Below are 70,253 nucleotides of genomic sequence, written 5' to 3'. Positions count from 1 at the left end.
GGGAAGGGAGCTTGTGGTACACGGCTTTTATGAAAGCGCTGAACTTTATGTGGAGGAAAAATTCCCCAGACAAGCTATGTTATAAAGACAGTTCAGCATGTGCAGCGACTCCTGCAGTAGTAGGCACCTGGATTTGTCTGCTACCTTCACATCAAATGTGCCCCCCGCACACAGCCTTTTTCTTGCTTGTATTGCTTGTGTGATACTGTCACTTCCCTTGATCCTTGAAAGCCAGGAAGCTGCAGACCTTGGCTAAATACCCCACATCCACTCTGCTATTACATCTGCATTGTGCTTTTTCTTCAAATAGGTTAGAATGGCATAATAAGAGTGTGTGTGTGGGGGGGGGTATCTTAGTTGCAGCTTTGCAACAACTCTGTGGGAAGTTGGGCTGTGTCCTCCAAAGCCATTAACCATCCAAAGCATCATTTGGTTGGAAAGAGGAGATGCAGCCTCAATCTAAGAATTGCACTCTGGAGGGCTGTGGATGGGAAGTGTAGAGATAGGTTGAACACGAGCAAAAGGACTAAGAAGGGGGAGGAGAGGGTTAGTTACTGAGCAGCTCTGCATACAGAAAACCTGTGTCCTCCTAGATGTTGGACTCCAACTCCCATCATACCTGACCATTGGCCATGCTGGACTCCAAGATCTAGATGGTCACAGGTTTCCTACCCCATCCTGTTCCTTTGGTTACAGGCTGTAGCTGTCTAGAACCTACAGTGCTGCAAGGAATATTCTCGGGGAGAATTCTCATACGGAGAAGTCTGTGGCATTATTTGGAGCCTCTGTGTAAGGGACAGAGTCTTCTGGCATACCATTTTCTGGAAATCTGAGGCTGGCACCCTCCTGATAGCCTTCCTGTGACCTGAGTGAGAACATTTTCCAGCAAAAATGTAAAATCTGTTCATGAGATGAGAGAGATCCAGAACCTTTTAAAAATCTGCACTAAATATCTGTTGCTCCTTCCAACAGGCTGACCAATGCACAGGTCTCCAGGGTTTTCTGGTCTTCCACAGCTTTGGTGGTGGTACCGGCTCTGGTTTTACTTCCTTGCTGATGGAGCGTCTCTCCGTTGACTATGGCAAGAAGTCCAAGCTGGAGTTCTCCATCTACCCAGCTCCTCAAGTCTCCACCGCTGTAGTCGAGCCCTACAACTCCATCCTGACCACCCACACCACTCTGGAGCACTCCGACTGCGCCTTCATGGTAGACAATGAAGCCATCTATGACATTTGCCGCAGGAACCTTGACATCGAGCGCCCCACCTACACCAACCTCAACCGCCTTATCAGCCAGATTGTGTCCTCCATCACAGCCTCCCTGCGATTTGATGGCGCCCTGAATGTAGATCTGACAGAATTCCAGACCAACTTGGTGCCCTATCCCCGTATCCATTTCCCTCTGGCCACCTATGCTCCGGTCATCTCTGCTGAGAAAGCTTACCACGAACAGCTGACTGTAGCAGAGATCACCAATGCTTGCTTTGAGCCAGCCAACCAGATGGTGAAATGTGACCCTCGTCACGGTAAATACATGGCCTGCTGCCTGTTGTACCGTGGTGATGTTGTTCCCAAAGATGTCAATGCTGCTATTGCCACCATCAAGACCAAGCGTAGCATCCAGTTTGTGGACTGGTGCCCCACTGGTTTCAAGGTTGGTATCAACTACCAGCCCCCCACCGTGGTGCCCGGGGGTGACCTGGCCAAAGTGCAGCGTGCTGTCTGCATGCTGAGCAACACCACAGCCATTGCTGAGGCCTGGGCTCGCCTGGACCACAAGTTCGACCTGATGTATGCCAAGCGTGCCTTTGTCCACTGGTACGTTGGGGAGGGGATGGAGGAAGGCGAGTTCTCTGAGGCTCGGGAGGACATGGCTGCCCTAGAGAAGGATTATGAGGAGGTTGGGGCAGACAGTGCTGATGGGGAGGATGAGGGGGAAGAATACTAATTTTGTGTCAGGCTTGTTTTCTGCTTTTGCACTCCTGCCGCCTTCTGGATTCCTGTTGCTGTTCATTGTGTCAATGCTCATTAAAAGTCTTCAGCTGAAAGGCGTCTTGTTCCTTTCTTTATAGAACAAACTATGCCCTGTCCCACTGAGCTGTGTAAAGAGCCTGTAGGCCAGGGGTCTGCTATGGTCTGGTGTCAGCTGAGAACATACTTGTTGAATGACTAAATGGGACCGGCAAGGCTGTTAACTTGGCGAAGCTTAAATGGCTCTGCATCTGGCCAGCATGAGCATTCACAAACCCAGTCAAGCATGCAAGAGCAGTGACCTAGAAATCTGCAGCACTTTAGCAATTCTCTTGTAGTGACAGAAGGGCTATTGGCCCCTAATCAGACATGTGATTCCACTTCCAAGGGCTTCTTTATTTGGTTACATACTTATTATGAATATGTTTTTCATTTCAAGCCATGTTGTAAAGAATCTTCCTCATAAGTCATTGCAAAAACAAGATTCCCAGAAAGAAACATCCTTAAAAAAGGATCAAAAATATTTGTCACATCTTGCAAACATCTGAGTCTCCTTTCCCAGCAAGGTACTGCTGTAGAAAGTGAATCTAGGACTTGCTTATGCTGTTTTAATTTTGATCCACAGAAGAATTAAAAGTCTCTGGGAGCTTGCTGCATCAGGGATATCTCTTAACTAAACTTTCTGTGGCTTTATGGAATTGGAAGCATAATGCTTGCAATGAAAGTCATGATAGGAGCCATAAATGGACTGCATCAGTTCCTTGGCCTTCATTGACATTTACAAAATTCAGTTGGAAGGGAGGTGCCAGATTCTGGGGGGTTGTGTGAATGTGGCTATCTAGATGCCTTGAGTTTCCTGACATTGGATGATGAGGTTTGTGGCACTTTGTCTTCAGTCAATACTGTTTGCCATATTTTCAGTTGCCAACTTAATCATGTTGCTATCTGAGCATACAAAATACTACTGGCTTGCTCTGTATTGACAATATGTGAGGAAAGGAAGGATAACACTGGAAGTGCGGGGGTGGGGAGAGAAGCAATGTGTTAGTGTCAGGAGCAGGACAAACTTCCGTAGAATAGTGGAGGAGGGAAGGATGTAGCCTTGTCCTTCTTGGAGACTGCTGTAGAGTCCAAAAGGAGGAGGTGGTAAAAAATATATAATTACTACCTTGGGCCAGCACCTCAGCCTCTGCAGTAAATGGAACACAGACTTCTTGGGGCTATGCTTTTGCAATGAGGTGCTTCTTCAATGTCATATATTCTCCCTGCGATAGGGTGGTGAATCCATTTATCTCCTATGCTTGTATTATTCAGTAGGGGTTATAAAAGGAAGCTATTTTGAACCTGTCTCTATTGGTAAAATAAGCAAGGGTTACGGCACTTCTTTAAACACTGTAGGGCTAGTTCTGGTATTTAATGTGGGGCAGGGGGAGAGAATTTCAGTAGCTGGCATTGTTACGCCTACCAGTGCACTGTCCCTGTAAATCAGGGATGGGCAACTTGTGGCCCTCCAAATATTTTGGCCTACAACTATCAGCCCTAGCTAGCATAGCCAGCCAATGGGGTGAGGGATGCTGCGAGTTGTAGGCCAAAACATCTGGAAGGTCACACGTTGCCTACTGATGTAAATAAAATACCTGTGCTAGAAAGGCAAATAAAACACTTTCATGGCTAAATAGCAAAGCTAGCAAAATGGGGAGTTTGAACAAAAGATGAAGTGAGATTGGTGTTGATGGCTGTGTTGGAAAGTGAACCAGAAAAGTTGTACCTTGGAAGGTACAGGTCTTTATCGTGCACACTATACAGTGATCAAAAAGTTACTATAATGTGCTTTCAGAGTGACGAGACTCTTCTTTCAAACCTTTGGGTATGACACTTTTCTGTAGATTGCTATGACTAGCTTTTCTGTACTGCTATGAAGCCGTCCTAATACCAAAGATTTTGTAGGCTGTGAATGAGCCATTACTGAATGCTGCATGTCAAAACTTGTGCTTTCTTTTTTTTTTTTTGCCTGTAAGCTTCTAGCCCCAGTGCCTGTCTACGCCAACAAGTAGCAGCATAAATGGATGGGTGCATATTGTGAAGTCTGCAACTTGGAATTCAACCCCTGATGCATGAAAAGAAAGACTCCTGCCAAATGGTTTTCTGGGTGGCAGAATAATTAAAGGGAGAATGAATTTGAATGGATTGCACTAATGACTGCAGTTGCTTTCAGCTCTGCCGTCTGTGTAAGTATAAACCCAATTCTGGGCAGAGAGTCTGCTTAGCCATCCCTGGGAGAAGGGATGTGTCTTGTGTTTTTATAATGTCTGGCTGAGATTTATAATGGCCTATTCCAAGGACAGGCCATGAGGTGCCCATGGGCACCCTAATTCCAATTTTTAATTTACAAATAAGTTTATATTTTCTTACTGGCAGCTGGGATTGCTTCAAAGTTTAGTAGGAGCCTCTAGTAGCTGCCATCTTAGTTTCCCATGAGGGTCTCTGGGCAGGTTACTTGTCTGTTGTGACTAGCCATGCTTGCCCATGGCAGCCATTTTATGGCTGTGCCCAGAACGGCTTTTCAAATGTGCCCACAGGCCCAAAAGACTGCCTACCCCTGGCATACCCCGTTCCTTTGCTTGGTACCTCTTACACTGGTTGGGTCCGTGTGTATATGCATGAGTACCTTAAATTGAATTCAGGCTCCACAGAGGTGTTCCTAACGGTGCTGGGTTATTTACAGGGTTCTCTGCAACCCCTTGGCAGGGCTCTTAAACCAGGCCTGTACAGGTCTTCTGCCCCTACTTTAAGGAGATGTCTGGACTATAGATAAAGGGGTCAGTGCACAGTTAAACAGTCCGGGACCTGCGTTATAGTTTGACCAGGCATTAGCTGATGAATTCTTGCGCGCGCACGAAGGCTTGAGTCATCCTTAGTCTAATCTCAGTCGGGGTAGGGGAGCCCAGGGCCTACTGGGAATACTGACTGTCTTGTACCATGAGCGGCTGCAGTGTCATGGCGCACTATGCCCAGTAGGTGGCAGTCAAGGTCATCCCTGCTTTTCCTGCTGCGTTCGTCCACTTTATAAAATAAAGGGTTCTCCGTGCGGGTGTTTTCGGATAGCGGTAGGAAGAGTCTTCTCACAATTTCCCCAGCCTCTCTGTCCTGCTGTACCAAAAGCAGCCAGAATTGCTCGTGAACGTAGCCCTTGTCTTACCAGGGACAAGGCAGAGCTCTGAAACCATTCTTAGTATTGCCTGCGGAGACTGACTTACAACTGATTTGCATTTGTTCACAGCCGTCGCTGATCCCCGACGGTTCGGAGCGTGGGTTTAACTGCAGTGAGCCCGGCGTTTGAAGCGAAACGGGGAGAGCGAGGGCGTGGAGCTGTCTGGAAACTGTCCCTCGCACCTTTTGGCCAGGCACAGGACGGAGCGCGGCACAGGAACGGTCGCTGAAGGCGCCGCCGCCGCCCTTGCAGGGTTGCATATTATGCCTCCTTTGCAGCTGGCTGAAGGTCACACCCTCCAGTCCAGAGGAAGGGGCGCTCCTGCAGCAGCAGGCACACGGGGGGGGGGGGTCAGCCGTAGCTAGAATGAGCGCCCCCCGCCCCTCGCCAAACTAGTTCGGTTCGCAACTGCGCCCTCTAGCGCCATGCCTAGATACGAACCGGAGGTCAGAATTGCAGGGGGCTCTTCTCAAACAAGCCTCTCCGTCTTTGCAGCTTTTAGTATTTATCGCTTTAGGAGAATTCCCCGTAAAGAGGGGGCGTGGAGCCGCGAGGGCCTTCTATGATCGCCTGGAGGGAGGGAGAAACCGGGGCCTTCCGCGCTCTTTCAAGGCAGCGCGACTGGCTTGGCTCCTGTGGAAGCTGGTGGCTCCGATGTCAGTGGGGCTGTGAATCTGCCCTAGGTTTCAGTCAGGACTCTAAAGGAGCTATCCAAGGGGCTGAACCCCATCCTCAAAATAGGTTCAGCCCCTTGGATAGCTCCTCTAGCGGTCTGCTTGAAACCCAGAGTGGATTCACAGCCCTACCGCCATCGGAGCCACCAGCCTCCACGGCTTGGCTCCCACGGACCTCCCTGCCAACATGCAGGAAGACCTTCCCTTAACAGGCATCGATCTGGCGAGATGAATGCGGCATGGGTCGTTTGTGGCTCGGGCCGGCGCCAGTCGCTGCGTGGGTCAGGACCGGTGATTGATCATGTGGGACAAGCATAATCATTGGCTGCAGCAGCGGGTGGTGGTAGCGGCATTGTGGGGGGCGGGGATTTAAAACTCCCTAGGATGTGGCAATTGACCCACACCTGGAGGGAAACTTCCCGGCCTTGCGGGCTTCTGAATGAAACAGCATCATAGAATTTGTACTTGGGATATTGTTAATGACGTGTTTTATAATGTGGGAGTTGCGGGTTGGAATGTTAGGTGCCCTTAAGCAAGCCCCCCCCCCACACACACACACTAAACCTCAGCCATTTCCATCTGCAAAATAGGGATAATACTGACCTATCTTACAGGGTTGTTAAGGATCAAAACAGAATGTGAGGTGCTTTGAATCAGGCCAGGGTCAGAGGTAGATGTTGGGCATCTGCCAAGACCCACATCCAAGCAGAGGTCCTACTGTCATCCCAGAGCCCTGCTTTCCTCCTCACTGATTCTGCCAATTCAGCTGTCTTCTCTGAGCCTGCAAGACCTGACGAGACTGGAGGCAGAGCAGCACCCTCGACTTGCCTTGTACTCTTGAGTAGTTGTATAGACAGAACGGGTCGTGGTGGCTGCAAGTGGGCCGGTTCAGGAACGGGGGCATCCCAATATCTAAACCAGTACTACTTTCAGTACTTGAGAGCATTATATAAATGTTAAACTTTATACAGATATCCGGTCTGAGTCTGGCTGTGGTTAATGAATGAAAAAGCACTCTGGTCATGCTCTGAGGCATTCCCTTTTTCATTGCTTTCTGGGTTTTAGTGCTAAGCCCTGCAGTTCAAAACTAATTTTGTAGCTTAGCCTTTGACCTGAGAACAAAAGAGCTAAAAGTTCATACACACCACTTGTTCTATTGTATTAGAAGACTTAGGAGCAACCAGGACTGTAAAAGGATGACGGAAACAGCCTAAATTAGAGGAAGGCTGGTGGAAGGAGTCCATTCCCTGAAAGTCTGTCACAGGCACTTGCAAACGTGTTCTCTGTTTCATATATAAGCGCCTGCGAGTTATAGTCAATCCCAGCTGCTTGGTAAATGTGTTTATATGGTATATCACTAAAAACATGTAAGCACATGTATCTATACGCAAATATATGAATAGCCTGCTCTCCTCCTCGCTGATTCACCTGTCTTCTCTGAGCCTCCCCCCTCCTCAATTTCCCATCTTTATTGTGATTAAGTGATCTGATGGGGGGGCAGGCGGAGGAGGAACATTTGTTGTTGTTGTTCAGTCGTTAAGTCGTGTCCGACTCTTCGTGACCCCATGGACCATAGCACGCCAGGCCTTCCTGTCCTGCGCTCTCTCCCGGAGTGTGCTGAAGTCCATATTCATTGCATTGGTGATGCTATCTAGCCATCTCATCCTCTGGCGTCCCCTTCTCCTTTTGCCTTCAATCTTTCCCAGCATCAGGGTCTTTTCCAGGGAGTTTTCTCTTCGCATTAGGTGGCCAAAATATTTGCGCTTCAGTATCTGTCCTTCCAATGAGCAGTCAGGGTTGATTTCCTTTAGGATGGACTGATTTGACCTCCTTGCAGTGCAGGGGACTCGTAAGAGTCTTCTCCAGTACCACAGTTCGAAGGCATCAATTCTTCGGTGCTCAGCCTTCCATATAGTCCAGCTCTCACAGCCATACGTTGCTACTGAGAAAACCATAGCTTTGATTATATGAATCTTTGTTGGCAAGGTGATGTCTCTGCTTCTTACTATGGCACCAAACCTGCAGCCATTCCTGGATGTCCAGTGAGTGTACAGTATGGCTTCGTTCAAACATGCATGTTCATCACTTGATAACAAGTGATTCCATGCATGTGTGAATAAGGTGATCAACATATCAGATATAGAACGTTTGTATTTCCTCATCAGGTCAAGCTCATTGACTCTGTTGAAAAGCAATCAGTTCACACATTCATAGGCCAGTCACCAAGTTGCTAGCAGTGTAGTGCAGTCAAATGATGTACATGCAGGTGTGAACCAGCCCTACGCTACAAGCGTTTCCAAATGGGTTTGTTTCATCCACACAAGTTACATTTTTAGGTCTCCATGTAAAAACAAATAGACTAGCCCCCAGAACATTAAAATAGCACCACCTTCCCAAAATTGAGCCTGTTCTGAATCAGAGCATACAACTTCCTTTTTAAAGAATGGAGGATCAAAGGAAAGAACAAACTCCAGATACTCATTACAAAATGGCTTTTGTGTAAGGTTTCCCCTCTCTAAGTGAACAAATGGATATAGTTTTTAGAACTGTGGGTAGTTAAGCTATGGGGGGAGGTGCTGAGGGGTTAATGGCCAGGCAAGGAAGTTTCAGGGAATTGGGGGTGGGGTGCTCTGTGTCATAAGCCTCAACCTTCACCTAAATAGTACCTGTTCCCTTCCTGCTACTACACTACACAGAATTATTCTTATATGACTCAATGGTACCAAATAGTAGTTTTACATGCCAGCTAGTCTATTCAGATAGTAGATTTAGGGTGCAATCCTATACAGGTTTAGACAGAAAAAAGTCCTACATCTAGCATGCCCCAGCCGTGGCTGCCTGGGGCATGGTGGGAGTTGTAGGACTTTTTTCTGTCTAAACCTGCGTAGGATTGTGCCCTTAGTTTAGTGAGAACTTTTGCTTCAATTTTCCCACACATTTTAAATTGCAAAAAGAAAAGCCTTGCATTTACATTCTTGTTCTCTGCTGCCACCCTTCAAGCTGCCCAGCTTCTCCCAATGATGGATTTTAATCTCTTAGGATTGTACTATACCCACTTTCCTCTCCAGGTTCATTGATGAAAATACCTCCCCCTTCTTCCTGTTCCCATTAAATGTTGTTTTACCAGTGACTTTGTTTAAAGTGCTTCTGTGGCTTTCATTTTCAGTGGGATGGAGCCCACAAAGGAACATGAGGTAGGCACATACAGCCTCCACACTGGAAAAGGTGGTCTTTTCATATCTGCATCCAGTTATCCACTGGAAGACACACACTATTATGTGACCTTTGGGTTGCCCCAATAAACGTATTGCCCTAGTATGGATTTGGGGTTTCTTTTCTTATGGCCAACATGGCTGCCTTTACTACTTTTCCTCAAAGTTAATCCATTTCTCACAGAGTTCAGGGCAATACATTTAATTAAAATATATTTCATTGGCATGTCAGGATGAACAAATACGAGATAAGCATGTGGAAAGGACTGATACCCGAGGCCCTCGCCATGAGGGAAAAAAAGATATTGTCCTCCTGTCCATGACATGCCTGGGGTGTGGGTAGGGGCTGACCCTCTGGTTGATCTCTGTTGATGGGTATATCACACAAAGTTCCCAGCTCTGGTGCTGCTTTTTTGCTACATCACTTTTTCACAGGAAAACATGTATGCATTCTGGATACTTGAAGTATTTATTCAACATTTTTCCATATATGTGAGAACAGGAATGGAAAGAACTACTAGGAAGTTGAGACTGGTGACACCAGTCTCAAATGTGTTGGTCAATGAGGAGGATTTATGCCCTAAATACCAGCATGTATTCATTTGCGTATTTATTTTATTACAATTAACTTGAATGTTTGGTGTTGTGGGATGGGCTTGAGGCAAGCCCCAGGGCCAAGTGTGGTATATATATTGCAACTGTAGGTGGGCTGTGTGGGCCATGGGTTCTGGGGCCCTCTTATGTAGTTTTGTCACTGAGATTGGGCCAGACTAATATTTCAGGAGCCTTTTCCCACAAAATAACCATAGCGGGTGGGAGAGGGAATGCATGGAGCAAAGGATCTTGGGAGCCTTAGGTCAGTGGGTTGCCTGGCAACCAGTCCTGCCTCAGCTGAAAGGGCTGGTGAGAGGGCCTCATTCCTGCGCAAGCATTCTTCACATGTTGCTGAGCCACTGTGTCTCAAACCCAACTTCAGGCATGGAGATATGGATTAGGGATGGTAGGTCATTGCCACACAACCTATCTTTCCTCTCAGTCATTTGGGCTATTGGGAAAATGTGATTCTATGCGTATGTTAGCCTTCTACCTGAGCTAAGAAGCCAAAAGGAGAATGAGAATGTGGAGCTTTTGGTATCCTCCATTTCAAGAGTGTTCGTATCTTAAATAATACGTGCCTAGTTTTCAGTGAGATAGTAAACCTGTACAACTTCAGATTGTGTGTTCCTCCATGCAACAACATTAATAGCCAGTGTGGTGTAGTGGTTAGAGAGTTGGACTAGGACTCAAGAGACCCAGGTTCAAATCCCCACTTGGCCATGAAGCTCACTCTCAACCTAGCCTACCTCACAGGGTTGTTGTTGTTGTGAGGATGAGGAGGATCGTATATGCCACCTTGGGTTCCTTGGAGGAAAAGGCAGGATATAAATATAACAAAATAAATAAATTGCATCTAACAAACCAGGAGGTCAACAGAGAAGGCTTTTCTTGATCCCTTCTCCAATATGTTGAATTTTCTAGGAGGGTTTTCTTTTTGTATGGAGGAACAATCAGTCACATGGATCTCCACCTGCAGTCTAAAGTGATACAGCTCAGACAGAAGTTTACCACCTTGGTGAAAACTAGGCCAAAGACTGAAGCCCCCTTCACATATTATATGTGAATTAAAGGAGCTGCAAGGCTGGTTCAGTCCTGGAAGTTACATGGCTTCCCCTCTCAACCCCTGGGAAAATAACACTTCCAGAAATGTGGTGCCAGTAATTTTGGGAGGCTGGTATGCTGTGCCTAAGAGCATGCCCCACACTCAGAAAATAATATATATTACAAATCCTCCCTCATTGATTTTATTCATTATTGCTGGAATGTGCAAAGATTTCCCTTCCTGCTACCCAAACTGGCAGCATTGAAAATAAAAATTAGGATTTCACTTGCTTCAGCATCCGGCCTTTAGCAAAGGCCTTTCCTCAGGCTGGTCTGGCTGCAGATGATCCATTAAGGCTGAAAATCCAATACACTTGGCATTTCACTGATATTTCAATTGGTCTGCTGCTCTCTTAGCCCTGCCCAGCCCCCTTAGCTGTGCTTTGGGCACATTTCAAGTCCCTCAGCAAATATATTCAATTGCCTGGTTTTCCCGTAAGCGGCTGGCACAATTCTCAGACATGGGAGGGTGGGGCAGCGGCAGCAGATCAGAGGCATAGGGATGGTGGATAGAACTCTCAGAGAATGACTGATCTGAGAGATGTTTGCTACTGGCCGTCTGCCCTCCTTCTCTGAGCTTTTTTTCAGGAGTGATTTATTTGTTGTGATATCTGCATTGTCTGTCTCTGCATCCTCATGTTGATCTCATTAGTATGGCTCATCCAAAACCAGATTAGAGTGGTACCAAACCATCAGCGGTATTAGGAAAGGTAAGTTAGCTTTATTGTTGGCTGTAGGGAGTTTAGGACAGAGGTTTGCAATCCTCACTTTAGTCATTTTGTGTTTAGATACCACACCCAGGACATAGCAGTTAATTTGTATTACTGAAACACCCAGATAACACCAGGACTCTGCTGGATGGTTGCAGAAAGAAGACTCTGAGACTGAATGAGACACAGCCTGTATCCCATTTAATCCATAGTCTGAATCATCTCACACTCAAAGCCCTCTGGCTTTGGCTCACGCCCAGCATCAGCACACAGCACCCTTGGGCACGTGTCAAAGGCCTAAGAGCCCTTGGGGTGGGGGGATGCCATGGCTGAGGATGGCACCACTTTAATTCTTCATGTGTGTGTAAACGAGGGCCTAGAGTGGAGAGGAGCACTGGACTGGCTGGCTGGAGCTGCCTGCCATCACCTTAATGCCCCCATGATGCCCTTGGGCCCTGCCCCTAGAATAGCGTCACTCTGCAGTGCTGTATCAAGGCCCAGAGGCATCGTGCAGGAATTAAGATGGTGGGAGCTCTAGCCAGTCCAGCATTTTTCTTCTCAGTGCCAGGCAGCATGGAAAGAAGCACTTGGCAACTGGAGCTCCTTTCAGCCCCATCGCTGGTCTCTGCTTCTCATCCCCATTGCTCCCCATAAAGCTTCTTGGGAAGGCCAACAGAAGGTACCTTGCCCAGGGCATCCCCAAACCTGGTGGATTTTTATTTGTTTATTTGGCTTGTACCCCACCTTTCTACCAAAAATGGCATTCAAGGCGCCTTTGCCTTCCCCCCCCGCCCCCATCTCAGTGTCCTTATATCTTTGTCCTTGAACTCACCTGTTTGAAGATCTCCTACTCTCTTTAAATGCTTTTGCCCTTCTCTTTTGGTGCCTGGAAGTGCCACCCAGAACATGTACACCAGCGATGGGGAACCTGTGGTCCTCCAGATGTTGTTGGATTCCAACTCCCATCAGCCCCAGTCAGCATAAGCAATGGTTGGTGGTGATGAGCGTTGCAGTTCAACAGCATCTGGAGGGTCATAGGTTTCCCCCACTCCTGATCTATATGTTGCCATCCGTCATGCTCCCGCTGGAGAAATCCTCCACTGAGGAGCTAGAGCTCCCACAGACTGACAATGCCAAGGAGCCACCCATGTCAGGAGACCTGGGGCAGCCTGGGCCCCAGAGGGGAGATGACTGGGAGTCTGTCCCTGCAGCAGGAGGGGAGTTCCACCTCTGAGGCAGATGCTGGGTGACTACCTAGCCCCCAAGAGCATAATCACCTCAAGAGGCTATCCAGTAGGCCTCCTTTGAGAAGAAGTGCTGGATTACAAAGGAGGACTCCTCAAGAGGAAAGGACTGTTCAGGAGCAAGGCCCTCTTCCCAAGTAGGACTTTTTTTCCAGAGGGCCTGTAACGGACTGCAGCTGAGTCCTGGGTGGGGCTCAGGAAGCTCTGACTATATAAGCCTTCAGATTCAGCCTAGCTTTTGCTGGACCAACATTGTTCTACCAGCACCAGTGCTGTGTATCTTGTTTTCCTGGCCTTGCCTTGTGACTGAACCTCTGTGCTACTGATCCTTGGACTCCTACTTGACTCTGCTTCTTGGGCTGTGTATTGCCCCTGACTGGCCTTGGCTGCACCTCAAACTTCTCTTCTGGAAACCACTACTTGCCTGGTAAGACTGTGCATTGATATTGCCTGTATCTTGCCCCTTCCTGCCTAGTCTGATCCTACACTGGACTGAAACCTTTGCACTTGACCATTTGCCTGCTTACTTAAATTGCCTATTTTCAATTCAATTTTATTATGGTCATAGACCAGCAAGTTAAAAGATAGTTTCAAATACAACATTTATATAAGCTATCCAATTGAAGATCAAAAGAAGAAATATCACTAAAAAAACAAGTTAAAATAATCTCAATCAAATAAACGAAAGGACAAAATTTGCCTGCTTATTTGAATTGCCTATTGGATTTGCCCAGCACAAAGTCTGACGTGGTTATAGCAGGACATCACCTTTTGAATCTCTTTAAAACTTACCTTGTTCTTTTGGCCTAACCTTTTAGTCCTCAACCCCTACAGCAGCCTTCCCCACCCTAGTGCCCACCAGATATGTTGGATTCCAACTTCCAGCCTGGGGATAGTGGGTGCTGGACTCCAACACACCTGGAAGGGACCAGGTTGGGGGAAGACTCTCCTACAGCAATTAACTCAAAAGCTGGGTTCTGAAGAGGCAGAGGAACTAGAGATCAAATCACCAACATTCACTGGATCATGTAGAAAGCAAGAGAATTCCAGAAAAACATCTATTTCTGCTTCATTGACTACGCTAAAGCCTTTGATTGTGTGGATCACAACAAACTCTGGCAAATTCTTAAAGAGATGGGAGTACCAGACCACCTTACCTGTCTCCTGAGAAACCTGTACGAGGGTCAAGAAGCAACAGTAAGAACCAGACATGGAACAACCGATTGGTTCAAAATTGGGAAAGGAGTACAACAAGGCTGCATATTGTCACCCTGTTTATTTAACTTATACGCAGAGTACATCATGAGAAATGCCGGGTTGGATGAATCACAGGTCGGAATTAAGATTGCTGGGAGAATTATCAACAACCTCAGGTACGCAGACAATACCACCTTAATGGCAGAAAGTGAAGAGGATCTAAAGAGCCTCTTGTTGAGGGTGAAAGTGGAGAGTGCAAAAGCTGGTTTGAAACTCAACATTAAAAAACGAAGATCATGTCATCTGGCCCCATCACTTCCTGGCATATAGAAGGGGAAGAAATGGAAGCAGTGACAGGTTTTACTTTCTTGGGCTCCAAGATCACTGCAGACGGTGACTGTAGCCATGAAATTAAAAGACGCTTGCTCCTTGGGAGGAAAGCTATGGCAAACCTAGACAGCACAGTAAGAAGCGGAGACATCACCTTGCCGACAAAGGTCCGTCTAATCAAAGCTATGGTTTTCCCAGTAGTAACGTATGGCTGTGAGAGCTGGACTATAAGGAAGGCTGAGCGCCGAAGAATTGATGCTTTTGAACTGTGGTGCTGGAGAAGACTCTTACGAGTCCCTGGACTGCAAGGAGGTCAAATCAGTCAATCCTAAAGGAAATCAACCCTGACTGCTCATTGGAAGGACAGATACTGAAGCTGAAGCTCAAATATTTTGGCCAACTAATGCGAAGAGAAAACTCCCTGGAAAAGACCCTGATGCTGGGAAAGATTGAAGACAAATGGAGAAGGGGATGGCAGAGGATGAGATGGCTAGATAGCATCACCAATGCAATGAATATGAACTTGAGCACACTCTGGGAGAGAGCGGAGGACAGGAAGGCCTGGTGTGCTATGGTCCATGGGGTCATGAAGAGTCGGACACGACTTAACGACTGAACAACAACGACTGAACAACAACAACAAATGCATTTGTGTACATTCTTCCTGTTGCCTTTGTCTCTTTGTCCTCACCATCTTCTGTCATCTCCCTGCACTCATGTCAAAATGTAGACTGTACGCTCCTCTGGATAGGGTCTTGTCTTGGTTAGTTACTCTGTAAAGCACTATGGATAGCAATGATGCTATATATAAATAATAATCTGCCACTGTTTGCCTAATGAAAACAAAGAGGACTGGATCTTAAATCACTTTCAGGGACGAAAGAGGAAGGGAAGCAGAATTGGCCAGGCTCTGAAACTCTGTGTTACAGCCGTTCCTTTTTATTTATCAACTCTATAGCATTTTCTAAAACACCAAGAACTCTACAGTAATTGCCTTGCTGATTTTCAGATTATCATTGGTCATTGTCAAACAGTAGGTCACTGTCTGTTTTAGAGCTGAAGAACTGATTCGCGCAGAGAGAGAGAGAGAGAGAGAAAGAAAGAGAGAGAACCTTAAGAACATTTTAAGAAGATTGGTCTGACCCAGCAGCAAACACCCATCCGGTCCAGCATTCTGTTCCTACAATGGCCAACCAGCTGCCTGTGGGAAGCCCACAAGCAGGATAGGAGTGCAATAGCACCCTCCTGCTCCAATTTTCCAGCAGCTGGTATTGGAAGGCATACTGCCTCTGATACTGGAGGTAATATATTGCCATCATGACTAGTAGCTTTATCTTCCATGAATTAGTCAAATCCCCTGTTCCAAAGCTGATGCAGTGCCAACACAATTGCTGCTGCACCCAATTATCCTCAGCGGCTCCAATACTCAGTAGCCCTCATCAGCTTCTTTTTTTCATGTTCCCTAGACACCTCCCCACCCCCCATGCTTACAGGATCACAGAGCTACAAACAGAATGCAGGCATCCTGCACCCAATTCCCACAACATGGGATTACTGCATGGAAGTCTCAGTGGGCAAAACTGCCATCCAAGATAAAACTTAATTGAATACATTGTTATTTTGCTAAGCTTATATGCAGTATTATTTTACAGCTAGTTTACACAGCATTGAGGCCATTTCCAGTACTCCACCTGCTGGCTGTTACACCATGGCAAGCTGTTCATGTGGAGCCAAAGACTCATGCTGGCATAGAGAAAACCACCCCAGCAAGTGCTGTGTTTAGATAATTTTAGACTCTGGACTTAACGGTCTTACAGGTTGCTCTACAGATGGTCATGTATATTTCCTCACTGACTTCAAAATGCGTTAAGCTAAACTTGCTGTGTTCAGGGGCCTTCTTGCTCCTTCTGCCTGGAGGGGCTCTGAACCTCTGCCCCAAAGCCCTATGCTGCTGGCACCACTGAGCCCAACCACAGACATGAGCAAACCATTCTAAAAGAACCCCACGTGCCATGTGGTGAGAACAGCGGCCATGGTAGAAAGCAGTCCTCCCAGGGGGACAAGTTTATCATGAGGGTCTTCCATCTCAGCTGATTTCATCAACTGCTGCTGAGGAGGATTTCTTTTTGTCTCGGGCAGCAAGGGAATAAGATAAGAACGGTAATAATAGCAAGGGTAGGGTTTTATTTTTTGCTTGTCTTTTAATCTATGGCTGGCTGGCTCTCAGGCCTCGGCACTTCCTGCTAATGAAGGATCAGGTCTCTTAGGTTCTTTTTCCTTTTTCTTTTTTTGTGAAGCTCCATTAGTTGATAAGAGCCATAGGGGTTTGCAGGAAGGGCTTGCCAATCTGATTATCCAGTTTGTTCTATGCTTGCCTTGATAAGACACATTCCCACCATCAGTCCCGTGGCTGTTATCTATAATTTCTATAATGATCGTGTGTAAAATGCTTTACAAGTCTTTGTCTTCCTCTTCTTCACAAACCCCTTGTTTAATAGGTCAATTTTATTCCTAATATCAATCACTAATGGGGGCAGGAGGGAAGAGGGAGACCATTAACTTGGAAAATGAATATGATTAGGATCTACTAGGATCTCTCCAAGTGCAAGGAGCCCCAGTGACAAAGCATCTCTGCCCCAATGACAAAAGCATCAGCAAAGAAGCGAGTTAAGCAACTGTGCGAGGGAAAGGTAAGTGAAATTACTTAAGTATCTATTAAAGGATGTCAGGTAACAATTTAAAATTGATAAATAGCAGTTGAAGCCAAGGGCACAGCTAAATCCCAGAGGGTTAACCCCTTACAAACTTACAAGAAAGAGCTAAATATTGGGGGGGGGGGAATCCAGCAAGAACTTACAAGCCTTGCATTAACAGAGACCACGGAGTGGTTGAAAAGAACCTCAGCTGCATATTTTAAACTAACCCCATCCTTAGAAAGGGGGAATAAGAGTCTACTTAAAGCAGAAAAAAGTGCAGGCTAGCTTCAGATTGGCCTCAGTTTAGGATCAGGCTTTAGGTCTTAAAGAGCAGTTCACTAAATAAAGCAAGTTTAAGGGTTCAGCATATCATTCAAGTTTTAAAAAACTCACACACAAAGAATCCAGACCTTGCAAGCGACAGCCTTCCCAAATCACCTACCCTTTGTCTGCTGTCCCCTCCAATGACCAATTGAATAGAGGATCCTCCCCTCTATTCACTCTCACTCACTATTGTTAATAGTCCTCCTTCCTAAATAGGAATCACCATTCCCTGGGGGGCAAACTGACCTACATTCCAGGCCACTGAAAGCCAGTACTGATCAGGAGTTCACAAACAGCCTCCCTTGCTTTTTAAAAGAGGCCCTCCAATCAAATTCACTGCAGCAACAGTTGGGCCTATCTATATAAGGAGGCATGCCTGCAAAGGAGCCAGCTCTCTGAGTGCAAGGAGCCCCAGTGATGAGGTGTCTCAGCCCTAGTGACAAAGTATCAGCAAACAAGCGAGTTAAGCAACTGTGTGAGTTTAGCAACAGGGCAAGGAAGCCAGGGCAGTCGACTCTTTTCTTCCTATTCTGTACTCACAGTAAGTAACTGTAAATAAATAGCTATAAATAATTTCTCCACCTTCTCATAGTAAACAACTAAGTTTTCCAGGGAAAACACACCCAAATAAACAAAACAGTTATGAAGGTAGAAAGCCAGCAGGGGGGTGAGGGCTATCCAGTGTATTGCACTGAGTGCCACATGTATGATTATCTACCTGCTGGATGGAAGTCATGGGTGTGTGCCCAGTGTAATGAGCTCCTGACTCTCAGGGAACAAGTTCGTTCCCTTGAGGCCAAGGTTGCTGACCTGGAGAAGCTAAGAGAGGCAGAGAGGTTGATGATGAGACCTTCAGGAACCTATTAGCTGCGTCTCATTCCCAGGGTGACAGCTCCTCTGCTGTCACGGAGAATGCAGATCTTGGGGAAGGAGGGTGTTATTCTGAGGAAGAGGTAAATGCTCCCTTAGAAGGGACCCATTCCTTGGAAGATGAACAAATATCCTCTTGTGCTGAGGATGTGCTTCCAAAGGGGTGGGCTTCTGGTAGTAGGAGATTCAATCATTAGACAGCCGGGTTTGTGATGGGTGTGTAGACCACATGGTGAATTGCCTGCCTGGTGCAAAGGCTGCGGATATCACGCGCCATCTAGATAGCCTAGTAGATAGTGCTGGGGTGGAGTCAGTGGTCATGGTCCATGGTGGTACCAATGATGTGGGGAAATGTAGTTGTGAGGTCCTGGAAGCCAAATTTATGTTGTTAGGTAGGAGGTTGACATCCAGGACTACCAAGATGGCTTTGCTACTTGTTCCATGCACCGGGCCGGCTAGACAGGCGAAGCTGAGGAATCTCAATGTGTAGTTGAGAGGGTGGTGCAGGGAGGAGGGGTTCAGATTTGTTAGGCACTGGGGAACGTTTTGGGACAAGCCGGGCCTGTACAAGAGGGATGGACTCCACTTGAACCAAAATGGAACCAGACTGCTGGTGCTAAACATAAAAAGGTTGGCAGAGCAGCTTTTAAACTAAACCCTGGGGGAAAGCCGACAGGAGCTGGAAAGCATCCGGTTCAGCTTAAATAATCCCAAAGGGATGAAGATGAAAATGTTTTTGATTGCCCAAATGTAGAAAGGGAGGAAATAGACAAGGAGTACATGGTAGAACATAATAGCCAATCAAAGGGGCCAATGCCCTATAGGCATCTGGGGAGGGATACCATGTATAGGTGTTTTTATGCAAATGCTAGAAGCCTCTGAGCCAAAATGGGAGCATTGGAGTGCTTGATTTTAAAGGAAAACCTGGATATATTGGGCATTACAGAAACCTGGTGGAGTGGAGAAAACCAGTGGGATACAGTCATCTCTGCATATAAATTCTATAGGAAGGACAGGGAAGGGCGTACTGGGGGAGGTGTTGCCCTGTATGTCAAAGAGGGCAGAGTGTTGAGTGGACTAGAACACCTAAAAGGGGTAGGCTCTTCCACAGAAGCACTGTGGGTGACAATAAAAGTAAAGGTAAAGGTGTCCCCAACCAGTCGTGTCCGACTCTAGGGTGCGGTGCTCATCCCCGTTTCTAAGCCGAAGAGCCAGCGCTGTCCGAAGATGCTTCCGTGGTCATGTGGCCGGCATGACTGAACACCGAGGTGCACGTAACGCTGTTACCTTTCCCATCGAGGCGGTACCTATTTTTCTACTTGCAATTTCTTGCTTTCGAACTGCTAGGTTGACAGAAGCTGGGACTGATGATGGGAGCTCACTCTGTCACGCAGCACTCGGGTCTCGAACTGCTGTCCTGCTGACCTTCCAGTCTGCAGTTCAGCGTCTTAACCACTAAGCCACCGCGGCCCTGTGGGTGACAATACCAGGCTCCAAAACTAATTTAGTGCTAGGAACATATTGTCCCCCACACCAGAATGTTTGTAGTGACCTTGAGATGGAAAATGAAATCACGGAGGCTCCAGACAAGGAAGGGTTGTAATAATGGGCGACTTCAGTTATCCCCACATTGATGGGGATAAATGCATGTTCCAGCCACGACAAAAAGGTTACATTTCTCAATGCCCTAAATAATTGTGCCCTAGAACAGTTGGTCATGGAACCAACCAGAAGGGAAGCAACCTTGGATTTAATCCTCAGTGGTATTGCCCAGGACCTAGTATGAGATGTACATGTTGTTGAACCAATTGGTAACAGTGATCACAGTGCTATCAGATTTAATATATTTAAGTGGAAAATTGCCCAGGAAGTCCAACACAGTCACATTTTATTTTAAAAAAGGAAACTTCTCTAAAATGAGGGAACTGGTGAAAAGGAAGTTAAAAGGGGGAGTCAAGAGGACTGAATCCCTTCAAAATGCTTGGAGATTACGCAAAACCACAATAATAGGAGCCTAGCTAAAATGTGTACCATAGGTTAGGAAAGGTAGCACTAAGAGGTCACCAGCATAGTTAATGAGCAGTGTCAAGGGAACTGTTAGAGAAAAGAGAGTTTCCTTCAGAAAATGGAAGTCTTGCCCAAATGAGGAAAACAAAAAGGAGCACAAGCTTGCACAAAGGTGATGCAAGCGGACAATAAGAGAAGGCCAACAACAGAGAATTCTTTCAATATATCGGAAGCAGAAAACCAGCTAGGGAGGCAGTTGGACCACTGGATGACAATGGAGTTAAAGGAGTACTGAAGGAGGACAAGGAGATGGCAGAGAAGCTGAATTAATTATTTTCATCTTCACTGCAGAAGATATAGGAACTGAGAATAAAACTGCCAATATCATACTGCTCTTATACAAATCTATGGTGTGGCAACGCTTGGAATATTTTGTCCAGTTCCGATCACCACACCTAAAGAAAGGTATTGTAGAGCTCGAAAAAGTGCAGAAAAGGGCATCTAAAATGATCAGGGGGCTGGAGCATCTCCCCTATGAGAGAAGGCTACACCAGCTGGGATTATTTAGCTTGGAAAAAAGGAGGGTAAGGGGTGACATGATAGAGGTTTACAGAATTATGCGTGGTGTGGAGAATGTGGATAGGGAGACATTTTTCTCCCTCTCTCAAAAGAGTATTCTTCTACTGGAGTACCAATGTGTTGTTTGTTATTATGCTTTTCTGCCACAAATGTAGGTCTCACCTAGTAGACGTGTGCTGTTGCCTACAGATCCCTAACATATTAGTCACCCCATTCAATTTGTATTGCCACAGCTATGGAGAGAATCAAGGTTGTATCTAATATTAAGTTTAACTTAAGTCGCATTCATTTCAACGGGTCTACTCTTAAGTAGGACTAGCACTGGATACAGCCGAAATTCTCCATCTTCTTGTGCCTTTCCTCACAGCTCCCCCCTCCCCGCCCAGAATTATATAACTCTCTCAGCTCTTTTCCAGAGAGCTGAAATCTAAGGATCTCGCCCCCGAAAGTCCGGTGTCTAAGGGTTATATCCAATGCTTGTCCTACCTACAGTAAACCCACTGAAATGAATGGGTCTTAAATTAGACTAACGTAAGATTGCAGCCTGAGCGTTGTATCTAATACACACTTAAGCTCCGTTACTGTTGAATTTAGTGTGCCGTAAATCTGAAGAAAGAAGCACGGGGGGGGGGGGGGCTGCATGGCGCGCTATGCCCCCTCCCACAAGATGGAGGGTGGTCGCCTCGCTTAGGACGAGGCAGGTCTCTCGCGTCCCCTCCAAGCCCGAGTGGAGCACCTTCGCAGGGCGGCCGGGCTGGGTGGTTCCCTTTCCCAGCCGATGGGGCTGCATTGCGGGGCTCTGGGCCGCATCCAAGAGAGGAGGAGCCTGCTGCTGCTGCTGTCCCCCCGCCCGTTCGGGACTCGGCCGCCTATAAAGCGGCATCCGCGAAGCCAGCGCCGCCGCCTCCCCGCCAGGAAGTTCTCGCACCTGCCCCCGAGCCCGACCGGCCAGCGCGCGCGCGCGCTCGCTCGCTCTCCCCCTCCGCCGCAGCAGCCATGAGCCACCCCAGTAGCATCCGCGCCACCTCGTACCGCCGCACCTTCGGGCTGCCCCCCGTGCTGTCCCCGGTGTCGTACTCGTCGTCCCGCCTGGCCGCGTCCTCCGCCACGCGGCTGCTGAGCGCGTCCCCGCCGGGGGCCTCGCTGCGCTCCTACCGCGGCAGCGGCGCCTTGTTCCTGCGCTCCAGCACGCCGGCGGCGCCGTCGTCGCGCTACGCCTACAGCAGTGCGGAGAAGCTGGACTTCTCGGTGGCCGATGCGCTGAACCAGGAGTTCCTGGCCACGCGGAGCAACGAGAAGCAGGAGCTGCAGGAGCTCAACGACCGCTTCGCCAGCTTCATCGAGAAAGTGCGCTACCTGGAGACGCAGAACGCCGCCCTGCTGGCCGAGCTGGGCCAGGCCCGCGCCCAGGAGCCCACCCGCGCCGGCGACCTCTTCCTGGACGAGCTCCGCGAGCTGCGCCGGCAGGTGGACGGGCTGGGCAAGGACCGCGACCGGCTGCAGGTCGAGAGGGACAACCTGGCCGAGGACCTGGCCGCCCTCAAGCAGAGGTGAGCGAGGGGGCGGGGCCGCCCGGCGCTCCCCCGGCGCTCCCCCGGCGGAGCAGCAGGGAAGGCAGTTAGCGCGTTGCTCTGGGATTTGGGCCCGATTCTGAGAACGAAGCAGAACTTTTGGCTTCTCTAGCAGCCGGTTTTAAGTGGCAGGCTGGAGCGAGTGGGTTAATAGCGGCGGATGCCGCTTTCCTGGGTTCTCTAGCTCTAAATGTGGGTGGTGGGAGGGGCTCTAGAGAATGCTGTCTCTTTAAATCGGAGCTTAATTGGTGTATCTATTTTGAATGCCGAAGCGCAGTCCCTAGGGTAGGGGAAGAGGTTGCCTCTGAACATATGCAAAGTGCCTTTCCTTGCTAGTGACTCAGCAATCTCTGCTAGCTGGCTTACTTTGGGGATAGGGAGGAGGATCGAGTGACGTTCTGGCACTCTCTGTTTAGACAGACTCCTGTTTTAACGCCACCTCCTGAAGAGAGGAAGAGATTTCGCTGCTCGTAACAGCAGAGAGTGGGGATTCGAGGTCTCCTGGCAAGCAGTGGGTCATTACAGCAAGATGGAGCTGGAGTCGATTCCAGAAGAGAGGGTGGCTCACTGAGTACAGCAGAGAGCTACGGGCCGCTCATGTTCTGCCTCTCAACCTGAGGAAAGGCAGCCTAGTGACAGGTGGATTCAAGAATGTGCAGAAGTCAGTTGGGTCCTTCTGGGCCCCAATCTTTACTTCCTTAATTTCCAGCTCTCCCTAAAAAAAAACATGCAAAAATAAAACACTAAAAGTACATATAAATACATACGAATTCTGCACCGTGTAATATGATTAATGAGTCAACAGGAGCCAACTAAATCTATGTAATTCTCTTATTCACTCTGCATATACAGCAGTATATATTTAAAAAATGTCAAATTGCTACTTAACAATCAGAACAGTTTTTCTTTTGTATAAGCCTTTTGACTTAGCAGTGAGGGAGGAATCTGATCATCTGGGACTATGCTGGACTGGGAGTCCACATTTGTCCCCTGTCCTAAGAAAGGGTTTAATGGTTGCATCACAGGAACTCTGGGATCTAGCTGTATACCCAGTGCTGGATGATACTGTATATCCACCCCTGGATTGCTATATGCCCAACTCTGGGTTGTATATCCAATGCTGAGGAAGGGTCTGTGATTGAACAATAATGAAGGCTGCAATCTGACGCCCACTTTCCTGGGAGTAAATCCCACAGAATACACTGGAATGTCCTTCTGAGTATATATTCTCAGAATTGTGCTGCATAATTGTGTAGGTCCGGGGCTTGAGGCATTTATCTTGAACTCCGGGATTAGAGAGATGGTTTAAAGAGGGGCAGCCATGAGTCTGCGCTTCCGAACTGTATCCCTAAACTGGGAAGCCTTACTAGAATCCTGTTTTAACTTTATTGTTTTAGCTTTTAACTGGTATTAGCTTGCGTAATTGTTTAATATGTTTTTAGCTGTTGAAATTATTGTTTTATACTGTTTACATTGATTTTATCTGTATGCTGCCCTGAGATCTTAATGATATCGGACGGGATACAAATGTTTTAAATAAATGAATGATAAGTAGAATCTCCTGGTTTCTGTTTCAACTCTGGGTGGATATTGTGGGTGCTTCCAGATGAAGAGGGTTTTATGCTGCCATCGCCCTGCCTAATACACAGAATTTTACGGTTCAGTCAGTGACGTCTTCCACTCATAACACATAATCCTCCTGTGTTTTTCCACCACTTCTTCCATCTTTTGTCTTATTGCAGAAAATCTATTAAGAAAGAGAAGACAGAATAACTGCACAATGCCTCCTAGGAGCCCTCTGTTTGGAAACATCCTGTGGGGAGGTGGCTAGACAGTGAATGAGAAACTGTGTTCCATGCAGAACTTGAAGGAGGGATAGGTTTTACACATGCACACAGTAAAAAGATGGCTGGAGAGAAGTAGCGGATTTAGATGGGATCTCTGGAGGGTTACTGCGCACAGAAAAAGATCCATAATTCCTGATTGGTCCTTGAGATGAGCCGGTAGGGTGAAAAGGGTGTGGCTGGGATGGTGCTTCACTAATGGGATGGGTCCAGCAGACATCATCTGGTGGCGGCAGTGGGGGGATGGATATTGAAGAGCAGAAAGGCAAGCAACCTTGGCATCCAGAAAAAGAGGCAGGCAAGCTGACTATACGGGGTGGGGCAGTAAAGAATGGTGCCTGGAAAGAACCAGCAGGATGGTGGGGAGTGGCAGGAGGGATGAACCTTCTGACCCACATTAGACCCTCCTCCTTTGGTTTTGTGGCAGCCATAGGATGTCTGGCTGGAGCAGGCAGAGGAGAAGGGGGTGGCAATTTGTGGAGCGTAGTATGAATCCCTTTAGCCCAGCCTTCCCCAACCGGCTGCCCCCCCCTGCAGATGTCTTGGGCTACAACTCCCATAATCCCACAGCCAGCCTTATGGGAGTTGCATTCCAACACATCTGGCCGGCCATGGAAGGCTGCTTAACCAAAGAGCTCTGTATGTGAGGTGGCAACACAATGACACAGCGGAGTCCATGCAAGATGGCAAGCGGCCTTGGGAAGTGGGTGCCAGCCTGGGTGGGGGACCTGCAGCAGTCTCCTAATGTAAGGGCTGCAGCCACATGATTGAAGAGCGGAGACTGCATTCCCCAAGGCACTGTGGGGTGGGGTTTGGGCTTCCGCATCCTGGCATAGCTCCTGCTATGGCAGATTGGGGTGGGGGTGGCGGAAGAGAAGGAGACAGACAGCAGGAGGATCTGAAGCCTGGAAGAGAGATGGGGCGTGTCCCCTTCATGCACGCAAAGCAGTGGGGCTGCCTGTGCTCCAGCCTGGCCCCTGCTCTAATATTGCCTTGCATCTTCTGAGGCAGTGAAGGGAGATGCATTTCAGGATCGCAGTACCCACCCAAATGGCAGTACCCACCTGCATTTTGAAAAAAGCTACTATTTGCTCCAGTGGTGGATAAGAAGACTATTAACCCTCCAAAAACATGGAATAGGAGGAAATCTTTAGTGCTGCTGAAGCCTGCAAAGCGTTTCTGGAATTACCTTACTCTCACGTGGTCTGCATCTCCTCCTCCCAACCAAATCTCCCTGGCCCCATTCCCGATACTTACCTCTTCCCCCTGTATTGTCTTTCTGATGCAAGTAAACCCTGTGGGCAGGACTTTCATTCATGTACTCTTCTCTACAGCACCTAGCACAAAGTAAACAAGTGTTCAGTAGCTGGAGAAGTTCATCTGACATGCCCCTATTGCAGCGGTGTTGAACCTCTTGTACCCCAAGGGCTACATTCAATTCTGGAGAAGTGGGAGGGGGCAGGCTCTGCATTCCAGTGGTGGTGGGGGCCAAAAATACAAAACCCCCAGCATGTTTTAGCTTAAAGCTCTTATTGCCAGTAACTAAGCCTTAGGAGAAGCATTTCAATCTTTTAGAATAGAGGGGAAAAATGAACAAAAGCCAGGAAAGACAAAACCATTGGTGGCTGGGAAAATGGGTGGGGCCTGGGGAAGGGGGTTTATTATTTATTTATTTATTATTAAATTTATTAATCACCCATCTGGCTGGTCACCCAGCCACTCTGGGCGATGTACAACATACAATAAAACAGTTTAAAACAATAAAATTCTACCATAAAAACATTTTCTAAAATACCCTAACCCACCCCAAATGCCTGCCTGAACAACCACGTTTTTAATGCATGACGGAAGCTCATTAAAGAGGGGGCATGACGGAGTTCCCTAGGGAGGGAGTTCCACAGAGTGGGGGCCACCACAGAAAAGGCCCTCTCCCTTGTCCCCACTAGTCTAGCTGTCCTGGCTGATGGGACAGAGAGAAGGCCATCCGAGGCTGATCTTGTTAAGCGGCCTGTCTGGTGCTGCTGGAGGCGCTCCTTAAGATAGGCTGGGCCGGAACCATGTAGGGTTTTAAAGGTCAAAACCAACACCTTGAATTTGGCCCGGAAAACAACTGGTAACCAGTGCAACTCCTTCAGCACTGGAGTGATGTGATCTCGCCGGTGGCTGCTTTTAATCAGGCGAGCCGCCACGTTCCCCAGATGGGTTAGGCCATCTGGGGAAACCTGGAGGGCCAGAGGTGGATCCCTGTCCTGAATTTCTCCTGCCCTCCTGCCCTAAGCATTAGGGCGAAGAATTAGGAGTGGTGGACACCAGCAAGTAAGAGTACAAGCAGAAGCTTATATGGATATGTTACATTTTGGCCCCTGAAAGTAGAGTCCAAAGGGCAGGAAGGGATACACTAACTATTTCTGGCCTAGCAGAACAGGCACTGGGGTTTGTGGGGTAGGAGTGTGATCAGAGTGTAATCACTGCTTAGATTGCAATTGGGAAGTACAGCCAGCATAAAGCCCTATTTCTAGCTCTTTGCTGTTCTCTGCCCTCTACAGGCTGGATGAGGAAATGCACAAGCGTGAAGATGCTGAGAATAACCTGGTTCTGTTCCGCAAGGTGAGCAAACCTATAGATGAGGCAGAACAAGGGGAGTGGCACACTTGGTTCTCTTGTGCCCACTTGTACTTGTGTACTTACAGGCCCATGGCACACTCTGACGTTTGCAAACTGTCACAGTTATTTGCTGTTGCACCCATACATGGATGAGTGTACACTTGCCCATTTGATCTCATGTGCCACTTGGATGTCACAGCTCAAGCCTAGTTCTTGCGGCTGCCAAAAATGGTATCCATCAGCCTCCCATCATGTTGAACCAAGAAATCATGCTGCATCCCCTCGCCCCCATGCCAGCCTGGCTGATACAGGGGTCTCCAAACTTTTTGGGTTGGTGGGCACATTTAGAGTTTTGAGTGTGTTGCGGGTGCTCTCACAAAATGGCTGCCATGGGAGTGGAGCTTGCCTATTCATAAAATAGATGCCATGGTGGGCATGGCTGGACAAAAAGCACACATTTCTCAGAAGGCAAAGTGGTGAGACTAAAAGAAAGTTAACTTGTCCAAGAAGCGAAGTACAAGGCAGAGGTGGGGTCTGAGCTGGTGCTGGAGGGTAGCCCTTCACTTTGCAGCATGGCAGGAAACATAATTTTAAAGGTCTTATCAGATAAAAATCAGGAAGGGCAGGGGGCCTGGCAGGCACTAAGAGAGATGTCTGTGGGTACATTAGTGTTCATGGGCACCATGTTGGAGATCCCAAGGCTAGGAGCACCTTGTCCACCTTCCCTTGTTCTCTGCTGTCCCCAATGCAATTCTAGTTGAAAGGGATGGTCTCTTCACCGTGGCTCTGACCGTGGTTTGTTTCTCCTCCCCAACATGGCAGGATGTGGATGACGCCACCCTTTCGCGCTTGGAGCTGGAGCGCAAGATCGAATCCCTCATGGATGAAATTGAATTCCTCAAGAAACTGCATGAGGAGGTAGGAAAAATAATGGGGCTGGTGCCTGGGCTGCAGGCAGGTGAGGGGCTCCCCAACTCCTGGCTGTAGGAATCTCCCCTTGGCTGGCTTGCGCAGAAGTGTTTGCGAATCCACCAGAACCCTCTAAAATTGGCATGTCCCATTGGACAGGTGGGACATTTGTCCTGGTTGCTGCCAGTACTTCTCCTGACTGCATAAGTCAGGATGACATTCTGTTAGCATATGTTTTTCCCCAAGCCAGTGGCTAGCCACGATGATGGCCTGCTCCTGGGGATGATGGTGGGAGCCTTGGGAGGCAGGTATGGTCTGTGGAGGAGGCTGTAGAACCCGGCATGGCTGTATCAGGAGAGATTATGTGGATGGGTTTAGTAGGGGAAACTGGGTAGAAGACTTGGCATTTGTGAGGTCCTGAGAATCCTGCAGAAGCCATGTTGCTTGTGCTCCAACTAGTGGCAGGTAGCAGAAATGCAGCTGCATCCCCAGCAACTTGGATGTGTGGGTAGGATAACTCGTATCCAGGATTACGAATGTAGATTTGCAGATTCAGTTGAATTGCTCACAGCCTTTTTTGCTGTTCCGTTTGTCTGATGTTTCCTTCGGTGGGCGTTTGCCTTGTGATGCCTCTATTCTCTGCATGCTAGTCTTCCTGGCGGTTTTCCGGGTCTCATTATGTGTTCCTGCCTGGCCCTCTATGTGCTACTTGCATTGCCATGTGTCACATTATTGTGTCGTATGTGTGACAGGTCTGCATCTGCTTGCAGATGTGTGGTTTTGTATTTTGCGCCCCCTCTGTCACGTGTCTCCTGGTGTGGCCTGCCCATGTGCGTGAGGGGCGTGTCCCTGTATGTCTCTGACATGTCTCCATGTGTGCCTGATGCACGCAGGAGCTGCACGACATGCAGGTGAGCATCCACAGCCAGCAGCAGGTACAAGTGGAGGTGGAGCAGGCCAAGCCAGACCTGACAGCCGCTCTGCGAGAGATCCGCACCCAGTACGAGAGCATCGCTGTCAAGAACCTGCAGGAGTCCGAAGAGTGGTACAAATCCAAGGTGCCTAAATTGGGTGTGATATATATTGGGGGACAAGGGGGTGGGACATACACTGACACAGAGCCTATTAAGTGCTAATGGATAGTGTTGGATCTGGGTTCAAATCTCTGCTCAGCCATGAAATTCCCTGGCTAGCCTTTCAGGCAGGGTTGCTGTGAGGATAAATTTGTGTGAAATGCATGTACAGTGTCCTGAGCTCCTTGAAGGAGGTAAATTGACAGGTAGCTGTTGCAGGTCTGAAGGAGGGACCATAGCTCAGGGGTCAAACACACGCTTGGCGTGCAAAAGGTCCCCAGTTCAATCCCTGGCAGCTGAAAAGGATCAGATAGCACTTGATAGCAATGTTCTCTGCCTGAGCCCCTGCCAGCCAGAGCAGACACTACTGGGCTAGATGGACAATGAGTCTGTCCTAGTATCAGGCAGCTTCCTATGTCCCCCATGTTCCTTTATGCAGGGAGCCACAATTTTGGGCTGCCCTTGCTAGCCAAGCCAAAGATCTTGGTTGCCACATTTCCCCCCTGCCCTGCTTGTTGGATGCAAGTGCCAAATAGCAAAGGCATCCCCGGCAACCATCCCCATGAGAAAAGTAGGTGGGGACCATTCTGGCTTCAGTCAGTTGCTTGACCCTGGGTCTTTGAGCCCCAATGCTGAGCAGTGGCATATAGCCTTTTCCTCCCTGCTTCTCTTTCCTGCGGGATACTTTCTTCCCCCGCCCCTCCCTGCCCGCCAGGGCATGTGAGATGACAAGCCATTGTCTGTGACCCCTCTTTGAGATTTCCCCATCAGGAAGTAGTAGAGCTCCTTGAGAAAGGGTCCTGTGAATACCTGCCAGGTTTCGCCATCACATCATCAATGCACACACACAAAAATAGTTCATTCTTGATGAGCCTGGATAGTGCAAGGATTTGGGCTCCTTCCCCTGTCTTGACACCCCCACTTCCTTGCAGTTTGCTGATCTGTCGGACGCCGCCAACCGAAACCATGAGGCCCTTCGCCAGGCAAAGCAGGAAATGAATGAATCCCGACGCCAGATCCAGAGTCTCACCTGCGAGGTGGACGGACTCAAAGGAACCGTGAGTAGGGCACCCATCATCTTTCCCTCTTCCCTGGGGCAGCCACATGGCCTCCCATCCTCTCTGAGCGCTCTGCATCCCAAAGTGCTGCTGCGTTGGTCCTCAGGGATATGCTTTCTCTGCCTTAGAAGGAAGTTGGGATATTCATGCTGTGGTTAAAGGGGTGATTGTTTTATCGTGTATGTTGCTTAAAACCTTTTTGGTCAAATCAGTAATAACTTTCCATTTATTGGTTACCAGATGATGAGAATGATGCTAAAAAATAATAGGATCCATGAGTCCATCTTGTAATTCTAGCTGAAGGAACCAAAACATAACACAGATGGCTGTATACTTGGGGGCTGGGATCTGTTTCATGTTTTGGCAGCCAGGCATTAGCTCTGAGTCTGCAGGCACACTGCTCACTGGTTCACAAATTAGGAGCAGGATTTCAGGGTCGGTGGCTTTTGGGTAAAGTGCTTGGCCCGAGCCTAGGTTCTTACACATTTATGCCTGGTTCTCCTTGCCTTGCTAGAACGAAGCCTTGCTAAGGCAGATGCGAGATATGGAGGACCAATACGGGGCGGAGATGGGCTCATACCAAGAGACGGTGTCACGGCTGGAGCAGGAGATCCAGCACATGAAGGAAGAGATGGCCCGGCACCTGCGGGAGTACCAGGACCTGCTGAACGTCAAGATGGCCCTTGACATTGAGATAGCCACCTACCGCAAGCTGCTGGAGGGAGAGGAGAGTAGGTGGGTAACCGGTGGGAAGGAGCTTCCCCTCTAGGAGGGGTCTCCAGCCATTTTGAGCCCTCTGGTGGGACTGGCCAGTCACAAAACATTCACGTCACAGAAGGCAAACTGGTGAGGCTGAGAGACAAGTAACTTGCCATTGAAACCGAGTACAAGGCAGAGGTGGGTTCTGAGCCCCTAAATACAAAGCCACTCTTTTGCTCAAACAGAACACCCATTTCACAGAAGGCAAACTCTCTCTCTCTGGCTTGTTCACACAATCCCTAAAACAATCCATGGGTTGTGGGTGATTTGTTAACCACGCCAACAGCCCACCCTCGCTGGATTCAGACGTCACGATAAGCCATAGCAACTGCCCGCTGTGGTTTGAATATTCAAAATGGCTACCAGCACTCTCTCCCAGGATCTCCACCTAAACACACACATTTTCTGACTGGATCACCCACCCGCAAAATCTCTTTCTCAGGATCATCCCCTAACAGTTTCTCTCTCACACACTCAGACACACACAGGATTACCCCCCCACACACACACACACACACATTCTCTCTCTCTCTCTCTCTGTCATGCACACGCACGCACAGGGCTCAGAGCCATTCTGGGGAAATGAAGATGAGGGTGGCTACAAGCCAGGTTCTTTGCTTTGTAGCATGCCCCACTTCCTGGAAACTTTTTAAAAATTAACATTAAAAAATATCTGATTAGGGCAGGGAGTCTAGCAGGCACTGAGGAAGGTGTCGCAGGTGCCCTGGTGCGCATGGATGCTGTTTTGGGAAAGGCACCCCTCCAACTTTGCATGGTTCAGTCCATCTCCTTACCGTGGGGGGGGGGGCACTCTGCCTCTGCAGTATGGAAGGGGAAGATCAATTTTAAAGGGGAAGTTCAGGGACTATGTTGCAGGAGCTTACGGAACTGCTTACTACCCTGTGTTCCCTGCAGGATTGCAGTGCCTGTCCAATCCATGGCATCTTTCAGCATCAAAACAACAGGTAAGCCATAGAGCGCCATGTGTGGGATGAGTAAAAAATGCATCATGTGTGCTCATGCGTGTGAATATGGGTTTCTGGTAGAATAGACAGAAAGATCTTACGCTCACCTCTTTGCCCTCTATTAATCTGTATCTCACACAGAACTGATTTATGGCTGACTTTGTTGGGAGCACAGTGGTTGATTGCTAGACTCTGCTACAGAGAATCCCATCCCCTCTCCAGCACAAATTTGAGCTTAGACTTGGTTGCTGCTTTTCCTTGGGAACAAGTGTGAAGACACCTCCCCTACCTTTATCTCCTCCCCACTTCTGATTTCTCCCAGCTCAGCCTGGAATCTTTTATTGCAGGGTGGGGGGGCTGGGGGTGGAGAAGAAGCTGCTGTGCCCTCTCTCCTAGACTGTTCCCCCTGCCCCCATATAGTTTCAGAGCCGGAGCCAACTGTAGAAACCCATACCAGGAAGACGGTGCTGATTAAAACCATTGAGACCCGAGATGGGGAGGTGAGTTTGTTACCTTCTCCAAACTGGAGTGAGTGAGTGAGTGAGAGAGCGTGAGCGAGCGAGTGCAAGACAAAGTACCTTGGTGTGATCTTAAGTTGTGGGAATATCTACAGCAGGGGTGTTGAACCTCTTTCCATTTGGGCCAAATTCCATTTTGGAGAAGCTGTTGGGGTGGGGCTGCATTCCAGTGGTGGACATGGCCAAAATACCAACGTAGTTTAGCTTAAAGCACTTATTGCCAGCATTAAGCCTTAGGAGCAGCATTTCAACCTTTTACAGTGGGAGGAAAACTGCACAAAATCAGGGAAGCTACCAAATAATTGGTGGTTGGGGGAAAGGAGGTGGACCATGGGGAAGGGGGCGTGGCCACCTGACGCACCCCAGAGGGCCAGATTGGTACCCCAGGTGGGCTGGATTTGGCCCCCAAGCCAGAGGTTCGGTGCCCCTGATCTACAGAGAGGATTGTCTCTAGGCCTAGAGCAAAGTGGGAGGCTAAAGTGTTTGTGAACCGCCCAGAGAGCTTTGGCTATTGGGCACTACAGAAATTAAATTAATTAATTACAGCAAGCAGGCTTGCAGAATGACCATCAGGCAGAGCTTACAGCGATTAGGGAGGCTTGTTCCTCTTCTCTAACTCAGACCTTCTCCTGGAGCCTCCAAGGATTTGGGAATTTGTGCTGCCAAGACACCTATTAAAGTCCATGTTGCTGCTCCTGTTCTCTGCAGCACATGGTGGTTAGACTGTGTGGTTTAGTGTGTGGTGGGAGGCCAGAATGTAGGCACCCACCCCCAAACTTGCTGTATGGGGCTGGAACTAGATTGCCATTTTCCCCTCTCCAGTTTTATGATCAGGTCTGTGTATATTCTACTTTTAAAATCAGCAAATAAATCCAACATTGTACCCTGGGTTGTGGATCTGGCAAATGTTCATATATTAGCTTGTTTCTGCATACATTTTTCTGCTTATGTCAGCTGTGGGGAGGGGCAAGGAGCTATGTCAGGGACAGAAGCTACTGGAACTCCTACCCAGTCAGCGTCGGAGATCTCTCCAGGCTTTGCTTGCACAGGTCAAATCATTACTGGCAGGCTTAACGAATGGAGCAGCCTTCCCCAACCTGGTGCCCTCCAGAAGTTATGGACTTCAGCTCCCAGTTACCCCATCCGACATGGTCAATGGTCAGGAATGCTGGGAGTTGTGGCCCAAAACTTCTGCAGTAGGGGTGGGCGGTAAGTAGATCTCCAGCTGTGTTGCTCTTCAGCTCCCAGCATTCCTGACCATTGGCCATGCTGGCAGGGGGTTTCTGGGAATTTGGTCACCTACCTTCTGCCCAGCCCTGTTCTAGAGGCTAGATGTTGGGGAACGCTGGACTAGAAGCCTTTTCTAAATTAAAAAACATTATTTTTGCACCCAATACCAAATTAAGTGCGTGTGTGTGTGTACTGCCGACAACTCCATGGATGGATTTGCTTTGCTTGTTCCACTCTCAACCGTGTCCCTGCCAAAGAGCCCTGCCCCTTCCCTCCCCTTTGGCCTTGACCCTGTTGCTTGCCTTTTTCTTCCCCACAGGTGGTGACTGAATCAAGGAAAGAGCAGAGGGCTGAGATAGAGAAGTGATGTCGGCCACGCTGGGCGCCTTCCCCATGCCCTGGAGATTGGCACAAAAGCTAACCAATGTGCAGAAGTCCCAGCAGCAGATCCCTATTTCTTCACTAAGCCACACTGGCCTTACTTACTTAGGAGGGGGAGGGGATACCTCTTGCCTCCATCAGCCTTCCCACACTGCTCCAGGCTTCCCAAGCCAGCCCCACCCTTTCATGTGCACCTCTAGCCTTCCTGGGGGCAGCCTGGCTGTGATCCCAGCAATAACCACACATGGGCTGGGGGAGTGGGGGCACCATCCTCCTCCCCTCTTCCACTGCCTCCTACCTCTTTTTACCACACAGTCTCTCCTTTTGCCCAGTAAGGCCCCATTCCGCCCCGTATTGTCTTGAAGGAGAGACGGGTTGCCTTCCTACAAAGCACCATGCATTGATCCGTGTCAGCCTAGGTTTGCCAGATACATTTAGATTCAAACTCGGAGGAGGAGGATCAGGTCCATCAATCAAGAGCTATCACAGCTACCCTGATGTCTGGCAGGTCTAGCTAGGCACAGCAACCTAGAAACACCAAAGAGGACCAAAACCATGGTCATCAGCATCTAATTCTGTGTGCCGACCACTTGAGACCAATCACTGCTCACAGAGATTCTCAACAGCTCTCATTCGGAGAACATCCTTAATCAAGATTATAACAATGAGCTATGTATCGGTAAGTCCCCAGTTCAAATCTCAGCTCTGCCATGAACCCACTTGGTGGCCTTAGCTAGGTAAGCCTCTCAGCCCCCACCCCCCAATCTGCAACATGGGGAGAATAACACTTGACTTGCATTACAAGGTTACTGTAAGGATGACAATGAGATAAATGCATGTGGAGTGCTTTGGACACTTGAATGTGGTAGGTGGGGGGTGGGCAACTTGTGGTCCTCCAGATGTTTTGGCCTACATCTCCAATCAGCCCTCACCATTGGTTGTGTTGGCTAAGGCTGATGGGAGCTTTAGGCCAAAACATCTGGAGGGCCACAAGTTGCTCACCCCTGTGCTAGACAAATGCTAGGTATCAATTATTTGAGGATGCAGTCCTGTACACAATTACCTGAGAGTAAACCCCACTGAATTCAGTAGGACTTACTTCAGAGTAGATATGCATAGGATCACACTGTAAGTTTTCCCAAGTGTACCCAAGATGAATGCATATAAAAGAGTATTAATTCATTTTTTAAAAATATCAGAATATGCACAGGAATCTAAAAAAAAAAAAATTAAAAGAAAAAAGACAGGCCACTAGTGAGTTGATTCTTCTGGGTTGTCACTGATTCTTAGCACTGAAGAGTACTCTAGCGACAATCTTACCACCCGATGCTATAGATGTTTATTCCGAACTAAGTCCCACTGGCAATTGTTTTCTTTCTGTCACAGCCTTAAGGTGACATTACTCTGCCTTCAGAAAGAATTGCCTCTAAAGTGGTACCCTGTTTCCATGATCTGATAAATTTCAGGGCTTGGAGAAGACAATATTTCAAGGTCTCAGCTGCTTACAGTTCATGTAACCCTATTCCACCTGTTCCCCAAGCAACCTCTGTCTCCTCTGCTAACTTCCTTATCTTCTCATGCAATCCCCAACACACCATCCGCTTTGCTGTGAAGTTCTACAAGGGGTGGGAAGGCATCCAGTCATTTCTGCTCTTACCAGTCAAGAATGCCACTGGACTCCCTCTTCATCTGTATTGCATACAGGTTAGTGTTACAGATGTGAGGAAGGCAGATGAACAAACTGTCTCTGGAATACAAGGAACACTTAAGCATAGCTTTTACACAATCCAAGCTAACATAGTTTTTAAAAACTATGTAATAAGCAGGGAAAGTGCATAATCCAACAACTGTGATTCCTTACCATTAATAAGTGTTAATTAATTAATGCTAGACACATTATATATAAGGGCATCAAAGGTTCCTCCACTGAAGCTGTGGCTTCTCACAGAGTTAAAGAAAACCTCTTCTTATCAGTCTATTTTTTTCTCAGATCCAGCTTTCCCATGGTTGCACGTGTGCTCAGACTAATCTCCTTTGCCATCCTGTCTCTTCACTTCAGCTCTCCCACATAAAGTGTTTTGTTTTTCTTTCCTCTCATTCTCCCCTTAACTTTCCGTATACTCTCCCTTTTGACCCCTTCACTCAACCCCAATAGTCGGGAATTCTGGGAGCTGTAGTCCAAAACATTTGGAAGGCACCAGGTTGGGGAAGATCGTTCTAGATGGTAGCCTTCCTATGGAAAGAAATCCCTGTGATAAGGAAACTCTGTTGATTAATGACCACCTTATCAGCAACCAAATTATCAGTTCAAAACATCTTTGTATTTGGTTTTACTCCTTTTCTATAAGTTTATTTCCCAGTCTTTCCCCCCTTCTCTTTCTGTCTTGGTTTTCCCCTTCTGATTTTGCTCCTACAGGGCTGCCTGCTTCATCCTTTGAGCACCAGGTATCTATGTCTTGCTAGGCAGCTGATTCTAAGTACCGGAGCTAGTCCTTGGGAACCAGGATTGACAGGAGACTCATCTTGCTTCTCCTTATTCATCCACCTTCAATTGCTTGGTTGATACTGGTACTATATAACTATTGTTGGAGCTCGTAGTGAGCTTTGAGATGCAGGAGAATTATACCAGTCTCCAGGGGGATTCTTTTAGCAGTTTTCCGGTGTCATCCATAGTGTTGCTAGAGATCAACGAACTGCCCGCAATCCTGATGCTTCCAGTTCTCTGCATGGCTGCTTATTGCTGCCAGGAGCCACCCCAGTTGTGGCTGTGGGCGCAAGTCTGCAGGTCAGTTTTATATCCACTGTGCAATGAACCTGTATTATAGTTCAGCTGCACACTGACTCCAAGCTGCTGACCCAAGCGATCCACTCCACAGACTGGTGTGACTCCAGCACAGTTGCTGCAATGTCTTTCTGGGGGTCAGAAACGGTTTCTGCATGGGGACGGCCTGTGCAGTTCTATAATAGCTTCTAGAAGGTGATGTACTTTGCAACCCTTCCTCTTGCATTGGAATGACAGCAGCTTAGCTCTAGCACACAACGGGCCTGGTTCTCTTGTGTATTACATTTCTGTACCAACCAACAGCCGGAGCTCTTGATCAGCCCTACCAAATTACTTGCTTAGGAACAGGTAGAGTCAGATGGATGGCTTGCCTTGAACAGTGCCCTGTTTCCAACTATGACCAGATCCAAGTGCTTTAGGGTGGGGGGAGGGGAGCCTGTTGCCCTCCAGATGCTGTTAAACTCCAACTTCCATCAGCCCCAGCCGGCATAGCTGGCACAGATCTGGAGGATTGCAGGTTTCCCACTCACACTTTACAGCCCTGTTTCTCAGCAGGTGGCCTGCTGGAAAGCTGCCTCTTCACATCACCATTCAGGGTCTTGCACTTTTCTTTGCTGCTTGTGCTTGCTGGCTGCCTGCAACCCGTCCCTGTTTGCCAGGTTTCCTGATAACACTCATCCATTTACACTGGCACACTTTCTTAAGGGAATCTACAGCACCTGGGACCTGGCTGTCATTCTAAGCAGCCAGGTGCTTGGGATAGGTGACAGGCCAAGCCATGGGCTCGTTCTCCTGCTCATTGACCCATTGAACTAGCGGGCAGGCATACGATGGAAGCAAACCAAACGTTGCTAGACAAAACGAAACATAATATTAATCAAGTTTTTTGAAGTACGCTATAGAGCCACCAGTAATGTATGCCATCCTATCACGCTTACCACCTCATAACTGCTACTTTAAAATGTTCAATACATGTACCTGTACAGCTATTGAAAAAAAAACCCCATGGAGATGTGGCTTCTCAGAGGCACTTCCAGCCAAGCTCTTAGAGAACATGCAGTGCAAGAGATCCAGCAGCCAAGACAATATAATGTAGGCCAAAGCAATTGGTGAGTTACTGATGAGATAATAGCACAAAGGGAAGCTGAGAAGAGAAATGCAGAGGAAGTGGTTTCCAGGGAATTCTGGCCATAGGTGTCCCCCTTCTGTGAACTGCTGCCATGAGCAAACAGAGAAGTTTATATGCTCTAACTGGGTTCACTTCACTTGATGCATATTTATACCCCATGTATATTCATACCATGTGTGGAATTGACACCTAGGATGTTTGTTAATGTATATAAAAGCATAACTTTCCTGTTATCGCTGTTTTATCATGTTCCATGCCTACCAGCACACACCAAGTATGGCACTAGTTGTACTTTGACCTAATTCTTGGATAGGGTTATTTCCTTGATGTTTATTTACATTCTTTCTGTGACAGCTCATTCATTAGCTATGCAAAAGAATGCTGCAAATACAGACCAAAAGCTGACATCTTAATTTCTGAGAAGTATCTCCTGACTCACCAGTATCTGGGACTTTGCTAATCAATTCTCACTTTGCTAATCAATCTCTTGCTAGTTTTTTCCTAGTCTCGCTCCTGTCTTTTTCACTGCAGTCTGACCTACAGAAATTAAGTAGGTGAAGCTTTTGCAATAAAAGCTTTGCGTGAATGCCAGGCAGTCATTAGGGATGGCAAAATAGCTGGCAACTAAATACCAAGGGTGGCAAAATAGCTGGCAACCTTAACTTAACTGCAAAGCCTCAAAATGGGTTGTTCACAATTGAACGGTAAAGCTGCTGTAGCATAGTGGCTAAGGTTCAAATCCTAAGCACACTTATCACTGAATAAATCTGATTGAGCTCAATGAACTGCAGACCCAGAAATCCCCAGTACAAATCACACCTCTGCCATGAACTTGCAAGTTGACTTTGGGCTGAGAGATAGTAGCTTAACAATCTAGGATTCATAACACTGTCTTCCTTACAGGTACGTAATTATCTCACGTATAGGTAGTTGAGATAGCATTTGTGAAGTGCTCTGAATGCTAAATCACCATATAAGCGCACAATCCTGTACATATTTAGACATGCTGGCTGGGGAATGCTGGGACTTGTAGGACTTTTTTCTGTCTAAACATGCATAGGATTGTGCCCTAAATCTACGTATTATTTTTAACATAGTTTTAGGACTGGCTTCCCCAATCTGGTCCCCTCCAGATGTTTTGGACTACAACTCCTATCATTCCCAGTTTACTCACTCTTGTTCAGATCACTGTTTTTCATAACTTTCTGGAAGTTTTAGAGTATACTATAAGAATGCCCTGAGCCATCTCGCTTCACAGCTGGCATTTCTGTCCCCCAAGAACTTGCCTTGTCCTCTCTTAAATATTTAGTATACACCATTAAGTATTACTATGGTAGAATTCCACAGATAGACCTCTGTAAGTCTTGTTCCTTTTCCATTTGATTTGTCCTGCCCTGAGGTGCAGGCAGAACTGTTTGTTGTGCCTTTTTCCTTTTCTGGAGATTCACAGACATTGATCTTGACTGATAATGGTTGAGAGCCTAAACGTTAGCGAGATCATTTTTGCTGTCTGTCTTTTTCCAAGGGCGTATTTTCCAGTCTTCAAAATCCTCTATAGCTTTCCCCTCTGTTTGCACTCTCCAGAGCTTTCCTCACCCTCCTGCTGTTAAAACCAAAATGTGATTCCAGTCCCATCCTGTAGATTCTTGCAGAGGGCTGCCGCGCACTGTGCATGCAACAGGCCACACACCTGCAGGAGTGCCAACTTCTATATGACTGTTTAAGGTACAAGAGCGTCTGGTTGCAGAGATGCCAGGTTGCAACCCAGAAAACCCAGCGTTAACAACACAACAGGAAATTGTGCTACCGTGTCTCCTGACTGTCAGTTTCTTTTACTTGCCTCTCCCCTGCCTGCTATGGGACAATTTTAAAGTCCCACTTGATACAGTGGGTGGGTGGGGGGGACAGGTAATGAATGGGCTGGGGGTGTAGGGAAATGCAGAAGCTCCTGCTGCATTGTAAATGTTCCTCTTTCAAGTCTGGCTCTTCAGAGTGTTTCTGGGCAATTGTATCTGGTCATCCTAGTTACACAGCTGCAGGGGCTCCACCACTTGAACCTATCTGCTTTTGCTTTTCCCAACAGTCCATATAACCTTGGGCAACAGGTGATTTAGAATGAAGGCATTTTGTTTTTGGTGAGCTTACAACTGACATACTGTAGTATTAGAGTTGGCAATTAAGGTGAAGGGAAGAGCTTTGCCCATTAGTAGCCATAACACTCATCTTCTTTTTCTTTTCTATCTGGAATATACCTTTTGTACATTAATCATCATGGAAATAAGGCACCATTTGCAAATAAACAATGGTTGTAAATATTTCCCATTGGCAAAGAAGCAGTAGCATTTTCACAGCCTCAAAAGCTGCAATCCCATGCAGAATTTGGCATGCTCAACTCTGCAGAGTATTGGGCTGCGTGATCAGCATTTCCTGAGATGAGTTCCTTGTAGGATGGCGCTGGCATGTTACAGAGTCTCACTGCTGGATTTCTGATACCCATTTCAGCCTTGCTTGTATCTTTTCCTTATCCCTTTTTGATAATAGGTTTTGAAAAACAGGGATCCCCTTTATGGGTTTTGGTGCTGATTTCCCAGTTTTGATAGCCATTTTGCCAGTTTCCCATATTCCTAGTCAGACCTGCTAAGAATTCCTGGTGCTAACTCCTCCATATGGATCTCTGCATCAATGCCCCAAACCAGAGCCTCTCTCTCCTGCCGCTATTTTATGCTAACTCCCCACCAGTCCCACTACTCTGCGCTCCGCTCCAGCATGCCCACACATCCTAGCTGTCCAGAATATCCTTCCTCACTACGTGGCTTGCCTCGCTAATGTCTAGCTTGGGGAAAGATAATGTAGTATGCCCAGGTGACAACTCAGTCTATCTCACACTCCTGTTAAGAAGCAGGGTCACATAGAGCTTTGGGAGTGGTTGCAGTAGAACTGTTTCTGGTGCTTCTTGATCTCCCCTGAATAGTGGCACTTATCTGATGACATGTGGCCACTGTGGGGAATGGGCCACATATTGCTTTCAACCAGCCAATAAATATCATATTGAAGAATCTTCCATGTTTGTGCTTTTTCTCCCCATCTGATGCCTAGCAGTCTGCCTCACACAACTCCTGCTGAACTCTGTGTATTGTTTATTCAAATTAGATTAACACACATTGAAAAGTTTTCCTGGCTCTGCTCCTGTGCATTTCTCAGCAGCCCAACAAAGAAACTGAATTTGTGAGACTTTCTCCATCACTTCCATTTTAGAAAGCTTCACCTGCCTAATTTCACTGCAACTGTAAAAACACAGAAGCAAGGGCAGTAATGACAAAAAGTGGCCACCCTCTCTCTTGTAGACTGACATATAGGTGCTTTACCTGCTGAAATTTTCACTTTTGCACAACGGTTGAAGGTAGAGCTTTGGCTATGGGACGGTATAGCAATGTAAATAACAACAATCATTAAGAAAAAGAATAGAAGAACTCTTAAGTGACAGTGGTGGTTATCCCTGCTGCAGATACTGGTCTCCAATTTTTTTCTGGGAATGGGTGGTTAATCCTACACAAGCCAGCAATACATAGGAACATATGAAGAGGAGCCCTGCTGGTTCAGACTAAAGGCCTATCTAATCCAGCGTTCTGTTCCCACAGTGGCCAACCAGCTGTCTGTGAGAAGCCCACAAGTAGGACATGAATGCAACAGCAGCACCCCCCCCCCACATTCCCCAGCAACTGGTATACAGTTGTATTTTGGTGGCAATGATATTGCATGTTCACCACTTTGATAACTCCATGGAAAGTGGTGTATTAATTTGGGTAATAAATACAGAAACATATTGATTTTGTCCAGGTCAGGCTGTTTATCCATGTAGCCCAGTAATGTCTACTTCAGCCTTCCCCACTCTGGTGCCCTCTAGATGTTTTTGACTACAACTCCCAGCTTTCCTGACCATTGGCCATGCTGGCTAAGGCTGATGAGGGGTGAGGCTCAAAACATCTGGAGGGCGCCAGGTTGGGAAAAGTGAATCTTCTCTGAGCGGCGGCAGCTCTCTGGGGCCTTAGGCAGAGGTCTTTTGCATCTCCCGCTACCTGATCACTTAACCAGAGGTGCAGTTGATGGAACCTGAGGCCTTCTGCATGCGAATTCTGTGCTCTGTCACTGAGCACCAGCGGCCCCTGCATTGTGCTTTTCTTTGCAATGGAACCATGCTACAGACATTGCTGAATGCTGGGGGAATGCAGTTTCCATCTAGCAGCAACACACCCATGAGGAGGGGTCAGTAACTTTGTCATTGAAACTGCAGTGTGGTTAATGCTCCAAAAATTGAATGCATTGGGATTGCTAAATGGCCTTTGGAATGCTTTAAAAAACACAGGGTGATTGGCTGCTTGCATAGTATTATGAGTTCTTAGGGACCATCCAACTGGCCAAAGTATTGCCTGTCCAAATGGCCATTGGAATGCATTGTAGTGCTCAGAATATTAACACATTAAAAAGCCTCTTTAGGAATGGCCACTGAAATGCATTGGAAAGGTCTGGAAACCTGCACCCTGAGCTACAAGGCTCACAGTAAAAAGCATACTGACAAGTCTCTTTAAGAAGAGACTTTAGGACACACATTGGGGTGGGTTGTTATGTTGTTCCCCGACATATAAAACTCAGAATAAAAAGCGTGTTGATGGTTTGGAATGGTTCATTGGAAAGGCAGGGAGCAAAGGGCGCAAACAGCTGAGCAGGTTCAAGCCCACCTCGATGCATTTCAAGGGCTATTCTAAAAGAGACTTGCCACCATGCTTTTTATTCTGAGCTTGCCAAGTCAGGCTCCAGGATCACAACCCATCCTAATGGATTTCATTCAGTGATGATTCCAAAAGAGAACTGGCATTCTGTTTAACTCTGAGCTTTGTAGCTCAGGGTGCAACATCCCCCCCCCCCAAATGTATTCTAATGGCCATTCCAATAGAACTGTCAGGGTTGGGCTGTGGACAGCAGCCTGAGATGAGCCAGGAGCCCTGGGACTAGTGTAGCCGGTAGGCAGGACCAAACAGTAAGTCACACCCAAAGGACAAGCCAGAAGTTGGGACAGAAGAATAAACAAGGCTACAGGATCACAATGGAGCACAGTAAGCCCAAGTTGCTCAATGGGAACGGGAAGACTTCTTATACTTCCAAATAGCCATAGAAATGAATTGAGACGGCTGCATGAGACTGAGCAATTATTTGTGTGAAACAGGAAGACCTACCCACCCAAGAACCTTACAACCCCACCTCCTCTCAGTGTTTTGGTACCACTTAACATGCATGATTACAACAGGCTTTAGAACAAATGGAGGCAGGCCCACCATACAGCTTCAAAAATAGAGAACCAGACAAATATCAATCATGGATGCATCCAAGATGCCCACTCAAAACCCTGGGATGCTAACAGCCCCACCCCTCAAGCACACCTCCTGTTGTCACCATAGAGGCACAACTGAGCATTTCCAGGGTGATCAGATGCATTATCTCCGTTGCCCTTATTACACAAGAGCTTTGTGTCATGCATTAGGCCAGTAACATCTCCTAAATATCATAGATGGGCAGCAGAGGTTTGCTGATATTAAAAATGTATGGACTGCTGAAAGGGTCCTCCAAAGTGTTCTGTTTGAGGCAGAGGAGAGTTGTTTGTTTTGTTTTTTTTGTCTGCTGAAGGGTGGTATGTCAATAGGGAATAATCTGTCTTTATTTCGAGACTTGGAGGTCTTGGTGCGGAATCACAACCCAATAATCCTGTGCATTTCAGTGGCCCTTAGGCAGAAAGTACATATACATGGAAAAGCATTTCAAATCTCTCCTCAGCCACACCTAATATCGGTCTACTTTGAGGGCCCTATTATGGTGGGAAAACATTTTATATATTTTGGAAGCTGATTTCTGAGTGCATGGCCCTAAAAGGCTACTTATACATATCTCAGTTAATCAAATAAATATATTTTAATACAAATAAAACCTCAGCTGCTCATCTGATACCAAGAAAATTATACTTTCCTACTCCACAAGGCTGCTGTAGACCCTACAATGTAGGGAGTGGAGATAATGAATCTGAATACCACACCCAAGAAGAGTGCTTTGTGAATGCTAAATGAGGTCTATATGGGGACAGACCCCTTCATGGATCACTGCCTTGTTGTGGCGAAGGGGCTTGTGTAACTCAGTGAAGCCATAAGCTATGCTGTGCAGGGCCACCCAAGACGGACAGGTCATGGCGGAGAATTCTGACAAAATGTGGTCCGCTGGAGAAGGAAATGGCAACCCACTCCTGTATTCCTGCCAAAGATTGCCGGGAGAATTATCAACAACCTCAGATACGCAGACGATACCATCCTAATGGCAGAAAGCAAAGAGGATCTAAGGAGCCTCTTGTTGAGGGTGAAAGTGGAGAGTGCAAAAGCTGGTTTGAAACTCAACATTAAAAAAAACTAAGATCATGGCATCTGGCCCCATCACTTCCTGGCATATAGAAGGGGAAGAAATGGAAGCAGTGACAGATTTTATTTTCTTGGGCTCCAGGATCACCGCAGACGGTGACTGTAGCCATGAAATTAAAAGACGCTTGCTCCTTGGGAGGAAAGCTATGGCAAACCTAGACAGCATAGTAAGAAGCACAGACATCACCTTGCCAACAAAGATTCGTATAATCAAAGCTATGGTTTTCCCAGCTGTGAGAGCTGGACTATAAGGAAGGCTGAGCGCCAAAGAATTGATGCCTTCAAACTGTGGTGCTGGAGAAGACTCTTACGAGTCCCCTGGACTGCAAGGAGGTCAAATCAGTCTATCCTAAAGGAAATCAACCCTGACTGCTCATTGGAGGGACAGATACTGAAGCTCAAATATTTTGGCCACCTAATGCAAAGAGAAAACTCCCTGGAAAAGACCCTGATGCTGGGAAAGACTGAAGGCAAAAAGAGAAGGTGACGGCAGAGGATGAGATGGCTAGATACCATCACCGATGCAATGAATATGGACTTGAGCACACTCTGGGAGAGAGCGGAGGACAGGAAGGCCTGGAGTGCTATGGTCCATGGGGTCACGAAGAGTCAGACATGACCTAACGATTGAACAATGGGGACAGAAGGATGTGTGTGTTTGTAGGTGGGAAGTCTGTCAACATCCCGAAGTCTGTGTGGGCTCCCTATATGTACCTGTGACTGCATGTCCAGTTTGGAGTTTATTTTGAAGCTGTATAGCAGGCCTTCCTCAGAGATTTGTTGCATTATTCAGATAAATGTATGGTAAACTATGGTGCAGTGGAGCCAGGATTCACAGGGTCAAAGTGCCAGGACTTTTTGATTAGCTGGGATGACGACATCATCTGCCACCCCCCTAAGACTTCCCACTTCCCTCTTGAGCTTAGCTGCAATCCTCACAGTAATGGGGGAGGGGGGGATTTTCCCAGCAACAATACATTGTTGTGAGCTATCCCATGTACACACATACCACACACAGGCACTGATGTGGATCAACAGAACTACCTGCATTTTGGGACTCTCCTTAGGGGCATGGCTCTGGGGACTGTTATGATGAATGTCTGCAGCTCAAAATTTACTACCATATCCCTGATGGCAAGTACTACCAAAATGGTGACAGAGCGAAATGGAGGCAAAGCTGTACGTTTTCAGGGTCTTGGGGAAGGGCCCCCAGTTTCATACGGATCATTGTTCACTCTTATCTAGTCATCTCAATATACTATAGCCATTTGAAAACTCCCATGGATTTGGTATGCAAATTTAAGTGGACAGAAGAAGACAATTGCCAGGATCAATCCCATGTTGCTCCATGCCTATAGTCCATTGGACAATCAGTTGACTGCTACAGCATACAGCTAAGCCTTCAGGCAATCATACAAATTAAGAAAAGGGAGAGAAACCAGCAGGAAAATGACTGAAACTTTGGCCAAAGGCCTACCCCAATGAAAATATTTTCAGCAGGTGAGAAGCCATTTACAACCGAGAAGCCATTTATTCTGAGCCTTACAGGTCAGGGTGCAGAATCCCAACCCATTCCAATGGCACTCTGAAAAAGACTTGTCAAGATACATTTCATCTGGAGCCTTGCTGCTTAGGGTGCAGGGTCACACCACCCTGATGTATTGCAATGGCCATTTGGGTAGGTGAAGCTTCTTTTGTTTGGCTTCCTTGTGAACGGGTCCTAAAATGCATCCTAAAAAGCAAATAACCAACATGTAACAAACCCAACAGTGCCAGGCAGGACTCAACCATAACTCTCTTATGGCACAATCCTATGCGTGTTTAGCCAGAAAAAAAGGCCTACAAGGGCCAGCATGTCCCAGCCAACCACGGCCGGCTGGGGCGTGCTGGGAATTGTAGGCCTTTGTTTCTGTCTAAACATGCATAAGATTGTGCCTTTTGGGTGCAATCCAATGCATGTTTAGATAGAAAAAAAGTCCTACAACTCCATACTGGCGTTGTAGGACTTTTTTTCTGGAAGCTGTAGGTCTTTTTCTCTCTCTAAGCATGCATAGGGTTGTACCTTTAGAAGCCCTGCCCCCTTTTCCCAGTTGTTTGAAGTAAGGCGTGATTACTCAGTCAAGAAGGCAGTTTGTGCGTGCTCGGAGACACTCTCATCTATAGGATTAACGTTTCCAGACTCCGGAATCAGGTGGTGCTGGGGGACATCCCCAAAACGCCTTTCAGAGCTGGTTCCTACGACGCACTCGGCTCCTGCGTTTTCCTTTGCCCGCTTCCAGCCTCCCCGCCAGCTCTTGCCCCTTTGACGCGGGGTCTTCCGGCCCTCGCCCTTTCTGCAACTCTTCCCAACGTTCGAATCCCGCCCCCTCGCGGAGCACGTGGCGTGGCGGGGAGACCAATCAGCGCGTTTTGCTGCTTTATGAACTGGTTGGAAAGGCTGGTCCGGATGGCTGTGAATTAACTGCCTTGGCCGAGGAGGGGATGGTGAGGAAATTGGCCGGGAACAGGTGGGCGATAAGGCGGGGTGAGGAGTTGTGGAGCTCGTCCCGCGCCCCCCCCCCTTAGGGATGGGGTTTGTAGTGGGCTGGCGCGGGGAGGATGGTCAGCCGTAGGTGTTACGGCCCATTGATCGTAGGGAAGGGGAACGTGGGGCTCTCCAGATGTTGGTGGACTGCAAGCCCCATCAGCCCTAGGCAGCATAGCCAGTGGTGAGCGGTCACGGGAGTTGCAGCCCAACAACATATGGAGGGCCACAACGTTTTCTCTCTCTCTCTCTCTCTCTCTCTCTCCCCCCCCCACCCCCCAAATAGGGACTTTTAACGGAAAGGGGAGTAGTAGCGTTGAGGTGAGTGATGAATGAGAGATGGTTTTGTAAAACACGTTGCACCTTTTAAAAACGCTTTCGAAGTTATGATTAAGGTAACTTAAATTGCATGGCTTAAGATTGATCTTGACCTAGAAGGGCAGGGAGATGAGTTTTTTCTCCGGACAGCTGGTGTTGTGAGAATCTGTCGCTTGCAAGAACTCAGGAGCATGGCTTTTTGTTGTTGTTTTCTGAAAGGTGAAATGTAAGGAGAAGGCAAATAATTTACGACTTCGCTATAGGGCAGACTGTAAGGGTACAATCCTATGCAGAAAAAAAAGTCCTACAACTCCCAGTATGCCTCAGCTAGCCTGGGAATGCTGGGAGTTCTAGAACTTTTTTTCTGACTAAACATGCATAGGATTGCGCCCTAAGTCCAGGATGGATAACGAAACCGTAAAGCTTTCCCGGGACGAGAATAAATCTTACCGTATTAAAAGTCCCCCAGCTCTGCACCCGGAGGCACGAACGTGAGGCTAAGGGTGTTGTCCGCCCTACTTATTAAAGAGACTTAAGGCGATGTAAACCACACACGCATTTTGAGCCTCGTGGTTACATCTGACTGGGGGAAGAGCTGTGCTGAGCAGCAAGGGACGCTGGTTTGTCCGGTGTGGCTGAATGACGCGGGACTGACTGCGCAGGGGGAAGCAGCAGAATGGAAAGGATGACCCAAAAGCGGAGCTGGAGGCAAACTTAATACAGGCCTCGGGTTGCCACCCTATTCTGGTAGGGCTCGTGCTGTCCGAAAGCTGTGTGAGTGCCGGGTGCAGCTTTTCCCACTGCTACTTCCCTATGCTGGGAAAAGCTGCAGCAGTTATATTCCTCTGGTATAGCTTTTAAAGGCACAGGAGCTCTGTTGAGGGGCAGGGGGGAGGGCGGGGGGGAGGTGACAATAATACACAAGACCTACGAACAGGAAGGCCAGCAGACAGGCATATGGGGTAGCCATCTTCCTTAGCTCTACTTCTGTGTTATTGTTTTTAGAGCACCCTGATTCAAAGAAACCGAAACTAGTAGAGGTGTTTCTACCAGGGAGCTGAAAGGACTGAGAAAACTTCACCTGTTTAACTTCTTCATGTCAGGTTACTGTTAAAAGACTAGGAACTGAAGAAAAGGTGGCATTTCTACAGACAATAAAGCTTACAAACTAGAGGACTGTGGCCCTGGGGGTTGGGGGGGATAGGGTTGCCTCTTCTAGAACTGTGGAGGCTTCTGTTCCTATAAGGCAGGGATAGGCAACATGGTGCCCTGTAGGTGGTTTGGACTATAACTCCCATCAGCCTCAGTTTGCATGGCTAATGGTCAGGGATTATGGGAGTTGTGGTTCAAAACATTTGGGGCCACTAAGTTGCCTACCCCTGCTGTAGGAGATGCACAGAAAGGGAAACTGCCCAGTGTAGCATCTCCTGTCACTGTCACACCGTGACACGACATGCCTACAGAAATTCTTGCATCTATGCAACCCTTCCAAGCAGGGGGTTCTTCTCAAAGTCTGAACTTTGAAACACTAAGGAAGCAATGAAGCCTAAGGGGAAGTGAGGAGGGGAGATGATTTCCAGAAACTAACCAGCTTCACCCATTACTGAGGAAGGAGAGCAAGGCAAATCCTGGACCAGGATGGGCCTAGGTTGACAGGCAATGGTGGGTATTGGAACATGGTGAGCGGTGTAAGGAGGCTTTGACTCTCTGCCGTCTGCATGCATCCTTAAGCCACACTAACAGAAGCATAGTGCCTTCATCACATGTAGCAATGGTGCTGATCGATTCTGCATTAATCAGGCCACATTTGAAGTATTGTGTCCAGTCCCGGACACCACATTTGAAGACAAACTGGAGTGTGGCCAGGATGGTGAAGGGTCTAGAAACCAATTTCTACGAGGAATGGTTGAAAGAGCTGGATGTGTTTAATCTGGAGAAGAGAAGATTAAGGGGAGACATGATAATGATCTTCAAATACCTGAACAGCTGTCATGCAGAAGACAGAGCAGAGTAGTGCTCTGTTGCTCCAGCGGGCAGGACTAGAGCCAAGGGTTGGAAGTTGCTGGGAAGCAAATGTCAGCTAAATATTAGGAGAAGTTTCCTAATAGTTAAGGGCTGTTTGGCAGTGGAATGGTTCTCCTTCACTGGAGGTATTTCAGCATTGAGCAAGGGGTTGGACTAGATCACGGGTGGGGAACTGCTTTAAGGCAGGGGGGCTGAATTGCCCCCCACCAGACCCTGTGCAGGTCAGATGACACCATGACTTCCACCCTACCCATTTTGCCCTTCTCAGTGAGAGGCTTCTCCTAACACTGGCTGAGGCTTTGTGCGCACCTGCATCCTTGCTGTTACCTCTGATCTGTGATTGGAAATAATGGGGGGGATTCTTGTGCATGCAGTTTGCCCTCTAAATTGGGTGGGGAGCAGTGCACAGGTGAATCCCCCTGTTTCCCTTCACAGAACAATGATGATAGCCGGGGGTTCCTCCAAGGGACGGGAATCCCGTGAGGCTCCATGGGCCAGATGGGGAGCCTCCACAGACCAGAGGTTCCCCATCCCTGGACTAGGCAATCTCCGAGGTCCCTTCAGCAATGTGATTCCATGGGAAGCGCAGGTTCTGCTGCTGGACTGGATGAGACTGGCAAAGAGCAGAGGACTCTGCCCGAGGCCAGGCCTCAACTTGCCTCCCTTTTTTTTTCTGGATTCCCTTCTACAAATGGGCCATCATGGTGGCCTTGGGTAACTAGCCTGTATTGTGATGTACTACGGGGTTGTTGTTGTGGCGTCAGTGAAGCTTCTGGCACTTCTTGGCTGAGCAGATATAATGCCGAATGTTAAAGAATATTCTGCTGCCTGAGGGAGATTGTCAACAGTTGACTATTCACCCAGGTTTTCAGACTCCTGGTTGTATTAAGACCTTTGGTGCACTTCTGAGCAAGTATCTAAAAGTGCTGGAGTGAGGGAAGCCATACAGTTAGCCCGTCATCTGCTGACCGCACTCAGAGCTAAAAAAAGGACAGCCATTTTGGGGAGTAAATTGTACTATTCACACTAATCATGTGCTACCAGTGGCATCTGTCTGTCTGTCTGTGTGTGTGTGTCTCTCTCTCTCTCTCTCCACAAAACCCATTTTTACAGAGGTACAAATAACTGACAAAGAGGATTCAGCTATAGGATCAAGACAAGTCTTCTAAATGGCTCATGTAGGGAAGGAAAACCTGCGAGAAACATTGCCCCTTTCAGGGACCTCTGCAGAACCAGGACGGAAGGAGAGCATGCTGCTTGCTGCAAGTGCCTTGGGCAGCAGTAAGATCCCGGTGCTGTCCAAAGGCAGACTTGCGCCAGAGCTGAGGCCATCACAGCAACACCAGGGCCGGCTTCAGCAGGTGAGTGCGATGGCATTGCTTCTGGCTTAGGCTGAGCATTTCTTTGTTTGTTTGTTCCGAGAAGGTTGTACCTGCGTTGCACTCTGCTCTTTGCAGCATCTGGATTCCTCGGTTTCAGAAATCACTTTTAAAAGAGAGCTTCTAGCTCTCATTGGTTGCCAGGAAAAGTCTGAAATCTGTCTGGGTCATGTCTGCTGAAGGCTGGAAAGGACAGCTTGGGCAGGGCTTTCAGTGCTCAGAAGGCACATGACTTATATGCTCTGCTGATCTCTTTGCTATGAAGTCTGTCCCCAGTCATTTATTATTTATTATCATTATTTATAGCCCACCTTTCAGGATACAAATCCTTCCAAGGCAGCTTACAAGTAACCTTGAAGTAATAATAAAATCACAATAAGCTATTAACAAAATAAAACTCATCAAGATCCTTCCCACAGGGCAGCTGAGGTAGAGTGGGGGAGTCCAACTGGAGCAGGCCCTGAGGTCTTCTTCACCTCCCCTTCTCTCCTGGAATCCTTTCCACAGGGCAGTTGATGGTAGTTGGCCCTGTGGTGGGAGGGATGATGGAAGTTGTAGGCCAAAACATCTTGAGGGCCACAAATTTCCCACTCCTTTCCCTCAAGGGCATAGTCTTAATGTACGGCACGCCCACTTGTAGTCTTCTGGATAGTAGTTTGTGGGCCCGAACCAGTGAACCATACATCAGTATGTGGGCTGGAAATCATCTTGCTAAAATTCCTGTGGTGAGGTAGGGTCTGCCCTCTAACAGGGTGCGGGAAATGACAGTTTAGTGGAGGGATGGATGCATAGCATGGGACTAAGTTGAGCTGGGGTGGGGGTGTATCTCAAGCTTGTTTTTTTAGAGAGCCTATTTAAGTCAGTCTTCACAAGAATTTGTTACAGAGTGATGTTGGCTGAATCGACAGATAGCAGTTTTACTGTTATCATACTGCAATGATAACTATTGGTGCACATGACACCAGTGGGCACCAATAGTTATCACTGCAGTATGATAACAGTGAAGCTGCTATCTGTCGATTCAGCCATAATTATTTAAATCAGGAATGGGCAATCTGTGGCCCACAGCATCTGCTTGGCCATTACTTGGCAGGTTAATTGACCAAGTACATCTGGAAGGTGGGGGCGGGGGGGGGGGCTACTAATACAAGTTCTGGGAATCACTGGCCTAAAGTATTCTTGAGCTCTGTGGAAGGACCGTCTTATTGTAGATTTGGAAATTGGGCCTTGTAGTTCCTGTGCTGAGAACAGAATGGATCTTGACATCAGAACTGGGAGCCTAGCTGTTAGTTTGCCACCTTCAGGCAGGCTCGTCTTTGCCCATAGTTTGGCTGCCTGCCACTTATTGAAATGAGGGCAAACATTTTCTTGGAACATAGTATTGAGCTGGGTTGAATCCTCTTGTCTTTTCCATAGGTGTGTTCGTCCAGTGTGGGGAGCAAAGTGATCAAGACTCCCAACATGCCTCATACTGTTTCAGTTCCTGGCACTGCTATTTTGGAAATGGAAACTGGGTTATTGGCCAAGAGCCTTTCCAGAGAACCCCTGGGGGAAATGCAGCTAAGCACATCTGGTCATCGGAATGAAGGCAGCGAGTCTAATGGCAAAGGTATCTATCACAATGGCAGAAAACGCAATTTGTTTTTTAGGCTGGGATGGATAAACGTGAATTGCATTTTGTCACTAGCTTTAATTTAATGGAACAAGTTGTCGGCCCTGATAGGTTTTGGCCCAACTACTGTAGGGCCATCAACTGATCCCAAACATGGGAGATAACGGGGCTGGTTCAGACACTAAAATAAGGGTGGACAACCTGTGTTGGAGGATCCCACATCCCAATGGCTAGGGATGATAGGACTTGTAGTATGACAACTTCTCTAGGGTCCCAAGTTGCCCATCCATGCCCTAAACCATAGTTTAGCATTATGAGAAGAGCCTTGCCTCTCCCTGGGGTTCATGCACTTGCCCCATTCTTCTTCCTCCTGCAGCATGACTGTGAGGAGGAGTTCAGAAGCTTTCGCTTCTGTTGTTGACTAATTGCTGCTTGCTGTGTTGCCTGAACCCAGACAAACTGTGGTTAAACTTAACTATGGTTAGTGGAAACAAGCCAAGTTCAAACCATAGTTTGGATCGCACACTAAATTGTGGTTAATTAAAAACAGAAGTGGAAGCTTCTAATTTCCTACTTATGGCCATACTGGGATAGCTAGGCTTGTTCTTGTAATGCTAAGCCATGATTTAGCATTACACCTGAACACACGCAGTGATTAATCTCAGTTTAGGCCAGAGGCTAGAATACTGGGCTGGATGTAGAAAGCCTTGTTCTAACACACATGCGCACGCACACTACAAAGCTTCCTTGGTGGCACTGAGCAAGTCACACTCCTTCGTAGCTTGATCTGCCTTGGAGGACTCCTTGTAAGGATAAACTCCAACTCTGAAGTCATTGTGGAAAAGCCGGAAAACAAATGTAGCAAAAATAAATATCTCAGGCTGGAGCGGAGTGGGGTTATAAGCCCTTCTTGCATATTCACTATTTTACTAGACTAGACCTGTCTCACCTAGCTTAGTTATTTACAAGGATAACCCCAGAGCACAAAACAAGAGAAAACGCTTTAATATGGTTCTTGAGTGGTGGCTTGCTGCCAATTCTGAAAGATTTGATGCTTTTGAAAAAAAATTTTTACAAGCTTAGGTTTTAGGTAGAGGACTAATGCAACTTCTAGAAGAGGGGGTGTTTGGCTTGTATGTTGGAAGGTCTGATCAGACAGGAAGTATTACTAGGCAACCTGTGAGTAGGGGTGCAACAAAGTTTCACTATCCTCAGGTGGGTGGGGGAGTGTATCTTCACTTCCTTGAGCTATCCAGATTTATATGAAAACCAATTTCATAACCTGCAAGCACCTCTAGTGTATATTAACCCATTTCTTAACATCTTAACCCATTTCCCAACACATCTTGCTTCACCCCAGCCCCTGCTCTCTGCTTGTGACAGACTGCAGGATGTGGACCTGTTAGGGTCTTGAGGTACAAGGACCCTATTTTTCAATCAGGGGTTGAGTAAGAAGAGCTTCAGTTCCTTCCGGCCTACCATTTTTGAGGGTGGGGCTGGGGAAATGTTTCAGACTCCTAGGGGCCAGCTTCTAGGTATCTGGGGTGACCAACTGCTTGGGATTCCTCCCCCACCCCCCATTGCTGCCAGCTGTGCTTCCTTAATTCTCTGTGCTTCTAATGGGAGCCTCTGATTATGTTTCTCTTGTAGAAGTGAGCACAGCTGAGTTTGTGCCTGACCTAGCAGCTCTTGCAAGCATACTGTCCAACACAGGGCTGACTAACCACATGGTGAGTGCAATAAACAAGCCCAGCCTGGCCCGACGAGTCCCTCTGAGAGGGAACAGAGCATGCTCAGCCAGCATTGGGGTAAGTCTCCCTCAGGCACATGAATGAACCTTCATAACTGTGTTGTGTGGCATGTGCTTGTCTGTTGGTTTGTAATGGAGTAGAGCAGGTCTTTAGCCACGCATCTATTGTTCGTCTGGGCAAGAACTCAGAATTTAGGAAGGCTCTTAGTTGCTTTTCTAGCTCAAGCGATATAGCTTTTAATAAAGCGGATCTGAAATTCTCTCTTAACAGCATCATATTTTTTTTCCCCCTTTGGGTTCAGTTCTTCCATTTAAAAAAAAATCAGTTAACAGTTCCAGCTCGGATTCAGTATTGGGTTGGTGTGCATTTCTTGGGTTCTTGTTTGCAAGCATTTAAATTCGATGCTTAAGCATGCTAATAAATCCTGGTGTATATTGGGAGAGCATTCAGTGCTGATCCTAAAGACCCGCTCCATAGGCACAACTTCTTCCTAATCTCATGGTGTCTTGGATCTTTGTGTTCACATCCAGACTAGATGCATGTTTTGTTTGGGTTGTTTACTCTGTCTGCCATTTCCCCGAAAGCTGTGAAACTCCCTGTGATCCTGGTGACTGAAATAGGAGGAAAATAGACCTAGCTACGCAGTTAGTAGGGAGCACCTTAGATCTGTTTTTCTGCTGAAGGGTTTCCCTTTAACGCATCTCTCCCTGCAGACTGCCCGAGGCTCTCTGTGTACATGGGCTCCTGCAACAAATCTTGTTCGCATGTCCCTCATCTCCAGATCAGCTTCAAAAGGTATCAGTGAATTGCCATTTCTTCCTTGGCACCTTGGAGGCTGGAATGAGGGCAGATCATGTCTGAGGCTTGAAACAAAAGCTTAAGGGCACAGGGAAATTGCTCTGAAATTACAAATGCGTTGTCCTTTTCTTCTCTCTTGACTTACAACAGATGCAGATCGCCCACAGTCCTGCAGCCTGGCTCTGAACACTCAGCAGCTGAAGACATTGTCAGCTACCCTCAAAAGCCTTGGGCCTGGGGTGGGTAACTGATGCTGCTCCTTGTTGTCTCTGCAAAGCCTGTGGCTGCACTAGCAAAAGAGTGCTGGGGCTGGGGAAAGGTTTGAAAAGTCAAAATCGCCTCTGAAGTTGTTTGCTTGGGAGCTACTCTACGGAAGTCGCAAGGATCTATATGATTGGGGTTGGAAGAATCCCAGGTGCCTGGTTGGCTGAGCTCCTGGAATTCTGGCGCTGGGACCTTGTGGTTCGAACGGTGCCCTCCTGCCACGGGACCAGATGAAGTTGCTGTCTGGGTGTAGCGCAGTGGGTGGCAAACCTGAATGTGAATGCCCCACACAAAGCAGATACTGAGCTCTTCTGCTATAATGACTCTTCCAAAGTAGCACCAGATGATATAGCACCCTTTGAAGGGGCCCTTGCCCCATTTGCACTGGGTGTCCATGCCCATGTCCACACAGGTACTTGGAGCAATCGCTCTTCCCCCACCTCCGGAGGAGCTGACTGGTGTGTTCTGCAAGGTGGCAGTTGTTTCAGATGGGTCCTGCCTTGGGCATTCAGTCTTAATTGCTAGCACCTAGAAAGCTGACGCTGGCTTGAAAGAAACTGGGGGTTGTGCCTCTTGCATCTGTAACTGTTACAGTTTCCAGAGGGGTAGCCTTGCTAGTCTGTTGCGGCAGAAACAACAGAAAGTTGTATCTGATGAAGTCTAGGTCTAGTCCCACAGACCTATGCTGTCACACATTTTGTTAGTCATTGAGGTGCCAGAAGACTCTGTTTTTGCTGCATCTTTAAATAATAAACCCTTTATATGGACATTATGAAGGGACCATCCTCACCTTCTTAGTCTGTATTCCTAGTAATGCCTGTGGGTAGCCCTGTCTGTGCCTAGGCCCCTCTGCCCCAAAGCTGTATGCAGCTCCTTCATCCTGGCTTCATGCTTCTGTCATGGTCATCTCACTCCCTGAGTGCTGTTCCGCCTGGATTTCTGCCTCTTACCCTGAGAGCAGCGCTTGGGAGCTGCTTGCCTTGTGTCCCTGACTGTCTGCCATGTGTATCAGGTGGAGGTGGCAAAGCCCAACCAACCAACAGAGAACCTGGGAGTGGGCAAGCGTCAAGACTCAGCAGCCGGGCTCAGGGCAGACTGCCTGAGCAGCATCACTGGCGCTGGCACTCTGGTGCACAGGTGAGAAAAAGAACCCAATGCCTAATTCCGGGGGGTTGGTTTGTACCATTTGTGGCATGCAAGGGGGTTCTAGCAAGGCCACAATTCATGATGAATGCATGCATTTGTAGTTCTGCTAGTCCTGATTTCTCAGTCTCTCCCTGGGGCATGTGGGAGGGTGGTAGAATCTCCAGTTTAGGGAGGTGTGGAAATTAGCAAAACTCAAGCTCATCCAGTTCTCAGTTCCACCTCAAAGTTTGGTTTGATGTGTCCGTCTCAGAATGTGAGCATTATTTCCTGTTTGTGTGAAAATCACTATGTGCTTTGGTGCCTATTCAAAAATTTGCAATCTTCTCCCATTGATCAAAGCGTGTTTGTGTGCACTTCTTTAAAAGGACACATTTTTCATGTGTATTTTTTTAAGGTGTGCATTTTTCTACTACACCCCCCCCCCCCGCCCACCGCAGCATCACAAGCTTGGGAAGGTGCAAGCTTTGACCACAGATTGTGCTCTCGTTCAGGTCCAGGGAGTCTGAAGGGGGTAAATTCTGGTCAAAAATAACCTGAAACTAATTTCTTATATACCCCTACTTGCTGTCTCACTACTGTCCTCCATAGCAAGTTTCTTCCTTTGGCGCTGTGCAACTCTTTGGTTTTCCACCTTCTTTCTGGGGGATGCTTCCCTGGCCTGCGTGCTTACAATGGACGTTCCTGCTGCTGGAAGTATCCTCATCTTAAGTAGGAGGGGAAAGTGTAGAGATGTTCATCACTACTGATTTCCTCTCAAAATCACACCTCTGGTGCCCCCGCCATGCCCCCATCCGTCTTCAGTAATACATTCCAGGAAAGATCCACAGTGGAGACTAGCGGTGGCTTCCTAGGAAGGGAGACCCTGTTCACACATACCAGCAGATCTGAGGCTTATAACATTCTGTTGCTGTCTGCTCTTAAACAGCAATGCAGCTGGGAGGAAGGACGCCACAGGAGCATCATGGAAAGGTGAGTGACAGCATCTGTCTCTGCTACCCAGATCCATGGGTAAGAATGTTTGCTGAATGTAGGTTTTCTCTCCTGTTTGGCATGCAAACTGACTTGCATTCTTGCCTGCTGTGGATAATAAACTTGGTAGCGTCCATTTTCAGAAGCATCCAAGATGAAATGATGGGGTTTGTGTGCATTTCAGTGACCAGTTTCACACGACATGAGGGTGGTTAATAAGCCACAGTGGCTTGTAAACCACCCACATGTGCCGGCTCATTTCCCTAATTGCCCTCATTGGGCGCAGGTTCTCATGACAGGTTGTCATGACCAGAGGTCTGTTGTAGGGTTACTGGATACCCAGCCACCTACCCTCACCGGCTTCACATGTCACAACAACCTGTGCATGGTGAGGTAATTAGGGAAAGGAGTCAGCCTGTAGGGGGCATGGTTAACAAGCCTTATTAGGCTTATTGACCACCCTCGTATTGCATGAACTGGCCCAGTAATGGTGCCCAACCCTCTTCTTGCCTTTGTTTGGCATTCCATTTATTGCCCTGAAATAGCTCCTTCATAAAAAGTGCACCTAGATCACAACAAAGCATGAAAATGGAATAACATTCAGCAGAACAAATTGGATAAAGGCTGTGATACGCTTTCAGTGCCATTCTTGGCTTTCCTTGGGACAGGGTATGCACAGCTCAGCTAATGTGGAGTCCCGCTGTCTCTTTGGCACCTCTTACCCCTTGTATTTGCAGATGAAGAGTTTGTACCAGACCCGGCTGCCAAGGCTAGCATCCTGTTGAACGTAGGCCTGAGCCATTCAGCCCTGGGGGCCAACGGCAAGCTGAGCCTGGCCCAGCGAGTGCCAGTGAAAGATCCTCGGAAGCCGCCCATCAGTTGTGGCAGCACCAGGGTGAGCAGAGCTCAGCATTAAAAGCCCTAATTTCCATAAACTTCTTGCTATTATCAGGTGCCTGTCATGACATGGCTACCATGGTGGCTGGCTGTTGGGTTCAGCATCCATTTTGGACTTGTGCAGCATAGGCCTACATCTTGTCCTCTTCTAGTTTCTGGGATGCTGATGCGTTGCTAATTAGGCATTCAGCTGCAGAGGAACAGCTCTGATCTCTCGGGTCGGTAAGATGAACCTGAGGATGGTGTCCAGTCTGGCACAGCTAAAGGTGCCCATTAGCATTCTGGCATAGTACATAACAAGTGGGACCTGCGATGAAATGTTGCAGTGTGGAGTGCTGTTCAGGAGTTCAGGCAGCCGTGCTCCTTTCCAGGAAATTTTGTTCTATTCCATCCAGTTATTTGTCTCTAATGCCCCCCTCGCCCCAACAGTCACCTTTTTGTGGCCATTGAACATGCTAATTGGACCATATTGAGATTTTCCCCTTAGAGCTTTTTGTTTTGGCATTTCTGCAAACCTTGGTGTTCCCGGAATCCTTGTCTCTGCTTTGTGAGCTTATGAATGGAGACCACCTGGAGAGCTTGGCAGTGGCTGTAGCTGAGGCAGACCAACTGTAAAGCATTTTGTCTAATGGAAAATTGTACCGGAAAGAATTATGGACAGTGGTACAGTGGTAAATCTTGAAGTGCAGGCACTCATCATGACAGTCTACATAGTCACACCCCCAAGGAGAGTCCACAATTGCAGGCAGCATATCAAGACATTAGTTCAAGCAGTTTTTGTCTCTACCAGGAGTACGTCTTCTGTAAAGCTAATAGGATCTTAATTGCCCATTTGAGACTAAGTCTCCTGACCCGGTGCTTGCACAGGAGGAACCTTTCCTTTCCTTTTTCCTCCTAGCATTAAAAGAGGGAATAATATTGCTGTTAGGTAAATTCATTTTCCTCCAGCTGATATATGCTCAGAAGGAGCAAGGAAGCCTGAGTGGGGTGACAGATGTTCCTGCTAATCTCTGCTAATCAAAATGTCCTGGTGCTGCATCCCTCAGAGTCCTGGCTCCACTACACCATGGTTTATGGATCAAGGGTAGAAAAAAAGTGCCACTGGTGAAACCTGGCAGACAAATGGCTGTAGTCCCTCCACCTCCTACCGGCTGCAGGATTCGGCACCTGCTAGCCCTTTTCTCTGCCTCCTACAAAAGTGCTTTCTTAGGTAGCTGATTACCACTGTCTGGTGCAAGGACTGGCCCTGGAAAACCCATGTGTGTGTGACCTTCTGTGGGCAAGGCTTACCGCTGACGCTTGGGCACTGATTATTTCTCCCCCTCTAGGGTGAAAATGCCTTTCTGCCGGTGCCCCGTATGAGCTCTTCCTCAACAGGAAAGTTTGGTCGTGTGTCCTGTCGTTCCACACAGGGCCTTAAAGGTACAATTTACCTTTTGTGTGTCAATTTAGCTTTGTGAGCTTGTCCCTTTGGGACCATTCAGAGCTTCCAGCCCCCTGCTATCAAAGGACTCTGCTTACAATAACTGGGTTTTTCTAACTCTTTGTATCATTTCCCAGGTCTGGAGAGGTCCGAGGCATCTGGAGCGCAGCTTGCCAACACGCCTGGCAACAGATGTTCTGTTGTTGACTGTTCACCCTATGGGCTGGCTAGGAGGGTTCCTGTTGCCTGTCCGCAATCCTTGGTTTGTGCTTGAGAGGGGAGATTGTTTGGAAACTGCCTGCATTTTGTCACTAAGAGAAGTGTACAACCAATGCATAGCTAGCTATGGGCAGGTCATGAAAAACCCCACATCAGGTCAACCCCGTTGGGTTCTCTGGGATGCAGGGATAGGGAAATAGGGCTCTCGTGAGCTGGGAGTTGAGAGTTCCTACTCCTGTCCTTTATTGCCCTGGGCTTAATAGCTTGCACATAGTAGACTTGCATCCCCACTGCTGAGAACATCTCACCAGCACTAAAAACATCTTTGCCAGCTTCCTGTGTGTTTCCAGGGTCGACTAAAAAATGCTGGCTTTTGAGCCATAAAACTCTATATGCTTGGGACTAAGGGTATCTGCCTGCTTCCATATGAACTTGTCTGACCATTAGGACCATCTTCGGAGGCCTGTCTCTGGGTGCCCTTGCCTTCAGAAGTTAGGCAGATGTCAACTAGGGACAGGGCCTCTTTGGTACTGGCACCCTGGTCATGGCATATTATCCCCAAAGGTGCTTGATTAACACCCACTCTATTGAGTGGTGCTAGGTCAAAATATTTACTTTTGTCTGCAAAAAAAAGAACAATAATTATAATGAACCATTTTAATGAATGATAATTTTAATGTTTGTGTGCTGTTTTTATCAGCTGTACTTTACTGTATTTCTTAGTGATTTTTCTTCACTTGGAAAATCTTGAATTGAAAAGGCAGAGAGGAATAGAAACGCTTTCAAAAATAATGTTAGAGCATAGGAAGCTGCCTTAAACAGAGTCAGGCCATTGGTCCATCTAGTGCAGAATTGTCTACTCTGATGTAGGGACTTAGGTGGAGGTCTTTCTCTGCACTGCTGCTTGAGATCCTTTTAACTGGACATGCCAGGAACTGAACCTGGAACTTCCCACGTGCAAAGCCTGTGCTCTACTGCTGAGCTGTGAACCCTCAAGTTGTTAGTTTCATCCATTCTTCAATTCTGTACCTTGCAGTTTGCTGTGGTTCCATCAGGTCATGCTCTGAATACTTTCTCTTACGTTGGATTAGGGTCGCAGTCCCTGGACATGCAACCGGGTCCCTGTTTCTTCCTGTGCTAAGGACAAGAGGGTGGGTACCCAGCAGCACCCAATAGAATCGGAGCAGGTGGGTGGAGTTTAACATTCTAAAATGTTCTGATTATGGGCTTCCTACTTGAAAGGTTTTTGGCAAAGGACTCTCAAATGTCCCGCTCCTTCTGGGATGCTCTGTTGCTACAGTGAGTAGCTACTGAGAGATGAATAGCTAGTTGGAAGCCTGCTTGATTCCCACTGACTATGTCAAGTCCTAGATGAAAGGGGGTGAAGTTCATAAGAGCTGTCCTGGTACACCAGGCATCTGTTTTTAATTCAGCATCTTCTTTTGGCCTGGCAGATTCCTCAGTGTGGCTCACAAGCAGAGATGGTATCTGATAGGTGATCTCTCTTTGCTGATGCCTGGCACTGTGCAGGTCCAACACAAGCTCTCCTGCTGCCTGAGGCAGGAGAGCACACGTGCATCTTTGCCGCATCTTCCCCTCACTCACAGACCATGTCTCCACTCCCCCTGTGCCCCTTGTTCCCACCCACCTCCCTGCTGCTGCTGCCTGAAGAGCTGGCTGAACTGCACCGGCCACTTTTTACAGCCAACACAGCTCTTCAGAGAGACTGCCTGCCCTGGATTGCCCTGAGAGGATCCTAGGGTGAACTAGAGGGCGGGTGCTCTGGAGAGCCCTGCTGGTTGCTCTCTCACGTGGCATTTGTTGCAGCAGGAGAGCAGGGCCATCAGGGCTATCTGGAGAACCCTCTGTTGTGCCATTGGGCTGGACAGTAGCTCCAGAGAGCCCTGCCAGCTCTGCTCTCCTGCTAGGTCAAGTGCCACAACAGGAGCGTGGCCAGCAGGGCTCACTGGAGCACCCACCTGCCTGACATCACCTGTGGGACAATGGGGCTCCTGGCGGTGTGTGTGTATGTGGGTGGGAGACGCTGCTCCTCCCACTCTCCAACCGGAGGCAGGGGCTTTTCCCCGCTTCATGGGAGGGCGGGCCCTGGCAATGTCATAGCTTGTGAAAAGGGAGGCTGCAGTCTTGCCTTCCTAGAGTAACCACCAATAAACTTTCCTGGCGTGTTCTTGAGTTTCTTGTTCCTTTTCTAAATACAAAGTATGTGTGTTGACTGGAGCATCTTGTGGCAATGAGTTGCATAGGATGGTACACTATACTACGTGCAGAACTTGGTCTTGCTGTCTTTTGAGCCAGGGGTGGGGAGACACAGTAGGATTACCAACCCGGTTACTAATAGTGTGTGTGTATTTATATACACACACGCTGTTACTAATGAAGTTGATGGATGTGTGTGTCTGTGTGTGTATGTGTATATATATATATATATATATATATACACACACACACACACACACACACACACACTATAACAGTTGCTCCCAAATTTTGATTCGTGCTCTTGACCCTTAAAGAGTCTTTGTTGTAGAACTAGAAAGCGATTTCAGGTGGTGACTCCAGTGGCCTTAAAGAAAGAGCAAGGTCTAAATCTTGATGTCAGCAGTTCTTCAGGGCTGGTACTGTGAATTGTACTAACATCCGTTTTGTCCTTCCCAGGTTAAGTGGACAGGGAGGTCCACCCCGAAGGTAGGCACTATTGGATCCAAGCAGGATGGCACTGCTGTGCCCTGGGTAAGTGTTCATGTGGTGGCGGACGCAGGGAGGGCCTTCCGTAGGAAGAGAGTCCTGCAACTCTCCTGATCTGTATCTGCAACAAGCCGTGGTTCTTTGCTAGTTTGCACCAGCTGCAAGCTTCATTAATTTAGCTCAGCCAGAGGCAGTGTGCCGTTTCTAGGTAATTTTGGCTTGATATGTTTTCTGAACGAAATCTGCTGATGCGTAAAAACCGTCATTTAGTCGGAGGCTTAACAAACCAAATTCATTCATCCAGTTGGCATGTCCAAAAATGTGGTGCCCATCCTTGAAGACCTGTTGGGACCAGCCGGCCGTTGCAGAGCAGGTAGCAGAGAGGACCGCCTTCTCTGTCTTTCCCACCCTTCTTGTCCGGCTCTTGATGGCAGCATGGGTGGGGGATGTAGCCAGGGAAGCGATGTGACATTTTCATCCCACACAGGAGAAGATTGCTGTGCGCCTCTTTGACGATGAAATGGCTGGGTCGGCAAAGAAAGTACGCGCTGCTCCTGTGATCCCCCGCGGAATGGAAAAGCTCCAGGTAGGAAATGGAGGCTTGAAGGAGGGTAGCAGGGAGCATCTCTCATTCCGTTTTAACAGGGGTACAGAACTTTCAGCCCGCGGGCCAGATCTGGCCCTCTGGGTTCCCCAGGTGGCCACACCCATTCCCCCGACCCCACCAGTTGTTTGGGGGTTTCCCAGCTTTGTGTGGTCGCCCCCGACCCATTCCCCCGACCTTCACCAGTTTGGGGGTTTCCCAGCTTTGTGCAGTTGCCCCCCCATTCTGAAAGGCTGAGATGCCTCCCCTGAGACTTCGTTACTGGCAGCCTTAAGCTAAAGTATGCTGGGATTTTAGCCCCACCCACCACTGGACTGCGGACCCTGAGAGCTTCTCCAAAATTGCATTTGGCCTCTGGGCTGAAAGAGGTTCAACACCCCTGCTTTTTAGTCTCCCCCACTTGTAAACTCTGGGGTGGCTGCTGGGGTCTGTGAACTGAAGAGGTGGTGAAGCTACTCCAGCAAGTTTACAGGGCACACCAAACCCACATGCGAGAAGTGGGAGCCATCGTTGAGTAAATGCGGCTGGGGCAGGTTGTGGAAGCCTTAATTCTGGATTTAGCTCAGAGCGGTCGAGTTGGCAGCAAAGTTGGGAGAGTTTTAGCAGGGAAAGCTGGCAGCTGTTGAAGCAGAATGGCTGTAAAGCAGGGGTGGGCAACTTGCAGCCCTCCAGGTATTTTGGCCTGCATCTCCCATTGACCTTCAGCATTGGCTTCACTGGCTCGGGCTTATGGGAGCTGTAGGCCGAAGCATCTGGTGGGCCACAAGTTGCTCACTCCTGCTGTAAAGGAAGGGCTGGACTCTGCATTCTGCTCACGTTATCAGGAACGGCATCCAACAGCCTGGGAGAAACTGCGCTTTCACTCCTTAAAAAAATTGTCCAGCCTCTGTGGCTACAGAGAAAAGCCTGGAAATGTATTCTCAGTGGCCTTTTTCGTGTGTGTGTGTGTGTGTGTGTGTGTGTGTTTCTTCCAGCTCTTGCCAAAACCTTGATAAAATTGAATATCACTATAAATGCAAAATGTAGAATGTGGGGTAGCTTGCAATGCTGGGGGGAACTGTGTAGTTCAGCTTGGGATTCATGATCTAGGGCAGCCTTCCCCAACCTGGTGCCCTTCAAATGTTTTGGACTACAACTCCCAGGATTCCTGACCATTGGCCATGCTGGATGAGGCTGATGGAAGTTGAAGTCCAAAACATCTAGAGGTCACCAGGTTGGGGAAGGCTGATATAGGGGAAAGGGGCTGTGAGGAGTGAGATGTCACACAGTAGGCAAAATGAACCCGCAACGTGTGGGGTGGGATCATGGCTAGCTGCCCCACTGCAGCCCCACTACAGCCCTTTGTTCTCTGCTCGCCCCTAGCGTATCGAGCTTCTCGCCCAACTCTTGCAGCAGGAGATGACTGGTGGTCTTGACGGTGATGTTGCCCCCTCGCTGGAGGAACTGCACAAAGTGTTGTCGGCTCGCTGCTCACCTGCTCTGGAGGGTCCCGAGCCTGTCCCCCTCCCTGCGCCTCTGCAGGACCCTGGACCACATGTCTGCAAGCCAGCACCCGTGTCTGCTGCTGCTGTAGCACCTGAACCTAGCGCTGCACCTGCCACCTCCAGCCAGCAACCCACCTGTCTCAGCCCCGTCCTTCAGCCTCCTTCATCCCACACGAGTAGTACGGGTAAGGTGGGATAGATTGCCTGGATGCCGCCACCCTGGGGTGCTTCCAGATGGGGGAGGTCCAGGCACTAACAGTCCAAAGGCATGGTGTAGCTGTTCCAGATTTTCTTAACAGATTTTCTGTGGTAAGAGAAAGATGGAAGAAGCAGTGGGAAGGCACCCGAAATGTGTGAGTGGAAGACGATGTTGTCTGGCGCCCTCCTGTCAAATTCTGTGAACAGAGCTGGGTGACAGTGCCATAAAAACCTCACCAGGAAGCACCCATGGAGGGTTTAGAACAGGAGTGGGCAACTTGTGGCCCTCCAGATGTTTTGGCCTACAAGTTGTATACCCCTGGTTTAGAATATGATGTGTGGGAAGGATTGGGTGTTCTGTTCATACGCTGTGTGGCATTAGTTTCTGTCCTCTCTGCAACCATGAAGAAGAATGGGATGAATTGGCCCCTACCCAGAAAAAGGCTTCAGAAAACCAGTCAAAGTCTTGGGCCTGTTTCAAAATAAAATAAAATTGGGTTACCCACTGACCTGGCCCCTGCTCCATGAGAGTAGAGAAGTACCACCATCCAGCCTGCATCTACAGCTCTGTTGCCATGTTACCTCTTACCATTCTCCCATATGGTGTTGCAATTGGATTGGATTTGGTGCAGGGATTCTGGATTCAAATCCTTAATCTACCATGAAGCTCCTTTTGGGTGGTGGCTTTGGGCAAGTGACTTTATTCATTCTAATGCACCTCACAGGGTGGCTCAAGGAATTGCCGTAAAGCACTTTTGTATGCTGGAAGGTTCTGTCAACGCTGAATCTTGTCTGTTTGCTGAGCTCTCTCATACCTTTAATTTGGTCCCTGTCCCTTCCCAGTCCCTGTGAAAATATTCCTGCTAATATATCCAAACCCGTATAATTTGGATAATCTCCTATGTCCTGGCGCATTGCTTTTCAGTTGGTGGTATTTCACAGCATACAGGTGACAGGAATGCCACCAGCTGCAAAGCATTGCGCCACAACTGGAACTAGGCATTTCTATGTTCTGGGCAGACTGTAAAACATGCTGCCCTCTCCTTCATGTGTCTGAGCCAAACTGACCATTTCAGTTCTAGAATTCTGCATATTGGTATCACCCAGTGCTTGCTGCACCTGTTGCTCCATCAGGATGGGGAACCCGTGGCCCTCCAGATGTTTTTGGACCCCCAACTCCAGCCAGCATGGCCAAATGGTCAGGGATGATGGGAGCTGTAGTCCAGCAACATGTGGAAGACAATGTGTTCCCCACCACTGCTCTATCCTAAATATTCCTGATATACGTACATTTGGGCAGAGCAGAGTGTCAGGACCTTCAGCATACCGAGTATGGTGCTTGTAGAATCTGAACTGATGTGGCCTAGAGGTCCAGGATACTGAGCTGGCATGTCCTTGGTTCAGGGACGGAGGGGCAAGGCTGAAAGCTCCTGGCTCAGCTGTGACCAGGCTAAGTAGCCTTAGGCCCGCCACTAGCATTCAGTGTTTGCCATCTGTAATATTGGGATGGGTGGGTACTATTGGGCATCATCTTGGGCAGTCATAAGGTCTTCCTTATAGGATTGGTTGTAAGGACTGCTGGGTGTGTGTATGGGACACTTAGGGAAAGTACCGTAATAAATTGCTGTTCGCTTTTAAAACTGGTTTTAAAACTGGTGGGGATCTTGTTTAAGAAATGAATACCCTACCTTTCCACTTAGTTTTCAAGTTGGATCACAAGGTATGAATTATAAATGCAACAAGGATAAACGTAGGAATTTTAAAAAGAGCAACATTCAGCAGTAATGAACTTTGGATTTGGATTTGGATTTGCACTGCACTAATCGCGATTAAAAGGTTGGGCAAGCACGACTGACTTGGCCTGGAGCCTTAAGAATAGTAACGGGGGCGCCAGAGAAATCTCCCTGGGGAGGGGACTCCAGAGCCTGTCCTGCCTGGGCTTGGCCCTTCACCCTTACTTCCTGATGTCCTGTAGCTCAGGCCTCATTCTGTTGGCTGCTCTCCTTGCTCCAGCAGGCCAGGCCAAGCGGCGGCTGGATGACCTCCTCAGCGCACCCCAGCGCTTCCATGAGGCCTGCCTAAACGATGAATGCGCCTTCTATGTGGCCCGTGTCACTTCTGCCACCCAGCCCCCAGTGCAGCGGTGTAAGGAGCCTGTGGCAAAAACACTGGATGCTCATGACGCCATGGTAAGATACGGGATCTCGGTGTGCTCAGGCCCTGTGGAACAAAGCGCTATGCCTATGTCACACTTAGGACTATTTCAGCAGAGGCTAAATTTAAAAAAAAAGTATCACTTTTTCACTACATGGTAACTTTCTGTGGTGTGCCATAGTTATTGCTCTGCAACATTTTCCAAAGTAGGCAGGAGAACGTGATCATTTCCTGGATTTCCAACTGATGAGACAATGTGGTGGAAACTCTCCTAGCTGCTTAGCAGAATGTTTTGGAAGACTGTGGCTTACCGACTGCCTGCATGGGATGTCTAGTGAGCTACTGCTTGGAAAATGGTCGTCTACATTTGGCCAAAGCAATTGGCTACACTTCTAGAGCTTGAAACGGGTAGCTTGGAAAACAGAAAGGTGCTACGGCTCCTTGAGCAGATGGAGGCTCCTGGAATTCACACAGGAACAACTTGTTGGGAGAGGGGACCTTATGCTGGGCTGCTTTTTTCAAAAAGTGTCCTGCAGCTCTCATAATGGCTTCTTTCTCCTCTCTTATTCGCAGTTACAGTCAGTGTTTCTGGCAGCACAGCACAAAAAGATGAACCCTACCCTGCATATTTTGCTCAGGGATTGGTAGTACAGTAAGATGTCTGCCTGCCAGCCCTCCGCTGTCCCTACTCACAGGCTTAACAAGGCCGTGATGTGGAGTCCTTAACTGTAGTCCACATGGGGGGCTGATTCCATTAGTTCAATGGTGGGTTGCAGTCAGTGCTTTTCTCTTTAAATATATAGATATAGATATATAGAGTCACAGAGTTTGGGCAGCTTTGAACGCTTTGTCTTACCATGTCAGTAGTCCATGGTTTTTGTGTGAATGTGCTTTCTGCCCCGCACGCAGCTGCACAGTTCGAAAAATCCAGTGCAAAGCATGCCACTGAGTATTCCTTTGTAGCTGAACGGGCCGTTCAAATGCACATGTGTATGCATGGCAGAGAGCACATGCATACCAAAACATTTCTTGGCATGGTGAGGGCATGCTCAGAGCCGCTTTCTGTGGCCACAAAAATCCTGGTGTGGCACCTTTTTTGAGACAGGCTCATGCCACAAATGATTCATGCTTAGGTACATAAACAGGTGCTTGCTGTTGTCTGGGCCCATCCTGTCACTAATCCGTTAACTCTGTAGCAATTGTTTTGTCCTAGACTTAAAATAGTGGCTTCTGACATAGTGGGGTCAGGGCTCTGGAACTGTTGCTCTCCGCCTAGCCCTGAAAACTGAAGTTGGAACCTTAAACTCCTAGCTTTACTTCAGGTATAATGTTTAAAGCAGGAGTGGGGGCCCTCATGGGGTCCCAATCTGGACCTCTGGGGTTCTCCAGATGGTCACACCCCTTCCCCTGGCTCCACCCCCTTTACCCTGACTTCTGATAGTTTGGTGGTCTCTTGGCTTTTGTGCCCTTTTTTCCGACATCCTGAAAGGTTGAAATTCCTCTCCTACAGCTTAGTTACTGGCAGTATAAGTAATATGGTGGACTGGCTTTCACCACATCCACCACTGGAATCCCTCCCACGAGAGCTTCTCTGGAATGGAACCCATCCCTTGGGCAGAAAGAGGTTACACACCTCTGGTTTAAAAGTTGGGCATCCATCTTCAGTCTGTCCTGGGTCAAATGTACAGGGAAGCATGCTTACTGGTTAAAGATAAACATGTCTCCTTACAATTTCACTTATTACTTTCCTATGCTACCCAACAGCCAAAGCCCTCTGGAAGGTTTACAAAGATTAAAACCTTTAAAATACAATATAGTAACATAATATAAAAAATCCTTTTGACTACAAGAAATAAAGTGTTTAAAACTAACAGCAATAAGAAATCCCAATAATGCTTCTTGCTCTTTTTCTCCACCAGCACTTTATACCCATCTCTGCACCTCTGTCCCCACCACCCATGGAAGGAGAGAGGTCTTCACTCTCATGAATGTCTGGGACATGACACTGCTTGTAGGACAATCCACAAAGGCAGTGGACTAATATTCCTCATCACCAACATGGTGGCTTAGATCCGCCTGCAGCTGCTACCCTTGGATTCCACTTTCTAACCACCAGCAAACCTAACTGGGGCCCTGAATCTCAACAGACTTGGCTGGAGGGCCAGGAGCTGAAATCCCGCCTCTCATCTGAGAGTATCTAGTACCTGGTGCCTGAGCAGAGGGAAGGGTGGCTTTAGGGAGAGGAATCTCCATCTCTCTTTGAACTGCAAGTTCTTGCTACAAAAGACTGTACACTAATGCTGTATTAACTGTATGTAAACAGATTTTTAAAAATAATAAACAATAATTTAATGTATTCTAATTGTGTTGAGGTGATCATTTTCTAGCAACCCGTTCCCAAGGCCAGAAGGCTTCTTAGCAAGGCTTTCCAATAAGTAGCCCCAACTTGTCTAAATTTTGTTGCAAGTGTACTCTGTATGTAAGCGCTTCTTGCTATTTTGGTAAATAGTTGTGAGGAGGGGGCTTAATCACAGTTTCTGGCCACAGATGGAGGGTTAGGGCAAGGCAGTACAGAGAGGTTTGAAGCCAGGCTCTAGTAAACTTGGGGTAGGCCATTTTTTGGGCCATTATCCCTCTGCTATAGCACAACGACTCTCAGGCAAGTGACCAATCCTCTATTTCTTTTTAAGTGCAGTCCCTAGTAGTGGAAAATCAAAGCCTTAGGCTGATCTGGAGCCAACCTTAAAAATTAAGTACTACAGGTATCTGGAGCATGGCTACATGAGCCAAATTCCCCACCCCACCCCCCACCACCCTTAAACACTGCCAGGTAGTAGGATACTAGTAGGTTTGGCTTCTATTGCTAGAGCTCCAGACCAACTTGGAGCATGCCCTTCAATGAGAAGTTTGCTGTGATCATTGGTGACCTAAGGGGAAGTGTGTGGCTATTGCTGACTTGTTTCCAAGATTTATAACGTAATCCTAGGCATATTTACTTGTAAGTGTCCAATGGGGCTTACTCCAAGGTAAACATGCATAGCAGCCTGAATGGATTTTCTTACTCTACCCTGCATTAAAATAAAATAAAAACTATGGAACACGATCTACAATGGCTTAATCCTGCTCCTGAAATCTCTCGCTTACTCTTTCTCCTGAAATAAAACCTTTAACAAGAAGGGCTTCTTTAAAGTGTATTTCTCATACTTTAGTAGTGTTCCATGCTTCAGTAGCATGGTGTAGCTGTACCACAGTTGTGGTACCACACGTCACATCTAAAGCTATAAAAGAGTTTGCAGATGCCAGATTAAGTTCCATGTTGAAAAGTGTGGACACATTTTGCTAAGGTGGGGTCAAAGATTCCAAACTAGCCTTTACCTAGCAAGACTGCATTGATAAAAGCTAATAAAGTGTATACAGTGTATACATACCACAGTGATTTCAAAAGGCATTTGTGCCTGTACCTTGACACATAATTGCTGTTGAGTATGCCTTTGGAAGACTGTCATCCCTTGAAGAGCCAATAAAGCTGCCTGTCTGTGGGTTTCTTGGTTCCAGAAAATGAACTAGGAAGCCAGAACTGACCACATAATCCCAGCTGATATAGCCGGAGTGAAAAAAAATCGCATGTGACAATGTAAACCAAGAGCCAACATATGATGGAGTAGTTAGTTCTTCAATATGTCCAGAGTGACATGGTTTCAATTCCCCTACTTGGACATGAAGTTCCCTGAATAACATCGGACTAGTCTGTCTCTGGGCTGCAAGTGAGGACAGCAAGCAAG

General features: G+C 47.8%; 3 protein-coding genes across 14 annotated transcripts in view; all 3 read left to right on the top strand.

Moving 5' to 3' along the window:
* Window positions 1–2,047, top strand: part of LOC146353798 (tubulin alpha-1C chain) — an 11,553-nt gene extending 9,506 nt beyond the window's left edge. For both annotated transcript variants that reach the window (XM_084837321.1, XM_084837322.1), the window contains one exon: window positions 973–2,047. In XM_084837321.1, the coding sequence (XP_084693447.1) occupies window positions 973–1,947 (975 nt within the window). In that variant the 3' untranslated portion in view covers window positions 1,948–2,047. The remainder of the gene's footprint in view (window positions 1–972) is intronic.
* A 19,461-nt stretch (window positions 2,048–21,508) lies between these two features.
* PRPH (peripherin) lies at window positions 21,509–34,850 on the top strand. The gene is made up of 9 exons (XM_084837320.1): window positions 21,509–22,272; window positions 26,684–26,744; window positions 27,564–27,659; window positions 28,544–28,708; window positions 29,656–29,781; window positions 30,296–30,516; window positions 31,456–31,505; window positions 31,926–32,005; window positions 33,573–34,850. The coding sequence occupies exons 1-9, from the start codon at window positions 21,719–21,721 to the stop codon at window positions 33,618–33,620; spliced, it is 1,401 nt and encodes a 466-aa protein (XP_084693446.1). The 5' UTR covers window positions 21,509–21,718; the 3' UTR covers window positions 33,621–34,850.
* Window positions 34,851–46,371: 11,521 nt separating this feature from the next.
* On the top strand, window positions 46,372–68,829 carry TROAP (trophinin associated protein). Of its 11 annotated transcripts, none has more exons than XM_084837312.1 (18): window positions 46,422–46,484; window positions 46,811–46,845; window positions 49,981–50,228; window positions 51,663–51,855; window positions 53,509–53,666; window positions 54,323–54,404; window positions 54,558–54,646; window positions 55,684–55,808; window positions 56,743–56,786; window positions 57,524–57,681; window positions 59,012–59,105; window positions 59,244–59,368; window positions 60,417–60,512; window positions 62,002–62,076; window positions 62,519–62,617; window positions 63,998–64,304; window positions 66,331–66,506; window positions 68,391–68,823. In XM_084837312.1, exons 3-18 carry the CDS (start codon window positions 50,037–50,039, stop codon window positions 68,457–68,459), a joined length of 2,082 nt encoding a protein of 693 aa, XP_084693438.1. In that variant the 5' UTR covers window positions 46,422–46,484; window positions 46,811–46,845; window positions 49,981–50,036; the 3' UTR covers window positions 68,460–68,823. The 11 variants fall into 11 exon arrangements, with proteins under 11 accessions (XP_084693440.1, XP_084693443.1, XP_084693435.1 ...); XM_084837311.1 differs by having other exon boundaries at window positions 46,422–46,507; XM_084837319.1 differs by having other exon boundaries at window positions 46,457–46,484; window positions 60,417–60,476; window positions 68,391–68,829.
* Window positions 68,830–70,253: the final 1,424 nt, after the last annotated feature.

Source organism: Heloderma suspectum, chromosome 2, assembly GCF_057233095.1.
Source record: "Heloderma suspectum isolate Gila_16-S chromosome 2, 16-S_ref, whole genome shotgun sequence".
Lineage (NCBI taxonomy): Eukaryota > Metazoa > Chordata > Lepidosauria > Squamata > Helodermatidae > Heloderma > Heloderma suspectum.
This window is presented reverse-complemented; position numbering and strand designations above follow the sequence as displayed.

Bases quoted from the DNA above. Each gene is read 5' to 3' on its own strand.
- PRPH (XM_084837320.1), top strand. From the start codon at position 21,719: ATGAGCCACCCCAGTAGCATCCGCGCCACCTCGTACCGCCGCACCTTC. The intron at 31,506-31,925 runs GTAAGCCATAGA...GCCCCCATATAG, and splicing joins TTTCAGCATCAAAACAACAG to TTTCAGAGCCGGAGCCAACT. The intron at 32,006-33,572 runs GTGAGTTTGTTA...TCTTCCCCACAG, and splicing joins TTGAGACCCGAGATGGGGAG to GTGGTGACTGAATCAAGGAA.
- TROAP (XM_084837309.1), top strand. From the start codon at position 50,037: ATGGCTCATGTAGGGAAGGAAAACCTGCGAGAAACATTGCCCCTTTCA. The intron at 51,856-53,508 runs GTATCTATCACA...TTTCTCTTGTAG, and splicing joins CAGCGAGTCTAATGGCAAAG to AAGTGAGCACAGCTGAGTTT. The intron at 66,507-68,390 runs GTAAGATACGGG...TTTCTCCACCAG, and splicing joins TGGATGCTCATGACGCCATG to CACTTTATACCCATCTCTGC.